This window comes from Cenococcum geophilum (genome assembly GCF_001692895.1).
Source record: "Cenococcum geophilum 1.58 unplaced genomic scaffold K441scaffold_12, whole genome shotgun sequence".
NCBI classification, from domain to species: Eukaryota; Fungi; Ascomycota; class Dothideomycetes; order Gloniales; family Gloniaceae; genus Cenococcum; species Cenococcum geophilum.
In genome coordinates this window covers 2,533,618-2,605,706 of record NW_027137570.1, presented here as the reverse complement: position 1 = coordinate 2,605,706, position 72,089 = coordinate 2,533,618, and the positions used below count along the sequence as shown (strand labels likewise).

Genomic DNA, 72,089 nt, shown 5'->3' with positions numbered 1-72,089 from the left:
CTAATATTTTGTAACTAATCTTACCTATTCTTACTATTAATAATTAACTAACTAAAAGCCTTAAAAATGGATGTTAATAGTCTACTTTCTCTAAATCTAATAATACTATTGCCGGCGCCTAAGAAATTTACTTTACTAGATCTAACGTTTCTAATGCCTAATAGATTTACTCTACTAGATCCATTAATACTAGCGCCTAAGAGATTTACTTTACTAGATTTAATATTTCTAGTACTTAAGAGATTTACTCTACCAGATCTAACAGTTCCAGCACCTAAGAGATTTATTTTACTAGAAATTTTAACGTTTATTTTTCTAGTCTTAACACTACCGACTAGCTGCGTAATACTAGATATTTAGAAGAAATACGCGTTAAAAGTTTATACCTCTAGTGCTTCTTTCTAGTTACTTTGCTAATACTTAACATAGTATAACCTAGCTAGCTCCAATCCTAATAGCTATAATCCTTTTATAAATATACCGCCTTTAAGACTAGACCCTTTACTCCTATTAAACTTAATTAGTTTAGCCTAGCCCGTACTAATATACCTTTAAAATATATACGCGTTAGTAGTTTATACCACTAGTACCCCTTTACTAATTACTCTATTAACGCTTAATATAGTATAACGCAACTAGATCTTCTAATAGTAGCACGCCTCCCACTAGTGGGTATATATCGCTTAGCTCGCCTCTTACTAACAGTAGTCCTTCTATAGATACCCTATTATATAGTTAACTGCACGGAAAGCAGCGTTGTAATAATGCTTAGGATATACGACGTAATAAATAAAGAAAAGGAAATATGTAGGAAAAAAAATGCAAAGTTGCTTCTAGGCACAGTAGTAATAAAATATTAGAATTGTTGTCTAAGGGAGTACAGTCCTTTACTATCGCCAGTATTTAGCAATTCTGGCGTTATAACTAGCTGTAAATAAATTATCGCCAGTAATAGTTAATCTAGCGTTATAAGTAATAGTTAATTTAGCATTACTAGTAACAGTCCCCTGCTATTACCAATATTTAGTAATCGCAGCGTTATAACTAGCAGCAAATCTAGCATTAATAGTGTTAGCTAATGTATTATTAGCACCTCTGCTAGCCAGTTAAGCGCTATAGTTAGTAATTATTATAGTAATATTAGTGGCAACAGATCTAGTAGTCTAATGCCCTAGCATTTCTTACGTTTATATTATCCGCCCTTTTTAATATCTATTATACTAAGACTTCTAAGGATGCTTTCGTAAGCTACTATAAGGGGGTATTAAAACCCAGTTAGTAAAAGTAATGGTTAATTACAGGTATAAATAGGATTAAATTTTGGAACCGTTTAAGATTAATAAGCGTGCTTATAAATATTAGTATTATAATATAACGCAAGGGCCTTATTATCGGCAAAGTTTGCTATAGTAAGAAGCTAAAGACAAATTCCTAGATAACCAAAGAGCAGAAGGCGTTGTATTTAACATAATTGCCGTAAAAATGGGATAGTATACACCTTTATAATATATATCTAGATACTAGAGGTATAGGTTATGTCTTAGTAACCCTAAAGTATCTTACTTACTACCGTTATAGTAGACACAAACTTAAAAGACCTAACCTCTCCCTTTTCCCCGCTTAATGCTCTATATACTAGGTTAAGAGGAAAGGTAAAATATAGGAGAGTTAGGAGGACAACGTTCTTATTTCCTTATATACTAGTAAAAATTAAAAAAGTTTTTAAACTATTTTAGCTTTACTTCTAGGTAGAATAGGTTATATATATTCTAATTAATATAATGTCCTTAGCAAGGGTAAAAAGGTAGAGTTATGTTTAGGCGGAAAGCGGAAATACTAACATTAGAGTAATTTAGACTTGCAAAGAGCTTAAGATTTAAAGGGAAAAGGATTAATATAGAAATAGGTAGGAGAAACAATAGGGAGATTAGGAAAACTATATAGAAAAAAGATAAAGCGTAATATAACGAATAAATAGTCATTAGAATAGTTACTCTTTAAAATTATATATATATTATTTAGATATAGCTAGGGCTGTAGAATCCCTATAAATCCTAATTAGTATAACTTAGCCTTCTTATACTATAAGGCAGGTGGTGGCTTCCGTTATACATGCATATAAGCCCTAAATCCTAGGTACTGCATTAATGTCGTTATAAATATAGAATAAGTGGCGTCGGCTAGTTATATACTATATTTAGTAGCCTATGCCTTATATACTACTTTGCCTAGCTATTAGGCTAGCCTTCCGCTGTGTATAAATAGCCGTCTTCCTACCTCTTAGCCGTTAAACACTTTTTATTTAGCCTTTTACCCGGCTTAATAAATACTAACCCCTAACGCTTAGAGTAGAAAACTCTTTAATAACTATAATGCCTATATAATAGCAAGTCACTAGCGAATTAAATTTAGAATAACTAAAGATGGTATATACTCCTAATTTAGGCCCTAGTTTAATTAATTATATACTAGCCTCTAATATACCTATAGAGGGAGGCCAATCTTCCCTAGATATACCACTTAAGATATAGTAAGAGAAGGAATTAAATACGGAGAAAGGATACTAAAAGGTAAGAAAGTAAGCATAACTTCTATAACGTATATTCTAATCTATAAAGGCCAATAGAAGTATCCGGGATATTATTTCTATAAAAGAGCCTAATAAGAATAATATATGTATTAAAGACCACCTAAGACGCTAAAAACTTTACTAACTACCTAGAACTAGGGAGAAAAGCGTAAAAAAAGCCGCTAAACTAACCTTACCGTACCTCTACCTCCGCCTTCCCCACTTTTAAGTTATATAAGGATTGTGGTAAAATAAATAGTTAATCTGGTTTAAATTTCGTTAGAGGAATAGGTGGCCGAAATTAAAAATGGGATGGTAAAGTAGATAGCTATACTAAAGGATACTACGCAGAATTAGTGTAACGAACTTAGAAAGGGGACGGAAAAGCAGATTGCTATACTAAAGGACGCCATAGGGAGACAATGTGAGGAGGTTAAGAAGGGAATAGTAAAGAAGCTTAAAATACTAATAAATACCTAAGGCGTTTAGCTTAAAGCTTAGGAGGATATAATAAGACAAGTTAAGAACCTACTAAGGCGGACTAGTAATTGTTTTTAAGGGATATAACTAGACTTACTTTTTAGTAAATATGCTCTCCTAAAAATTGGATATTTATTAAATGTTAAGCGTTATAACTTTATACTAGTAATCTCTATCTTCCCTAATAACGCTTACAATATATTACTCTCTTTAATAGATTAGATATCGGCATTTCAAGCAGTCTTTATTTATATCTCTTTGCTATTAGGCCCTTTGCAGCTTAAGCGTAGTATTAACGTAATCGGTAAGCAAGCTGGCCACGCAAGCATCCTGGCCACCTGCCCCGCTATCGAGGGCAAATAATGCGAATTGCTCAACCACAAATAGTTATATTTGGTGTAGCTATCTACTAGCTAGTTGCCTGCCGTCTAGGGCACGTACGTGCTGTGTGTTCGGTTGAATAACACATGCTACACTTACGTGGTGCTCGTTGCGGTGGCTCGGCCGCTGGCTCTGCCACCCCCTCTGCTGCCCTATTCTGGGCAGTTTGTACTCGAGAGGCCCCTTCTGCTCCTGATAGAACACCCCCTCTAGCTATATACGTGCGCTTCTTTGCCTTCTTCCTTTTTTGGCGCTAATTTTCCATGCATAGCTTCTCATTTTCGCTTGCAAGCAGCACAGCGCTTAACATTGCCATTTCACACCCCTTAACAAGCTGGCTAAGGGCTTGTTCTGTTAGACTTGGTAGGCTATGCGTACGCTACTTAAGATAGCGCTTTAGCAAAACTGTCTGCTTCTATAACTCAGCAATATTATAAGGCGTTTCGGCTACCTAAGACGCATTTGATGGTAAACGGCGTTAGGGTAATAGTGTCTAATATTCGGCATGCAGCTACGACAGTACGCGATCGGGGCTATATGGAACAAGGCCAGTGGCTGCAAATCCTGCCTATATATTGTTTTAATGCAGCGCTGTTTGTCTAGCTTGCCTATACAGCGGCAGGAATTTGTATTTATTAATATAATTAACATCGCGGCCTATAAGCTGTTCAACAAGGCATCCGTACGATTACTTGAGCGCTGAGAAACAGCCTATATTAAGTGGCTGTAATAGATGCGATAAATGTGCCGGCATGTAGATAATAATAATCTTGTGATCTAGGTAGAACTGATTGAATTTGGGGTTAATATAGCTGTTGTGGCCATCTAGTACAAGCAGCCGATGCGTGCCAACGGTGCGATCCTTTGTATACTTATAGAATAGATTTAGCCAGGTAAGGCCAATCTCATTTGTTATCCAGCCATTCTTACTAACACTAATAGACCAGTCGTGTGAAATAATGCCGTCCTTATACTATGCAGCTTAGTATATTACTGCTTCAAAGATAACCAGTGGTGGAATTATACCCCCCATCGCATTAATGCATTCAATAATTGTAACCTATTCTCAATTGCCTGGCTATACTGTTCTAGGCTAGCCAGCCCTATTAGTTCCAGTAACAACTCATGCAGTTGCAATAACGCCCATCTGGAAGCCAGTCTCATTAAAATTCTAGGTATCTTCATTAAGAATCCTATATTGTATCTTTATGTCCTAAACACGTTTAAACCAGCCCCGAATAAGCACAGGATCCTTATATTTAGCATACTAATAGTTATACTTGCGATTAAATTTAGATTGTAGGTTGTTATGGCGCTTAATAGAGTTATATACCCATTTCTCGCCAATAGGTTGTATAGTGGCAGATCCGGCGCGCTGCACAGCTAAAATACCAGCCATCTGCCGCACGATCGCGATTCTTAGTGGCATGCCGCGTTAATCCATCAATAAAATCCACTGCTTGAGGCTCTCTTCTTGTGCTAGTATAAGACGGCGATTTGGCGCAATAGAATTGTGTTTTGGTTTAATGCCTTTAACGCGTAGCTGGGCTGTGCTCCAGGGCACGTCGTATGTGCTAGTAGCAGCTCGGAAACTTGTAATTTGGCCTTTCTTATGCGCTTAGATAGCTAGATCAATTCTGCCCTCTTTAAAAAAGGCTTCTTATTGTTGTGGTGGAGCCATTAAGGTAGTAGTTAAGTAACGCGTCGCGTCATTAATGGGGTGGCCAGGATGCTTGCGTGGCCAGCTTGCTTACCGATTACGTTATATATATATAATGTTACGTAAACTTGTTAGATAGGCCCTCCTACTAAAGAAATCCTTTTTATTTTCCCGTTTCTCGGTTTCTAATTCTAGATTTCTATTTTTAGTTTCCTAAATCCCAAATCCTAACTTTAAAACAACTTTTTATATTTAACGTTTAGTAAAAATAAGTAATAATGATCCAACAGAATAAATACCTCTTATGCTACCTCTTCTTCTATAGATAAATTTTAAATCCTTTTATGGTAAAGGGTAATCTACCTTATATTCGCTAGGTTGAGTTACTGGCCTTATATCCTTAAAATATACTTTAATACTACTATATAGCCGGCTACTTAGATAATAAGCCTTCTACTACCGGATTTTTATTACTTATTTAGATCCTACTAGTATAAAGCTAATATATACGTCTCTCTTCGTCTAAAAATACTACTACTTTTATTAATAACTAAATTACTATAGTGCTCTAAAAGTTTAGTATTATTACGGGCTACGGAATATAGATAAGAAGCGGAGTTTTATATTATATTAGAAGCAGGAGCTAATATTTAAGTAACAGACAATTTTAGTTAGACGCCGCTATTACTAGCTATAAGTAACGGTTATAAGGCGTTAGTAAAGCTACTTTTTGTATAAAATGACATTGATCTAAACTCTAAGGATAAATTTGGGGCTATATTACTGTTATTAGCCGCAGAATATAGAAGTAAGGTAGTAGTAGAGCTACTGCTTATATAGGATGACGTTAATCTAGATTCTAAGAGCGCTCTTAAAAATATACCGCTATTATAGGCCGCGATAAACGGGCATAAGGGGGTAGTAAAGCTACTGCTAGCGTAGGATAGTGTTAGCCTAAACCCCAAGGGCTTCTATAATTAAACACCGCTATTAGTAGCTGTAGAGTGTAGGTATAAGGTAATAGTAAAGCTACTGCTAATAAAGGACGGCATTAGCCTAAACTCTACTAATATTAAAGATCGGACTCCGCTCTTATAGGCTGCAGAGAGTAGATAAGAGGGAATAGTAAAGCTACTACTTACGTAAAAAGGCGTCGACTCTAACTCTAAGGATAGTAATAGTCGGACACCGCTCTTATGGGCTGCTTAATAGGCACGTAAGACTGTAGTAGAGCTATTACTTAAGGATGGCGTTAACGCGAAATCTAAAGATAAATATAGTAAAACGCCGTTGTGGTGGGCAGTGGAGGGCTAGTATAAGATAAGAGAAATATATTTATTAAACACGTGGCTAGTAAGGTTTATAAACGAAATATATAAGCTAGTAGTTTAGCTGCTGCTTAGAAAAGATAATAATAAAGGCTTTAATACTATATATACTTAACTTTCCTATAAATTAGAAGACTAGTTACTAAGAAAGATTAAAGGCTGCGGTTAACTTCCTTATACTAAGTAAACTATTGCCGCGGACTCTAATATTATTCTCTCCCTATCTATCTTCGTGCTAGCTACCTTTTAATTTCGCATTACTATTAAGTTATAGGGGCGTAGCCTTATCCAAAAGATATCTGGCAATCTCTTAGCAGTCCCCATAGATCGCGTAGTTAATTAGGCCGTGAAATTTTGGCCTTAATCTATGTAATGGGGGTTCCTTATTTATCCATATAATGGGATTACGTTTATTTCTGGTTTTCGCCGCCTTATAAAGGCGCGTGGCTAGTTAAAATGCACCTAGTTTTTTTTAGCTAAGTGCCTATAATTAGAATAAGATCTGGAATTTAATGTTTAGTATCCTAAGATATAGCTATAATCGCGTCCTTGTCTTAATTGTTAATTTCTCCGTTAAGAAGTATATTAGGCTAAAGTACGTTAATATCTCTAGACCGTTTCCCTTTGCCTTATTAGTCTATATCTCTTCTAATATACTTAGGATAAGCTAATAGTTCCAATTCCTAAAAGTACTTTAGGTTAAAGGCTAAGCGCTATTTATACTTATAGTAGATTATCCTATCTAGTTAACCGTAGAGTTCTATTATCTTTATCTATAGGCCCTTCTTGGTTAAAGGGGAGTCTAGAGATAATAACTAGAATTTATTATAAAGTCCGTTAATATTCTACGTAAAGTGTTAAAGGATACGCTTGTTATTTTTATTCGCAAGTTAGTAGAAGTTAGTAGGCATAGTATAAAAAGCTAGCTTATTTATAATGCAAAAGCCCCTGTATATATTTTAAGTTAAATAATTATTATTGTAATTATTAATGTTAAATAGGCTACGTCTAGACTAGCGCCTAGAAAATATAAGGTTTTAAAGGGTATAAACGGTATTCTTATACTTAAGTTAATAGGAGTTAGTAGAAACGGCATAAGAAGCTTTCTTATTTATAATATAAACATCACCGTATATATTTTTAGTAGAATTACCATTATTACAATTACTAATCTCAAATGAGCTATATCTAGATTAGTGCCTATAAAGCGTATAAAAGTTGGGAACTATAAGTATTAAAAGTTAGAAAAGTAGCTCTCTACGGTTTCTAATATACAAGACTTACTTTTCGCAGCTACTAAAATGCTAGCACCGCTTAGAATAATAATCTTCTTCCTTACTATAAATACCTTTTTAAAATCCTTAAGTAAGATCTCTTTAAGGGATTTCGGTTTAGAATAAGGCTTACTATCTTTAGTGAAATGCGGTTGCCTTTTAGGGTAAATTTATTTAAGCATTTTAGTTTAATAAATTAACTATATAAAGAAAGAAGTAAGGACAAAAGATATATAGAGTAGGTAGTGGGGGTGCTAGTAGTTATACTTTGTTTTGCACTAATAGAGATACTAAAGAGGGGTAAGTTGGTGTAAGGTAGATATAAAGTGCATTCTAGAAACAGAGCTTCGCCATACTCCTATTATATACCCTATAGTTTAATTAATACTATTATAATATATAACGGGCTATCTAAGTAAAACCATTTAGGGGTTTTATATAAACCGGCGAGGTAAAGCATAAATAGCCTTACTATAATCGCCTTAGTTGCCTAAATAGCTATAAGTAATAAGCGCTAATTAAGGGTCACCTACTAAGCAAAGCCTTAGGTGGGCGCAGAGGTTTTGTTTAAGTAAGTAGGTTAGTATTTTATGCTAGGGCCTTAGGCATACAAATAATTTTAATAGTAGAAATTAAGAATATTAAAAGTAAGAAGGCTAAATAGGCTTACGGCGGCTTAAGCTGTCTGCTGCGGTATAGTATCCCCTTACCTATTTTAGTTATTTTACTTTATTTTAAAATTAAGGGCCTATTAACTATAAATCTAGCATATAAGCTAAATATTTAAGACTTGGCGTTACCAAGGGTCCTTAAACTAAGGTAGTGTAGTACTTTAGTAACCTATTAGCTCTATAGGAGTATCTACCTTTCTAAGATTAGAATTTATGCAGTTATAGTAAATAAAGATAAGGCAGAGCCACGGCACTGCCTTTTAGGGTATTATCTTAGGGCTTTCGTAAAGGTTAGCTTTCTAAATATAAATAGGCATCCCCTAGGCCCTTTAGTTAAAGAAACTATCCTACACTAAGATGTTAAAAAAACAGCATATCTATTCTTAATGGCTCTTATTTACGGCTTTGTTAACGTTACTCTCTTAGGAGATCCTGTTTTTAGCTTAACCCCAGCAGAAATCTTTAACAATTCTATAGTTAATAGCTAGGTAAGAAGTACGGTATTTTTAAATAACCTGGAAGGACTAGTCCTAAGCTAAATAATAATAGTATTAGAGTAAAGCATGATTATAGGCACCTAGTTTACGGCGGTTAATAGTATAACTAGAATCGAAGGGGACTTAGTTAATAAATCTGGCTAGGTGCTTAACTTTAAAGGATAATATAGTAGAATTAATAAGAACGCGCCTTTAATTAATAATAAAGCTATAGATAACGCCGAATTTCTTATTAAAGTTAAGGGTGCATTTCTAGATAAAGGTATATTCTAGCATCTCCTTTATAAAAAATCGGAATCTTAACTTACTAACTACTCTTTTTTTTTAGAGAGAAGTAGTATTTAAGAAGAATCCGAACTTTTAGGAGTAAGGTATAAAGATATATCGTCTATTATAGTATTAGATTAACCTACGGACAATAACTATAAAATTACTACTTATAAACGCAAATTTGCTTCCCCTTATAAGCATAAACCTGCTTTACCTTATAAGTAGAGGTTAGCAATATAGCGTAAGTAAAAAGCAGTCCTACCTCGTAAGAATACTCCTATTGCGCCTTAAAGATTTACTAGAAAAAGTAAGCGCATAGTAATAAACCTCTTTAGGCGAATGCAGTACGGATATAAGCCTAATTTAGGTACCTTAACGGATAAAATAGACTTAAAATAGATTAAAATATAGATAGAGTGGCTAGTATTAATAAAGGTAGTAAAAGGTAAAGAGAATTATACTTTATAAATAAAGATATAAAAGTTTAAAGAGATTTTAGAATTAAAGTTAAAGTAAGCGCGTTTAGCTAAGATAGAACCTCTAGAGGTATAGGAATATATATATTAAATCTAATAGGTATAGAGGTATATGCTCTTAGGTTATAAGGGAAGGGATAGGATTAAGAGTTATAGGGATATCCTTAATAATTTATATAGCTATTTAGATATATTCTACTTCTAGAGCCTATAACAACAATAATAAGTAAGGTTATTTTGTATAAAGAACTAAAATAGACTTATTATACTTTTAAGGCTATTAGAGTTAGGTTAAATAACGTTTATTTATAATTAATATAGTATTATATATAAGTAAACCTATATTAATTAATGTTGGCCTAAGTGCGTTGCGATTAATTTAATAGATGTATTTACTAAAACTAATTATATAGATTCGCCCTTTAATTGCAACTTATCCTAATAAGATATTATTTATATTGCGAGACTAAACGCGCTAGGAGCACTTTATGGAAATAGATAAAGGAAGCTAGTGCTATTCTAATAAGTAATACTTACTATAACACTTACCTAATCTACCTAAAACGTATTATAATCGCCGCTGCTACCTATAATATTTATAAGAGAACACGATATAGCGCGTTAACTAATATACTGCCTTGGCTAGATAAGCATGGCCTTTATAAAAGGGATAAGGGGTAATACTATTAAAGAGCAACCGTGCTATTCGGCGCGCTTTGGGGAATCTTAAAGCTAGCGGTTTAGTCCCTAGGACAGTTATAAGGTCTTATAATTATAAAGAGAGGGAGAAAAGTAGGATTTATAAAGTTTAAGGTTGCCTTATATAATGCATTTTGTGAATTAAATAATCTATATAGCCCTATTAGCATAGCTCTAGGAGTTTTTAGTATTAAAACGTACTAGAAATCTAGTTTATCTCCCGTATTTACCTATATAATAGGATTTATTAGGCATAAGAGAGAATTTTTAAAGGGAAGGAGAATGCCTAAAGATAGGGTAGGAAGGAGAAGGAGTGTAATTCCGATTATATTTATACTATACTATGCTCTTAGTTTAGGGGGATTCTCTAGCTTAAATATATAGGTATATTCCTTATGTTTCTAAATTAGGATTTAGTTTTATAGATCCTAGAATATAAAACTTATATATATATAATAGTTTAGTTTCTAAAACCGTGAAACCGGAACTGGATTTTTAAATCCCAGTTTTAAATTACTATTTAGGCTTTAATAAAATAACCCTTTTGGCGATATAGCGTAGTGTATATATAGTTAACTGAGCGCATATAATACTATTAGCCTTAAAGTTATTACTATTATATCTTATCCTTAACCACTTTATTAAAATTACTTAGAGAAAGATTATATTACGTTTATAGTGCCAAATAAACGCATTATTAGGAAGATTATAAACTCTACCACTTAAGACGAAAATCTTTAAGTTATGGCCGCCGGGAAAGCACTATAGAAAAAAGCAAAAAAAACTGGTTTCTCTTTTCTCTTAGTATAAGGTGGACTCCTTATTAGTAAAGGGAAGAAATAAGATCTAAGTAAGCCTCTTATTAACCGCTAAATAGTACTAAAAGAACCGGTCCTTTTAGTAGCGCTAATTAGGACAATATATAGCCCTAAATCCCGGTTAACACCCCTACCTACCTCCCCTACTACCGCATCCTCCGCTGCCTTTAATAACCGTTATATAAGAACTAAAACCTTTACTAGTTTCTTTAAGCCTACTATATAGGCTATAAAAACTAATAAATCCGCCCTAATCTACTAAGGATAATTATAGGAGGTAGGTGCTATCCCTATACAATAAAGTATGGCCTCTTAACTCTCCTTTGCTAAAACCATAACTAAGGCAAATCTTGTTTAAATCCGATAATGGAAATATTTCTAAGGAAGGAGAATCTTAGTCTATCTCTGGTTTAATGTTTCTATTAAACTAAACTTAAAACTTTATAAGGAGAGCTTAGGGGAAATGGGCGGAATGGGTGGAATGGGTATAATGGAATAATTATATAAAATTTAAGCCTTTAACTAGATTTTAATATCTAAATGCAAGGTATACTAACTGTTCGTATAATACTTAAAAGCGGTTCTTTTAAAATATCTCTATAAGGCTCTTAAAGTAATATAGTACTGGGCTCCCCATTTATACGAAAGATAGGAAATAGCTAGGTGCTATTTAATAAGCGGACTTAAAGGAATAGGGTCGTAATGGGCCTAAAAGGTATTATAAGACATCTCCTAGTTTCTATTATAGTAAGGTCTTTTAACTTTAGGCGTATAGGCGTAATTAAAAAGGGGTATATCTAAAGGTTAAGATCTTGGAAATAAGAACTGGGATGCGAACTAGGATATAAACTAGGATTTAGGAAATAAGAAAAAGGAACCGGGATTCTAGAAACGGAAAAGTGGTTTTCTATAAGCGAGCGTATTAATCTTTCTAAATCTTATAGTATTTACTTTTAAGACTTTAAAAAATAGATAGTTTATTTAGTACTCTGTATATCTGGATTATCCATAAACTATCTCTATATTTATTATTCTCTACCTAAAGTCACTAAATAACTATAAAAGTCTATAAATTATAAGACTAACGCCATAAGAATACCTCCTATATAGTAACTTAATCTAAGTAACAGATCTCTAGCGCTATTAGAAATTTTAGGCGAGATTAAGGATAAGCTTTAAGAACTACTAGTTAATATAACCTTACCTACACTTAAGAGAACCGCGGGGTTGGTAACTATAAGAGATAATAGAACCTTAGAGCTCTTAGAAGGGAAAGAATAGGTATTAGTAGTAGGGAGTATAACTAGGGCTGCTTTAATGGTAGAGTTTTAAGCATTTTTTATAAACTAGTCTACCTTGTCTCTAGGGTTTACGCTAAAAACTATACTAGTATGGTAATGAGACTTGCGGAACGTTTATGCGTAGTAGAACTATTAAGGGTTCTTAGTATCTACCTTAAAATCTATAATAAACTTGCCGCTCACGTTTATAGGATTAAATTAATTAAATCCTATATTGAAGGAGCCGTTCTTCTAGTAAGGGTTTTTGAGTTAACTTTATATTAACGTGTAATTGAGACTAAGGAAATTAAATCGAAGTACTGTTATGGTGGTGAACGCGGTCCCTCTTAGATAGGAAGTCACAATGCTGTCTGTCTGTCGGTCGGTCGGTTGGTCAGTCAGTTGGTCGGTCGGTCGTCAGTCGTAATTAATCAATAGGAAAGCAGTCAGTAAGAAGAAAGGAAAGAATGTATTCTGGTAGGTCGTAATAGGGAGAAGGAGAGAAGCTGAAGGCTCGATATATACAGGAAAATGCCAAGGCACTAAGCAGTGGCCCATTTTACCCCACTACACTGTTCCGACTAATATACTAATAGAGTTAGGATTAAAGGTAAGCTGTTTAGTAGCTCTAACCAAAATCTATACTACTTAATATAGTGTGGTTAGTATATAGGTTAAGAACAGGCTATCTAACTGGTAAGTATATTAGAGTAATATCGAATTATTCTATACCGTAGTGTAATGGAAGTAAATAGTGCTTGCGGAAGCAGTAGCGACTAGAGAGGATATAATAGTCTAAAAAAAGAATATGGTTTTAGATAGGGACATAAGACAATGGAAGGTGTGACTATTTAAGCCTATATAAAAGGTGAGAAGGGTAGCGGAAAAAGGCATTCTAGATTTAGATTTCGTGATAAATTCAATAAATATAAAAACGGATTTTATAGGCGAGAAAACGATTTTATAAATAGGAAAACGGATTTTATAAATAAGAAATCGAAAACTAGAATTTATACCTATGTGCCCCTCGGGGGGGCAAATATTTATTAGCTTAAGAGTAAAGGTATTTATTTTCTAAAGTACGTTATTCCGTAAGAATTATTTAAGGACCTTTACCCGGTAACTTAGCTTATAATTTATTCTTTAAGCAACTATTAAGCAGGCACTTAACTTACTAAGTTAACTTTTATTTCCTTAATTAAACTTTAAAGTCTATTTTAATTTCTATCTCCTTAGTTCTACTTTAAATTTTACTCTAACCTCTATTTTTAGTTCCGCATTTTGCCTGCAAGAACGGCACTTCTTATATCACCCTACGATAGTATCTTATAATTTGTTAAGATGGCTACTCTTATTAATAAATTGGTGGCTAAGTATAAGGAATATCTAAAATCTATTAATAACCTAAGTCTCCTTAATCTAGAAGACGAGGTAGATAAAATAGGATAGTAAGTAGTGCAGATTAAGAAGGCCAAGCTATAGGGTGCTAAGCTAGAGAATTTCCCTAATAAAGCTTGGTTTTATTAATATCGCGCTATAGCTAAAGATTAGTTAGATAAATAGGTGGAATTAAAGGAGGCTAGATGGAATTCAGCTAAAAAGGAGTCTAAGGGGGAATTTAAGGGAGAAGAATAGGGCTAGGCTAAGGGGAAAGAATAGGGCTAGGCTAAGGGGAAAGAACAGGCTAAGCCTAAGGGGAAAGAACAGGCTAAGCCTAAGGGGAAAGAATAGACTAAGCCTAAGGGGAAAGAATAGGGTTAAGCTAAAAGAAAAGAAGAGGGTAAAACTAAGGTTAAAGAGGAGCCTAGCGAGGGTGCTAAAGGGATAAATAGCATTCCTTATAAAAGTATAGAGAATGGTAGGAAAAACGAGCCTATCGACCTTACGGGTAAAGATGACTTAAAGAAGGACCCTAAGTATAGTTAATTATTATATTATAGGCCTAGTCCGAAGAAGGTAAAGGGTATGCCTATAATAACTATTAGGTAAATCGGCGGAAGGGGTATTAAGTACATTAATAAATACGGATTAAAAAGTCATCTAAAGTATTAAATTAAGTTATCTACAGTAGATCCTTAGTATAAAGAGAATCTGCTAGAGAACTAAAAAGTTAGTAACCCTTTTAATTAATATAGAGACTAATAACTAAATAATAGCAAATATAAATATACGAGGCGTTATATTAACGATATTTTTAGAGTTACTTAGTTTGTAGAGAATGCAGTTAATATAGATACTAAATTAAATCTGCTTAATCTAGATATAAAAGGAGATAAAAGGTACGGTCCTTACTACGTCTTAATTAATTAAGATATTTGTTGGTTACATAAGGGGGATATTACGTAGCTACGGTTCGTAGATAGTATAATAATTGTTATTCTTCTTTTCTTCTTAAAGAAAGGGGTAAGGAACTTAAGGTTCCTCATCACGCTAGTGCCGCGGCGGCACGTAATAGCAACTTGCCATACGTGACGGCAATATGCCTTATATAGTAACCATTTACCTTTATTCCTAACACTAGCAACTCTTCTTTTATGGTTGCCATCTATATATATATACCGCTTAACTAGCAAAATAAAAAATTAATCCTCCTTACTTACTATTGCCATTATAACATAAGTCTTACTATCCTAAAATTTGCCCCTTTACACGTAGTGCTTTCTTGCTTATAAGTTATAGGTAAGTATCTTATTAGTAGGGCCGCTAAGGCACTAGCGGTAAGCGAGCCAATAGCGATTTTCTATCCTAGGAATGGAAAATCCTAATTAGCTAGTTTAAGTTAGGGTCTGCAGAATCTAACTAATTAGACAACTTTAACCGCCGGTTAAAGTTCCTAGACATCTTAAGACCTTACGTAACTAAGAAATTTCTAGGGATTCCCTTTTAACCTAACCTTTAACTTATATATATAGAGTATTTATATTAACAAACGTCTCTAGTACCTTATTTAGGTTCGCCTTTATTATCACATCTGCCGGGTTATTTTAGCTATTAATCTATTAAATCTTAAAGAGTTTTTAACACTCGTAGAATTACTAAAGTGCTATAATATTAATTATAAGGCGCTTCTTCTTTATGGTACTAAGCTTAATTAAATACTTATAAAGGGAATATAAGTCGGTATACATAATTATAGGGATAATAAGAAGTTCAAGTTAATCTATAATCGTCTTTAGGGTAGTTCCAATTGCAATTACCATATTAACTCCGCCAACTATTTTATATATCTCTAACACCAAAACACTTTAAGTAACGCGCTTGCTCTTAGTTAAACTCTAATAAATAAGATTACTATAGATTATAAAGTCATTCTCTCTAGTAAATTCGTTTATAATAATAATCTTATATTCTAACTAAGAGCTAAAATCTTTATTATTTATAAACGATCTATTAATAAATATAAAGAGCTTAGCGGTAAAAAGATTAATAGATACGTAAAGTAGTCCCCAATCAAAATAGTTTATTTACTAGAAAAAACGCTTATTTAGGGTAAGGATATCATCCTTAGTTAGTTTCTAGTATTAAGCCATAACAAAGAGATTAAATAAAGCCTTAGGTTAATAGATAGAAGCAACATAAGCTCCGCGAGCACGTTACTCCACATATCCTTACTTTAGAGAATTAATATTAATAACATTAATCTTCTTACCTTAACCCTTTTGGCGCAAAGCAATAGAATCCTTATTTAGAGAGAGGATACATTTATTAAAGAGTAATAGTGTTATTAAGTTAAGCTTTTCCTTTAGCTTTACTATAAGATTTACCTTTACTAGCTTATCCTCTTTAAGAGCTAAGAATTGGTCATCTCCTAAGATAATTATATTATTAGTTTATATACTAATAATTCTAAATAGGGTTCCCGTAGTTGTAATAAGGAAGCAGGGATTAAATATAGAAGTAGTTATTAAAAGCTTCTCTTTATAGTGCTTACTATAGGTAGTATCACAGCACTAACCTAACGCATACTATTTCATACTATCTCGTACTATTCCCTACTATTAGCTAGTCCACCACTAGCGACTTAGCGGCTAGCCCTACTATTTATATACAATACCCCCTTTCCACCTTCTTCCCCTCTTTATACTACAACGTAGTTATTCAGTCTACTTTATTGCAGCACTGTAACAGTTTATAGTATCTTCAATTTACGCCCCGTCGCAATTACTAATTCTCTATACCCTAGCCAATTAACCTCTACCCTAGAGCAATCGCGACCTATACGCGCCTCTGCTAAAACTAATACGTCCCCAGTATAGTCCTAGAATAATCCTTAGTTTTTACCTAGCGCCTAGATGGGCGACACTAACGACGCCAAAATGGCCGAAACCTAGAACCCCCGCGACGTTTTTATAGACCTATTTACAGAGACATACCCTAATATCGCGTAGACAATCCGCCGCTCCCTACTATACCCTAAGACCTTTAAGCCTAGCAAAGCTTACCTTACCCTTATTAACTATACTAATAAGTTCCTTAATAACATTAAAGTAGGACTATAGTGTATATATAATATAAACACCACCAATAAGAAAGCCAATAAAAACCTTAGTGCCCTTATTACTTTTTAAACAGGAACTATTAACTCCTAGGCAGAGACTATTACCGTTCTAAAATAATTAACCCCTATAATAATAGTAGTAACCTAGCAGAAAAAACGGAGATCTAAAAACCCGCCAATATTTAGCGGAAAAGGCACCTTACTAGAATAATAAGCTAATTTCAAGACCTAGCATATTAAGATTAAGGGAGTCTTCAACCAGGACTGGGATTACTTTAATATAGTTTAGTCCCAGATCCTTTATATCTCAGACATACTAAAAAATAAGGCCTATAAGTTTATTAAGCAGGGCCTAAAGCTTATATACAAGAACCCAAACAATATATCTGCGTAAAAATAGCCTACCAAGGAAGATATGCTTAAAGACCTTACTGCCTACTATAAGGTCCTTAATATAACCTAGGTCGCAAAGAATAAGCTTAACTATTTCCCCTAAGGCGAGCGTAATTACTAGTCCTAAAAGGGAGAGCTTAATAAGCTAATAGTCCGCGCTAAGAAGACAGACAAACAGAAGGTAAACCTACTTTAAAAGTTTATCTCTCCAAAGATAGAAGAGCTGGTACTTAAACTGGCCTATAAAATTAATAACAGTGACTATACAGGTTAGAGCAAGTAGATAGATGTGTTCGCTAAGAACCTCGCAAACTATACATACTAAGCTAACCTTAAGAAGAACGCTAACTACCGCTTACCTACCTAAGCCCCTGCCCCTATGTTAACCCCAACCTTAGCAGTAACTAAAGAACCTATAAACCTTAATAGAATCTTAAATACGGAGCGCAAGCGCCGTATTAATAATAAACTATACCTTACCTATAGCCTGCCCGGCCACTAAAAGGATGCCTATAACCCTACTAAAATAGCAAACCTAGTCCTAATACCACCCCATTAAACAATATAAATAAATAACCGCGGACGCGGCAACTATAAAGTCTATTATAGACGCGGTAACTACGGAGCCTATTATGGCCGCGGCAGACGACCCCCCCCTTTAACCCTACGGCTCAGTTACTCTAAACTATACCCTATATAGGAGCCCAACCCATTAATAACGCCTAGTATTAGCGACTTTACGCTAGCAAATACGAACACGGCCACGTCGTTAGTAAGGTATTATTTTTCTATACTCTAACCAAAACAAAAACAGACACCGCCAACTAGACGGACACTAGACCGCCCCGCTAAGATAGCCCCATACCCTAGTTATTAAAAGGCAAACCCTTAAACTAAGTTGCGCCTAAGGGTCTAAACCATATAAGGAGGAAGACGAGAAGATTAGGTCCCTGTTATTAGATTAATTAGTCCTTTCTATTAGTAAACTGCCACTTAATCTTAGATTAGCAAACAATAATAAGAAATTAATCCTTATTTAAACCCAACTCTCCTTATTATATAACCTATACCCCCAAGTTTATATTAATACAGTAAGCCTAGTAAACTCCAGTAGTACTATAATAGCATTTACCAACGTAGAGTCTATTATAAAAAAGTATAACATTATAACTAAGAAGCTGCTGGCACCTAGGCCACTACGCCTCGCAAACAGCATCCTAACTTCACTTATTACGGACTACTTTACCGCCTAAATATTAATCGGCCTCTATACTAAAGCCATACTCTTTTTTATTACCAAACTCTCGCCCACTACCCCAATTATCCTAAATATACCCTAGCTTTAGAAGCATAAGCCCCGTCCCAGCTTCAGAAAACTCAAAATCCACTTTAACTCAGACTACTACTCTAGGCACTACCTCCCGTAGGGGATAGCCGACGTTAGCAGGGACGCCCTATATAGACACTTAGCACTACTAAGCCTAGTGCCTAGAACTATATACAAAGCCCTAATAGTAGAAGACGTTCCTAATAAAGGGGAGCCTATACAGCTGTAAAGAAATAAGACAGTAGAAGACTAGACTAACCCAGTACTTAAAACTAAAACGACGGGCCAGCCAGCCCTACCAAGACCAAGGAAGAAGGTCTACTTTACGCCACCACCACTAAGAAACCAACCCCAACCTAGGCACCATTTAAACCCTAGCCGCCTAGCCCAACACCTAAAACTAAGCCATATACCATATACGCACACTACAGCTCGCGTTATAGCAAGAACTGGCTATAAAACTACCAAAACCCAGATAATAGAAACCGCGCCACCGCAACGCCCAACCTTATACCTATCTCCCGCGCGTACCGTATAGGGCCACCGCCTTATTTCCGCCCCCCTGGGCCGACCAAGCTATACTAGCCCAGCCATAGCACCGGAGAGCCAGACACGCCCCAACCTAAATGATATTAAATACACCCGTGCTATTAATTTTACCTAGTTCTATAAGTAAAAAGACATAAAAGTAATAAGAATTTATATAGCGGAGCTAGTAGAACTAGTTAAATAAGATAAGTACCGATAGCTGCTTAAAGAGCTACCTATAGGCCTAATAGAAGTACCGAACCTATTAAAAAGATCTTTCCGCCGGCTAGTAAAAGGCGACTATATAATAAAGGAAGCCCGTAAAGTGCTCCCCCCCTATTTCTACAACTTCCTTAAGACAAATCTAAAAACCAAACCCAAGCTTTTACGTTAGAAGATAGTTAACACCAATATTAAAAAATTCCTAAAAGGCAAACCAGGATTAACCCGCGAAGACATTCTATAACGTCTACTAAAGGAGTTTAGTAAACATATTAAGCACTTCCTCCCTAAAAACATAGATAAGCTACCCCCTTACCAACCATAGGACCATAAAATTAAGATCACCCCTAGAAACTAGGCCCCGTACTATAAAAATAGACCACTCTCACCTGCTAAACTTAGGTATATAAAAAAGTGGATTAATAAGATACTAGATAAGGGTTTTATCCGCAAATTAACCTTACCAGCTACCGCACCACTCCTCCTCACTACTAAGCCCGGCGGCGGTATACAAATCTACTATAACTACTAAGGCCTAAACACAGTCACTATTAAAAATTAATACCCACTACCACTAATCCACAAGACACTTGACGCACTTTATAGCGCCAAGTACTTTACTAAACTTAATATAATTGCTACGTTTAACTAGATCTAGATTACGGAGGGCTATAAGTAGCTTACAGCATTTATTACCCGGTTCGGACTCTATAAGATACTAGTTATACTATTCAGCCTCTATAACGCACCCACTACGTTCTAAAACTATATTAACTATATTCTACACAACGCCCTTAACAACTACTACACTACCTACCTTAATAACGTCCTTGTCTTTTCTAAAACACGCGCTAAGTATACTAAGTATATAAATAAAGTCATCCAAAGACTTAGCAATGCTGGACTTTAGATTAATATTAATAAGTCTAAGTTCTACTCTACTAAAACAAAATACCTTAGCTTAATTATCTTAACTAATAGTATAACTATAAACCCTAAGAAGATACAGGCCTTATAGGAATAAAAGGACCCAACATTAATTAAAGAACTATAATAATTTCTCAGCTTTGCGAACTTCTACTAACAATTTATCTAAAGCTACTCTACTATCGCTATACCTATAACAAAACTTCTAAAGAAGAATATTAGATAGCTATAGGGACTAAAATAAGCCAAATTATTTAAGGCCCTTAAGGAAGCCTTTACTTCAGCACTAGTACTAGCATACTATAACTACATAAAGAAAACAGTGGTAGAGACAGACGTATTAAATTAGGCTTTCGGCGGAGTCCTTTCCCAGTATAATAATAACGGAAAATTAAGACCAATTGCATTCTTCTCTATAAAGCACTCCGTACCGGAATATAACTATAAGATCTATAATAAAGAACTCCTAGCTATTATTAAGGCTTTAAAGAAATGGCGTCCTAAGCTATAAGGGACTAAGGAGCCGTTTAAAATTATTACCAACCATAAGAACCTACAGACGTTTATAACTACTAAGCAGCTAAACTAGTGCTAAGTCCAGTAGGCAGAGTTCCTTTTATAGTTTAACTTTATAATTATATACAAACCTAGCAGCAAAGCTACGCTCCCTAACGCCCTAAGCCGGCTACTAGAAATAAGGCCTAAGGACGCTAATAACAAACGCCTCCACTACCGAGCCCAAGTCGTTATACTACCCTAAAAAGTTAACCCTATAATCTTAGAAGAATTATTATACAAGTCCTATAACTCTAACGACGCAGAGTTTATAGCCGCTCTAGACCCTAAAATAGCTAAAAAGTTACTAAATAAGTTAATCTAGCTAAAATACTAGGAGAACAAACTCGCAAGAGATATAGTAGCAGCCCTACATAATCAGAAAGCTCGCCATTAGCTAAAGAAAATTAGGAAATTACTCTATTATAATAAGTTAGAATACAGTATCGTTAACGGACAGATCTACTTCCACTAACGTCTCTTTATCCCTAACGCCCTAGACCTCCACCTAGAAGTTACCCATCGCTCTTATAGCAGCGGCCCCACTAGTTACCCTAGTTAGGTTAAGACTCTTAACCTCTTAAACCAAACATACTGGTAGCCAGGAATCTCCCAGTTTACGGCTACCTTTATTAAAGACTATGCCCTATACTTTCGCACTAAGACCCCCCATTCTACCCCACCCGGTTTCCTAAAGCCACTAAAATTACCCGCCCACCCGTAAACCAATATCTCAATTAACTATATCACAACGCTGCTAGTATGCCAACACCACGGTAAGGCATACAAATATATCCTTATTATTATGGACCGCCTAACTAAAATATAACACCTTATTCTAGTAACAGGACTCTTAACAAAGAAGTTAGTTAATAGCTTTATTAACAACGTATATAAGCTCCACGGTATACCAAGCACGATTATCTCCAATCGCAGCATATAATTTATTAGCGACTTCTAGTAACGACTAAGTAAACACCTTAAGACAACCTTGCAACTAAGCTTAGCTTAGCACCTAGAAATAGACGGCCAAACTAAAATTATTAACGCCGCCGTAAATAAATACCTTTATACTTTTATTAGCTTTACATAGGACAACTAGGTTAACTACCTACCACTTACCAAGTTTACTATAAATAACTAAGTTAATAAAAGCACAGGCATCTCCCTATTTTTTATAAACTATAGCTTTAACCCTTGCCTCAGAATTAAGCCTACTAGCCCCCACCTATTAACACTATCAGCACAAATAAAGAAGGAGTTCTTCCGCGCAGACTCTATGGCCAACCGCTTTAAGCGGATATTAACATAGCTTAAGGCCCTAGCCCGGATTTTATAGCAACGCTATAAAGATAATGCTAATACCTATAGGGACAAGAGCGCGTTATTCTACGAAGGTAATATAGTTATAGTTAGCTTAGAAAATATAAAGACAAATAGACCTAAGAAGAAATAGGACAACAAATAGGACGGCCTATACCCCGTACTCGCAGTATACTAAGGGGCAGTTATAGTAGACCTTTTAGACCACATCTAAGTAAATAAATCCTTTTATATATCTAAGGTCCGCCTCTAGGCTACTAAAGAGATCCCTAGCCAAGCAAATATTAATACTATAGAGCGCCATAATATATAAGGACGAGTAGCAGAGAGAGATAATAACGGCAATATAAAAGACAAATAGGAGTTTAAAAAAATCCTTAATATATACAACAAAGACCCCCAGGGCCTAACTTATAAGATTAAATAAAAATATTATAAGGATATAACCTAGCAGCTAGAGGAAGACCTAAAGGGTTACAAATAAGCTATACAGCGCTTCCATAAGCAACACCCTAAAAAGCCAAGACCCCCAAACTAGGCACAAGATAAGGAAAAGTCACGCTAAGGTCGCGGCCGACCACCACATTAAAATTTATAGTGGTTAAAATGTTATAGAACTTCAACTAGCAGTTAAAGTTATCTAATTAGCCAAATTCTCGCCAAGAAACGCCATACGGACCGATTTAGGTAGCAGTATAGAGTTCTGCCAACCTTACTCACTAAACTAACCAATTAGAATTTTCTATGCCCGGCATAAAAAATCACTATTAGCTCGGTTAAGGGCGGTAAGCGGAACTAATATCTTTATGGTAGAAAATAGGCAACCCCATACACTGCCTATTTTTAAGTTATCTATTTAGTTTAGGGACCAAACCGTCTAGGGGAGAGGAGTACTATCACGGCACTAACCTAACGCATACTGTTTCATACTATCTCGTACTATTCCCTACTATTAGCTAGCCCACTACTAGCGACTTAGCGGCCGGCCCTACTATTTATATACAATACCCCCTTTCCACCTTCTTCCCCTCTTCATACCACAACGTAGTTATTCAGTCTACTTTATTGCAGCACTATGACAGGTAGCCTACTAGTAAGTTCCTACCTCTACAATTCCATACAATGGCTTAAGCACAACTATAATCATATCTTTAGAATACTGGTAGCAAATTTACTCCAGAAGGTATACTAGTATTAAGCGCTAAAGGGGCGTCTCTAATTAAGTATAGGCTTAAGTAATATCTCGCAAATAAACCGCCATTCCGTTCTTTATTAAGGAGGGAGCTAGCGTAACAATAACTTACTAACTAGCTCGTTAAATTATAGGAGATTACGTAAGAATTACCTCCTTACCATTATCGTTATAACCTTAGATAATAAGCCTTAATTTCTTAAATAGGGCGTTAGTAGCTTTACCCTTAATCTTATTAACAAACTCTATTAAACTTAATAGGGTCATACTTCTTAAATTTAAAGACTCCTTTTATAATAAGACTATTGATCTCCTACTTATTAGATGCTTAGAAAGGAGCTCCTAAGTTTATAATACAACCTTTTTTTAGAGCTGTTTTGCAAGTTCAAAGTTAGCCTTCTCCTTAGCTATTAAAAAGGCCATTAATAACTCAACTCCATTCTTAATAGCGGCAATAAATTGTTTTTAAAATCAATAAGATATTAGTAATTTTGTAATCCCTTTACATCAGGAAAATTTTTTTTGGGCACGTTGTCGCAAGCGAAAATCGGGGTCTGCAAAACCTGCGTAAGTCGCGATTTTAGCGATTTGCGGCAACTTGCGGCGATTTGCTATAAATACATAGGCTACCCATATAAATCGCCGCAAATTGCGACTTAAGTAGACCCTAATTTTCGGCTGCAACAAAAACGCAACAAAAATACTAAAGCTCTACACGAAGCTCTACACAAAGCTCTGCACGAAGCTCTGCACGAGGCTCTGCACAAAGCTCTACACGAAGCTCTGCACGAAGCTCTGCACGAAGCTCTGCACGAGGCTCTGCACAAAGCTCTACACGAAGCTCTGCACGAAGCTCTGCACGAAGCTCTATACGAAGCTCTGCGTATAGAGGCTCTGTACGAGGCTCTGCACGAAGCTCTACACGAGGCTCTGCACGAAGCTCTACACGAAGCTTTGCACGAAGCTCTACACGAGGCTCTGCACGAAGCTCTACACAGAAGCTTTGCACGAAGCTCTACACGAAGCTTTGCACGAAGCTCTACACGAGGCTCTACACGAAGCTCTACACGAAGCTCTACACGAAGCTCTGCACGAAGCTCTACACGAAGCTCTGCACAAAGCTTTGCACGAGGCTCTACACGAGGCTCTATACGAAGCTCTGCGTACAGAGGCTCTGTACGAGGCTCTGCACGAAGCTCTACACGAGCTCTGCACGAAGCTCTACACGAGCTCTGCACGAAGCTCTACACGAAGCCTCTGCACGAAGCTCTACACGCGAAGCCTCTACACAAAGCTCTGCACGAAGCTTTGCGCGAGGCTCTACACGAAGCTCTACACGAAGCTTTGCACAAGCTCTGCATAAGGCTCTACACGAAGCTCTGCACGAAGCTCTACACAAGGCTCTACACGAAGCTCTACGTACAGAGGCTCTGCACGAGGCTTTGCGCGAAGCTCTACATACGGAGGCTCTACACGAAGCTCTGCACGAAGCTCTACACGAACTCTACGTACAGAGGCTCTGCACGAGGCTTTGCGCGACATACGGAGGCTCTACACGAAGCTCTGCATCGGGTCCCCGCTATATTCCCGATAGCCTCTACACGTGCCTCTGCCAAGTGTACCCCTTATCTATATACCTAGGTAGCCACCTTATTTTTTACCCTTCCTTCCTTACATCCTCCCTACCTAAGGGAGGCACCAGAACGGCAGCCAGCTGAGGACCGTCGCCAGAACCAGACGACCGTCGACCGTCGCCAGAACCAGACGACCGTCGACCGTCGCCAGAACCAGACGACCGTCGACCGTCGCCAGAGCCAGACGACCACCGTTCGAATATACAGCCAGCGAACGGCGTAGAGAACGATTCGAATTAATACGATTAATCGATCAATCAAATTAGGCGGAGCCTTCGATCGGCCCGACCTTTCCCCCAAATTACAGACAGGTAGGCATAGACAGTAGCACAGATAGGAGGCACAGACGGTAGGCACAGACGGTAGGTATAGACAGGTAGCACAGATAGGTAGGTACAGACAGGTAGGCACAGACAGTAGGCACAGACAGGTAGGCACAGATAGTAGGCATAGACAGTAGGCATAGGCAGGTAGGCATAGGCAGGTACAGACAGACAGACAGACAGACAGGTAGGCAGGCAGGCAGGCAGGCAGGCACTAGGCCTAGTTAGGAAATCGGTATACAGCCAGCAGATCGTTAGGAATACCGCCAATTAATGATTTGGAGCCTTTGTAAAGGGTATCCCCCTTATCTTAATTGCTTAATAAATAGCTCTACATTTTATATAGTTATATAGGAATATAAAATATGTAAAATATAAAATGTATAAAATGTGTAAAATGTGCAAAATATATAAAATATACAAAACGTGTAAAATATACAGGCTCTGCGCGTTTGCTGCAAGTTGCTGTAAAATGCGCAGGCTCTATATAGTTTGCTGCAAGTTACTGCAAAATACGCAGGCTCTGTACAGTTTGCCGCAAAATACGCAAACCGCATAAGACCATATACGACTGCCGCGACCGTACAGTTTGCCGCAAATTGCCGCAAACTGCAACAACGAGCCCGAAAAAAAATTTCCTGATGTAGGCGACCTCTACCGCGTTATAGTTATGGCGTATCTACTACAATTATATTAGAATTATAGTCGCCTTCTAGAGCATATTAATTATAGTTCTCTTCTAGAGTATCTTTTAGGGCATCCTATAAAGGCTCGGAATTATTATCTTTATAGTAAGGCTTAATAACAATTAAATGGAATTAAGTAGGTCTATAAGGCATCTAAATAGTATAAGTTTAACTATTAATTACAATAAGTTGGTATGGGCCTAACTATCCTCCCTTTTTACGCCATACGCGTACCTTAGACTAAAGTAGCAGGTCAAGCGTAGTTAAGGTATTTAGGCCATTTCTTATTCCTAGTGCGTTATTAACCTAGCATATAGCGTAGAGATATTATACCTCCTTTATTGCCTTATAAATAGCCTCAGCTTATTATATAATGGAGGGAGATAGTAGAGAATTATTAGTTATTTAAGGGTAGGCGCTAAAGACTAGCAATATAGGTATAAGTCTATCTAGGCTAGCGGAATTATTAATAGCTTTAACAGCTATTTGCAAGGTAAGTTCTTTACTAACGTCCTTTAGTTCTAAAGAGATAATCTTATATACACGGCGTAATGGCGTATAATATTATTCCACTTTTTTAATACTATTATATGCCTTAATAGGGACTTCCTTAACCTTAATTGCTATTACCTTTATTTATTATTAAAACTCTATAGATAAGAAGTTCTTTCCTATATTATAGACAATTTAATTAGGGGGTCCTAAATAGACATTAATCTAGTATAACTAAAGGGTCTCCTATACGTTTCTAGCTAATATATCTTTTAAGAAACGCGCGGCTTAGAAGGAGGTTAAAAAGTTAATAACTTAGAGCACTAGCTTGCCGCTAAGATATATAACGTTAATAATAATACAGAAGTTAAAGTTATAGTTATCCTTAAGGGTAAACTTAAATCGGCTAGGGGACTTCTAGTTTATTTAGCAGTAATAGCAATACTTTATAAGATGCTTAATTACCTTAACCTTAACTTTATAGCCTACTCGCTAAAGAACCCTAAGTAATTAATAAACGGATAGGTGGCCAAAACAACGGTATAGTTAGCGTAACTCTAACTTAGTTAAGTAGCTCTAAGTAACACTCTTTTCTAGTTAATAAAAGAGCAACTAGGGGTAACCCTACTTGCGCACAACAAGCACCCAATTATCTCCTTAGATAAGTACATTCTTAAGGTTATTAAGCTTAACGCCTAATTTATTTATATCTTTAATATAAAATAGAAACGGGGTATTTATAGAAACAACGTAAAAACTAATATACCCTAAAGGGGTTTAAACCCTAATTATGCTAAAAGAGATTATAGTACCTTTACCAAAACAAATCGTATACTAGCCTACCGTTAAATAGTTAATCTAAACAGAGCTATTAAGCTGCTAAAGGGCTCAAACTTAAGGTTCTTCTATTATAGATACTCCTGCGGCTCCAGTATCCGGCATAATACTATAAAAGACGTTCACTAAGTATCTATCGTTAAAGGAAAACGCGGAGCTCTTCTTTAGCTTATTAAAGATATTTAACTTCGTAATAGAATAGAGCGTAGATTAGTTATTAAGGACAGCAACGGTTTATATACTATTTACCTTACTATACTTAGTAAAGTATTGGTTAGGTAAGTAGTCCTCAATTTCTATATCTATAAGAAGCTATTCGGTCTTATTAACCTTACCCTTAAGATCTTCTACGCCTTTATATTAAACCAAAAAGCTTTAAAAGTAGGCTATAGTAACCTTACAATTTCTAACATTTCTTATACTCTAACGGAACTTATTATATACCTCTTTTCGCTTATTAAGGAAGTGTCTAGTTAACTAGTAATTTGGCTTTTTATAAACGTAGCACTTCTTCTAGTAATTACTTTAAAATAAACCTCTACGAGAACCTTTATAATTACCTTATAGTTAACGTTAATTATACCCTCTTCTATATTCCCTACCGCGGCCACTATATATTTAATTAGTCTAGTTATAATTATATTAGTTAGGAATACTTAGTTAGGTAGGGTTTTTGGTATAGAACTATTAAGATTCTTATATTCGCATTACAGTACCTACAGCAGAGTATAGCTTAGTATATACTCCTTTAAACGTATCTATAGGTTTATATAGCGCTAAGTTGCACTTAAAAATATTATAGCATGCTAAGATAACCTAGTCCCTTAGGCTATTCTTATTTTAGTAAGTTTTAATAAGGCCATATTAAATTTTCTAGAGTTTATTAAAGAGTAGTTAAAGGCACTCTAAATAAGTCTTTATTAGGTTAGAAGTAATAACTCTTTAGAATATAGTCTCCCGCTATTTAGATATATAAAGTTAATAATTCTTATTAGTCTTAAAGTGGGCTCTAGTAAGCTAAAGCATTATATTAAAGTTATAGTTTTTACCCACAATATAGTTGTAATAAAATATTGCCGCCTATCCCTTTAATATAATAGAGAAAGCGTAATAGTACTAGTGGCGTTAAATTTCAACCTTATTACAATAGTTATAAAAGACCTATAATTTTGCTCCAAGTATATTGTATAATTCTCCTCTAAACTTCTTCTCTTCGTCTAAATATACCTTTATTAGATTCGTAACTTCTTATAGTAAAGGCTTACCAGTTAGCTAGAGTAGAGGAGGTAAAGGCGAAGCAACTCTAAGTAGGAGAGTACCTCTAGGTAGGAGAGCAGCTTTAGGTAGGGGGTCAGCGTTCTAGGGGTTTTAATATAAATTAAAGTTGCCTTCCGAAGAATATAGGTTGTTTTTAGGTTTCCGTAGTTAATATATAATCTTAACTTCCGTCCATATTAGTTCTTCTACACTAGTAATAACGGCCTAAATATTACTAGTAATTAGGTTACCGTTCTTAGCAATATATACCCTATTCCTATAGAGGAAGTCTTAAAAGTCCTAAACAATATTAACGTTGCTAAGTGCCTAGGTATCAGCAGTCCATCCTATAAAATCCTCCCTAAAATACTCCCATAGTTATAAGTTAGCATAATATCTATTTTGGTAGAATATAATATAGTATAGAAGAAAGCTATTAACTTATTTTGCGGTACAAGTTATTATATTAAAGGCGAATTCGTCTTAATCTTTATTAATAAGTTTCGCGTGCTTAGCTACCCCTAGTGGTAAGAAGTCTTTCCAGTTATTTAAGGTAGGCGTAGCCATGTTTTCGGAGGGAGGGAAGTATTATTAGTATAGGGATTATTGTTTAGTACGCGTTCGTAATATATATTTGTCATTTAGTACGCGTTTATCGTTTAGTACGCGTTTATTGTTTAGTACGCGTTCGTAACATATATTTACGGTTATAGGGCTCAGGACCAGTTCTAGCCTTAAATCGCAAAGACTTATAAAGCGTATTATTCTGCGTAATAAACGCAAGAATCCGTAATCTTAGAAAGGCTTAGGACCAGTTCTAGCCTTTAAATCCTTAGATTCGTGGAAGAGTTCTATTTAAGGTTTAGGACCAGTTCTAACCTTAAAAAACAGCTTCCTCTAGCACGAGTAGCACTAGTATAGTGGCTTATCTCTTCTTAGTGGAATACCTAGCTGTTCTGTAGTATAATAGTAAAGTTAACCACTAATCAGTGTTAGTTATATAAGGGGGATATTACGTAGCTACGGTTCGTAGATAGTATAATAATTATTATTCTTCTTTTCTTCTTAAAGAAAGGGGTGAGGAACTTAAGGTTCCTTACCACGCTAGTGCCGCGGCGGCACGTGATGGCAACTTGCCACACGTGACGGCAATATACCTCATATGGTGACCATTTGCCTTTATTCCCAACAATATTAATAGTAAGTTAGAGAAAAAGTAGAAGACTAAAGTAACTTTGCGGTTAAAATAGGGAGCGTATATTACTAACTAGGCGCTTTATAATTCTGCTACTATTACAGAAGCTAGATTCTCTAAGTTTGTGCTAGGTAAAGAGCTAGAAAGAAGCAGATCTCCTTTTATTAGGCTTACTGCGGGAACAGCCTATATATTCTGTAATTAGCTACTTAGGGAATTACCTACTCTAATAGCCCGTTTATTACCTACTCGCGTAGGCTAGTTATTATCTACTTATATAGGCCGGCAATTACCCGCTATAGACTAGGCTATTAATAAAGATTCTACATTTAAGAAATTTAAAGAAGATTACTTTATAATAATAGGAGTTAGTAATTTCTGTAAACTTAGTCCTTAGGAAAGAGGGAAATGCCTAGTAGTATAGAACATAAATAAGATAAGCTTAGGTTTTTAGGGTTTAGGCTAAGTAACCGAGTTAATTACGCTGCGCAGTTATCTATACTTTATTATTACTTTCGTTTAGTTATTACTAATTCTTATTTTCGCGTTAAGTTTGTTAATTTTTGTGTAACCTATATATTGTATTAGTTAAGTAATTAACAATCCTTATTTTATAGCTTTTATATAATCTAAGGTTATATTTATACCTTTATTAAAAACCTTCTTAGTATCCCAAAAATGAGAAATTAAAGAGGTCTAAATACCTTCCTTTAGTTATCTTTATATAAGTCTGTCTCTTAATAACCTAAAAGCCTATTATAATACCTACCTAGGACTCTTATAGCCAAATTGCTTACGGCTTTAGAATAAATAGGTAGTATAATAAGTATTTACCGATAAGCGCACCTTAAAATGCGGCTATGCCCATTTTATACCTTAAGGAGTAATTTTATAATGTAGATAGTGTCTATATAAAGCTAATAGCTTAGAGGTACGCTACTTAATCCTCTACGTCTCTTTTTAATTCAGCGCTTTAAAGGCAAATTATACTTAGAAAATAAGAATGCTTAAGAAATGAGAATGCTTAGAAATAAGAACGCTTAAAAAATAAAAATGCTTAGAAATTAAGAATGCTAGACTATAAGTAAGGTATTTTACATTTTATAGTATAAGTAAAATTTTCTAAACTTTGGGGGAATATAAAGAAGACGCATAATTTAACGCTTCTGTTTCCCTCTAAACCCCAGAATTTTCCGTTACTAATGCTATATCTCCACTATAATATTCACGGTTTGCCTTATTAGATTATTAAGATAACCTCTTTTAAAGGACGCGAATTTGTTTATCCTTTAGGGCTAATACGTTAAGAATAAAAGTTAATAAGCGGTTAGACTGGCTATTATTAGTTTATAAAGGTGGAAAGTATAAAGACGTAAAGTACTTAAACTATAAGCCGCTAAATCTTAGCCCTTAAGTAATTATTGTCTGTAAGTATATAAGCGTAATCTTAAGTATACTGCTAGAGCGTAGCAGTAACATTGTTATCCGCAGTATACTATATAGCGTTATCTATAGATAGTTAAGTTAACTACTATATAAAGTTTACGCGTAGCTAAACCTTAGTATAAAGCGCGTTCCGTATTTGGTTATACAACTAGATTTTAGCTTAAAGGTTATGCTACTTAAAAGGAGGAAATATTTAGATAGTTGCTAGATTTAATAAGTTATACTTTAACTAGGATAGCTATACCCATTAGCTTTTATAGTTATCTAGTATTAGGGGTTTAGAGGATTCTTTTAGAGTTAAAATATTTAAAGGTACTTTATCTATAATTTTAATTAGGGTAGCCTTTAGACTTAACTCTTAACGCTAATAGGGAGGCTTAGAAACGTGCTTATTAGATAACCGGCTTAGGCGAAGTAGTTAAAAATAGGGGTGCTTGGGTATACTTTTAGTGGGTATTAAAGGTACAGAGTTAAAATTTTATTAAAAGGCTAATAATAGTAGGGAAGCTTGCTATAAATTAAGGACTCTATCTTAAAGGCGCTTCTTTATGCCTATTTAAAAGATATTAAGCTTAGCCTTAAGCGTAAATATTAAAAGTTAAAGTTTAGAAGATAAAACCATATTTTAATTTTAATAATTAAGCTCTAATTCGCGAAAACTAAATTTACTTTCCTAATAACGGTTTCCCAGATTTTAGATTTGCACTAGCCGATTCCTATCTTATAAGGATATTTAAAATACGCTTACCTCTTACTATAGTAGATACTTCCCCCTATAAGCAATTATGCCACTATATATAGATTTTAGCGGATATGCGATTAAGAATGCGTTTATTAGGCATCCTTAACTATAGAGAATGCTGGACCTTAAGGAAAGTGCTTTAATAGCTTTAATAAAACCCGCCCTTATATAGAGAGCTAAAAGTTATACTAATATAATCTACTAATTTATTATATCTCTTAGCGTACCAATTTTAAAAGCTTTTTTAAATTAAATAAACACTGCCGCTTCCCTAGAAGTCTTAGTCGCAATATTAAATAATACTTTTAGTGTCGAATAGCTGTAAGAGCTTATTACCCTAGGCACGCTTATATAGGGTAAAACTAAATAGGTAATATATTAGCGTAAGTATATCCCTAGCATAATTATGTCTAGAAAGCTTAAAAAAGAGCATAGGCTAGTAAAGAAGGATATTCTTAGATAAGTAGCGTATAATAACATTATTAAGATTAAGCAAGCATTCTTAGAAGGCGAATTTTTAAGAATTAGTGTTAAATACTATCAATTTATACTTAAAGAAATAATCCACGTTTGTGTTAAACTGGAAAAAGCGCAGTTATAGTTTATTGCGCGTTTAGTATGTTTTTTAAGCTCTTTAACTTATAGTTAAGTACTAAGAGTTAGGTTTTTAACGCACTTAACTACCTTAGGAAGCTGGGGATTTTATATTACTAAGTCAGCCTTATATTAATTCGTGTATCTAGCCGAGACGTGCAAGTACTACTCTATAAGTTTTCTATAAAGAGCTCTATTTATTATACTAACTTTAACGTAGCGAAATTTAAAGAGGCTGTTAAATATGCTCCTAATATTATCTTAAACACTAACTTAGAAGATTTGGGGTTTATATTACTAGCTTATATAAAGAGGCGCCCCTAACTATAGCTTAGAGATATAAACTATATTTAAAAGCAAAGGGCTATTAATAAGGTATTTGGCTTCATTAGCATTTTATTGGGGTGCCAAGATCCTAGAGGCCTCCTGACAGGATTTTGACTTTCCTAGAGGTCCTGATCGTCCTAGTAGGCTCCTAGTAGGCTCCTGGCAGGATTTTGATTTTCCTAATTATCCTAGTCGTCCTAATAGGCTCCTAGCAGGATCTTTGATTTCCTAATCATCCTCTTACGGTCCTATTAGGGTCTTAATAGGAAACTAGTATTTCCTGATCGTTCCTAACAGGCTTCTAGCAGGATCTTAATTTTCCTAATCGTCCTGTTAGGTTCCTAACAGGATACCCCTAAGCGACACCCCTCCTAACCCCCCCCCCCAAAGCGACACCTCCTATGCACACCCCTTAAGACACCCCCCCAATGCAACACCCTCCCTACTGTGATACCCCCCCCAATAGGATACCTCCCCCCTAATGCGACACAACCCTATATACGCATACGCGCGATACACAGTGCTATTGGGTCCCCGCTATATTCCTAATAGCCTATACATGCCTCTGCCAAGTTACCCCCTTTACAGTTACCTATTCTTTACCTTTCTTACATCCTCCCTTAGGAGGCACTAGAACGGCAGCTAGTAGAGGACCGTCGCCAAAACTAGACGACCGTCGCCAAAACCAGACGACCGTCGCCAGAACTAGACAACCGTCGCTAGAACTAGACGACCGTCGCCAGAACCAGACAACCGTTGCCAGAACTAGACGACCGTTGCTAGAACCAGACGACCATTATAAGAACTAGACAACAACCTTTCGAACAACTAGCTAGCGAAGACCACAAACAATTCAATTGATCGATTAATCGAATTTAATATTGGCCCATTACCGAATCGTATTAAGGCCTCCTAGGGAGGCACCCTAGACGACTACCGTTTAAATATACAGCTAGCGAACGGCCATAGAGAACAATTAGAGCCTTCGATCGGGCCAACCTCTCCCCCGAATTAATCAGATACTGACATAGGCAGGCAGGTAGGTAGGTAGGTAAGTAGGTAGGTAGGTAGGCAAGTAGGAGAGGACCGTCATTAGAACCAGACGATAATCGTTTAAACGACCAGCCAGCGAACACCACAATCGATTCAATCGATCGATCGAATCGAACCAAAGCCTCGATATCAGCCTATTACCGAATCAAATCGAATTAAGGCCTTCTAGAGAGGCACCCCAGACGACCACCATTCAAATGTACAGCCAACAAACGCCTACAGAGAACGATTCGAATCAAGCAGAGCCTTCGATCGGGCCGACCTCTCCCCCAAATTACAGATACAGACAGGTAGGTATAGACAGGTAGGCACGACAGGTATAGGCAGGCACAGACAGGTAGGACAGACAGGCAGGCAGGCACTAGGCCTAGTTAGGAAATCAGCACACGGCCGGCAGATCATCGGGAACACCGCCGATCGACAATTTGGAGCCTCCGCGAGAGGCTCCTTAGTTAATCGCCCGACGCCCGAGCGATCGTAGAGCTCTATAATAGACACAGGCGGTAAACAGGAGAGATTAATTTGGATTATTTAGATTATATATAATTAAATTAATTTTATATTTTTTAACTAGCTGCAAATACTGGAGTTTTAATATACCTTATTTTTAAATCTAGAATTTTTATTGTTGTCCTGATGGTCCTAATAGTCCTAATGGTCCTAATGGTCCTAGAGGTCCTAGAGGTCCTAGAGGTCCTAGTGGTCCTGGTGGTCCGGGCGACCTCCTGACAGGTTCCTAACAGGATGCCGAGTGTGAGTGTCTCCTAGAGCTCCTGACAGCCCTAATAGGAGCTGTTAGGAGCTGTTAGTACTGTTAGGAGGCATAAACATTTTGCTGATACTTATATAATTCTAAACATTAGAGTGGCTGCAACTAATTAATAGATTTTTTAGATAATCTGTTTAATTTAAAGAAGATAGCGTTTGCGAAATTCTCTAAGCTAATAAGGATATTTTATTATTTTCTTACCTTAATTACTGTAACCGACTACCGAGGCTCGCATTACCTTATGACTCACCACCCTTGTTTTCAGCTGCAATGGTACATCGTCGTCGGCTTCGCCGACGGCAACGCCGACACCCTTTGCCACCTATTTCTTGTATATAGTCTACTCGATTTCCATAAATTTATAATTAAGTCGCTCGTTCAATTCCCATACACTGCAAAGCTTACAATTACTAATCCTTATAGTATTATTTTATTACATTTACTAAGGGAGATAGGCGGTGTTTAGAGCATTATCTCAAGCTAGTGTTATTTAAGTTGTTTATGTTATAGAACGAAGGTAGCGATAGAATAGGGGGCTAAGTGTAATTTTAGGAATAGTCTTTGCCTTTTTAAGTATTTATTTAAAAAATCTATTATCCGTTTTCTAATTCTAATATCGTTTAATAAGCTATATAAGATTGGAAAAGTAATAAATTAGTCCTTTTAGCCTAAAAAGTAAATTGTCTTAGCTTAAAATAGAGCGTTTATTTATTTTAAGTAAAAATAGAGGTCCTTTAGTGGATTGCTCTTGGTAGATATATTATAAACTACCCTTACCCACTACTTTAATATGTAGTATATTATATATACCAATAGACCTTAATATCTTCTATTAATTTGTCGATTTAAGCCTTTAATTATCTTAAGAAATATGTTATCTAATACCCTAAACCTACGCTATTATAACCCCAGTAAAACTCTAGACATTAATTATATATTAAACGACCCTATTCTTTGGTCTCCTTCCTTAATAGAGCTAGTAAATTTCTATATATCGATTCCACTATTCTAAAACCACTTTAATTGGCTAAGCAGTAATTAAGTTAAGGCTTTAGAAGCTACAGTATTGCAGCTAAAAGGGTAATGCATTTCCTTAATTATTTAATAGTATTAAGGCTAAAAAAAATTAGGCAATTAAAGTAAGTTTAAGGTGAGGTGGAAATACTCCGTAGGGATATAGAAAATCTAGCAAAGTGGGTTAATAGGGTCTTATAATAGGGAAAGTCAATAACTAAAGTACTTAAACCTTTTATTAAGCAGAAGCCTACTATATAGAGGGGAAAGCTAGAAAGCGGTAGCTTTATAAAGGCTTAGATCTAAAAGACTAAGTTTAATAAGATAGAAATATAAACCTAGTAGTATTTGGTATAATTTACTATTACTAGTATCTACTCTCTACTTATTACCCTATATCTTGCTGCGGTTATAACTAAGTAACTATATAGTTTTTAGCAATCTTATAAGTAAAAAAGATTACTATTTAACTAGGTTGTAAAAATAACAAGGTATAAATTAGATAACTAGAAATTATTACTAAATATAACAAAACACGAATTAAGGTTATAGTTATTAAATATACTAAGCTGTGCTGCTAACTATATAATTACTATAGCTAAATATAAAGCTGGGCTAAGTATGCAGTAAGAACTGGTATAGAAGGGAAGTAGATCTCTAAGAGGTTAAGGTATATAGGAAATAATTACATTAATTAGCAGAAAGAAGAGTTAGCTAATCTATAGAATTTTATATCTGCTATATTATTAAGAACTATTAACCTACTAATTAATCTATATACTAGAGTTGGACTACCTCTAGGTTAATCTTTACCCATCCTTTAACGTTAAATTAAAGGAATGCTTATACTACTACACTAGTCTATAGATTTTAAACTATTACTTTTACACTCTAGAAGCAGTTAGACTATCATAGCGTCCCTATATACTTTAGCTATAGATAATAGCGTTCTGCCTAAGAAGTCCTTTAAGTTAATATTAACACCCCTATACTTAACTAGAAGTTATACTACTATATTATACTTATAATCGACAGCCTATAATAGTAGTATCTAACTAAAGCGGTCTCTTATATTAATATAAATATTTTTACATTCTAGAAGCAGTTAAACTATATTTTATACCCCTTTTCTACGGCTAGTAATAGCGGTGTCCGGCCGTTTTTCTATTTATAGTTTATATTAACGCTTTCTAAGAGTAGCTATACTACTACCGTTTACCTAAACCTTACGGCACATAACAGCTTATGTAAAAAGTCCTCTAGGTTAAAACTACTAAGTCCACTTCTAATTAACAGCCGTATTATTAATTTGTGTCCGTTCCTTACTACCTATAATAAATCCGCACGCTTATAGTATTGATATTAAGTTACCACTCCAATTTTGGCGGCTTTAAGAGATTTTTAAGTAGTTATATCTTGTCCTCGTTTTATAGCCTATGTTACTGCCGTGCTATCCTTCTATTTAACATTATAGCAATAAAGGTAGGGATTTAGAATACTATAGAGGCGGTTATTTATCTAGGCGAAAGCGTTAATATATCCCTCTACTTATAGGTTCTCGGCTATTAATAATAATATTTTATTTAGTAGATTAAGCAGTAATATTCTTTATAACTGTTTATTAGGACAGCAAATAGTTATACTTAAGCGGCGAGAATACTTACTGCTAAAGTGGAAATCTATATAGGAGCTTTAAAGTAGTAGTAATTATTAATGGGTAAAGAGCTCTAGAGATATAAAGCGCGAAGTAGGAATCCTATAAGCTCGTATAAATAATATAAGAATAGCGCGTATAAATCCCTTCCTTGTGCCTACTCCTTATATAGGGTATTAAAACGCTATATTCTTGCTTAGAAAGAGAATACCCACAGCTACCACTTTTTAGGAAAATTAAACTCTAAAGTTACGATTTAGTTTCCTAAGCACGGTTGAAATATTAAACCGCGTATTTTATTTTTCTAATCCGGCCTACGCTAAGCTAGATTCTAGATTCCAAAATCTAGATTTTAGATTTTGTAATTAGGATATTTGGATCTAGCGTTTATATATAATTCGCAACTAAACGCCAAAATCATAATATAATAGGCCTACTTTAGAAATATAAACAGCCGTTAATCCGTACTAAATAGTAGAACTTAAGCTAGTGCTAATTATATTTCTTTCTACCTAAGTATAAACGACCTACCCTAGATAAGGATTACCTATATAAGAAGTAAGAGCGTGCTAAGAGTTTATCATTATACTTTTAGGTCTCTTTTATTAAAGCCTAATATAACTCCTTCCTTTATTACGCTAATTAGTAGATAAACTAAATCTAAGCTTTTTAGGCAAATCCTTAGTAAAAAGAACGATCTATCTTTAATAAACTCCTACTATTAGGTCTACCTTTAAAGTGACTTAAAGATATAAAGAGATAACAGCCCATTAATATACATTAACTCTAAGATCTATAATTATAGTTTATTAGATTCTATACCTAGCCTATAAAATAGGTACAAAATAGTAAAATAGATTAAATGGTTAAAATTAGGCCATCACTTAGCGAAAGAAATCGCAAATTCTCTTTCTACTTACGTCCTTACTCCTCTTTTAAACGTTATATATTACTTTACTTTGGACCTAGGCGGGCTTTATAGTATATTAAAGCATTTAGTATACTAAGCTACTAAGCCTCTACCGCATGGCCTCCCTTAATCTACTCTTCCTTGTATACTTATAGTACTTAACACTTTATTTACTATATTTAACCCATCTATTACGGAAGCTAAGCTTTAGACTAATATAAGAATAATTATAAAAAGTATTAAGGAATATAAATAAGAAGACAATATTAAAAAAGACTTAGGTGCCTATTTCTATAGCATTTAAGTCCTTAGATTAAATTAGAAATGGAATTACAGCATTTATTTCTCCGTATTACGCAAACGCCTTCTTTTAGCCTCTATAGAGGCTATATAAGCCTACTAATATAACAGATTTCTCTTTAACATACGCTATATTAAAGCGCTTTCTATAATTATAATGGACAAATTTTGCTTAGATAAGTTATCTTTCTATTTTATTTAGTTATCTTATCCTTAAGGATTTATTGTGCAAGAATTCTAAAAGTATCTATAAAAATTAATCCGTGAAATGCCAAGCTAGGTATAGCTATAGCATTTTATAGTACCTTTAACTACTTTCGCTTTACTGCTAGTAAGTTATATACTAGGATCTTATTATAAGAGTCATATAATATACTAATTAACTATTTAGCTAATTGGCGTAGATTTCCTCCTATTACTTATTTTTAATGCGCTTTTTATAGACGCTTGCAGAAACGCGATTTATAATTACACTATCTATAAAGATGTATAACAAAAATTTATTTTGGCTATTTAAGAGGAAATAGAAGCCTTATTTATAAAAGTAGTATTATAGCCCGCTATAAAGAGTACCTTACTTATATATTATTAACGACTTAAGTCCTTTTAGCTATAATTCGCACTATTTAAGAGCTATAAATCTTATTTTTACTGTCTAATAAGGATGCCTAAGAAGGTCTTTAACTGCGGCCATGCGGTCTATAATGTGTGCATTAAGACCTTTAGTTAAAAACCGAAGTCGGAGAAGCATATATTTATTATTTCTTCTTACTTACTTTATAGGGTACCCTAGAAAACATCTAGCTTCTAATTTATTCTACCTACGGCTAGCACTTATATTCTTTATATAAATAGAGGCGGTGTTTATAGCGTTATACCTCTTACTTTCCTCAATTACATTAAGTAACAAGTTTAGCATTTTGGTTGCCCGCTCTGTAATTATTTTAACTATATCTATAGGACCTTAGTTAGTACGTATTAGTTACTAGTTAGATAATTCGTCTCCTAATATACTTTTAAGGCGGCCTAATTGGCATTAATATATACTTTATGCTATACGATCTCTAAAAGTCTCTCCGTTAATTTAAGGAGCTTACTAAAAAGACTTTTCTATAAGATTAAAAAGGACGCCTTTCCTTAATAAGAAGATTTGAAGACTTATTAGCGCTCTTATTAGAGACTATTAGTATAATTTATCTGCTATTAAAAGCGCGTTTTAATAGAGTCTAGGTATTTCTCCTAAAATGTTTAATCTACTAAAGAACGACACAAAGGTTGCGGTGATAATGACGACTGCGTAACTAACTATACCTTATTTAATATTAAACTATAATAGAGGATAAAGACCTCGGGAGTGCGGTATATAGGTTAAAGATATTTATTTATCTAATTTTACTAATATTAACTTAAGGGTACTAACTTATTTGGGCTTAGCAACTAGAGTATAACGTATTAATTAATAAAGTATAAGTCTCTAGAGCCTACCTTCCTAACTTAAGTTTCCTACTAACTGCGCCGGGAAAGTGCTTTCTATACATTTGCGGCTCTATAGTATTTTAAGCCTAAAGTACTTAATAACCTAAGTACTTACTAAGATAGTGGCCTTAGGTGCAATAATCCTTATTTATTACTTTTTAGAAATGCTAATTTCTCTAGCTAGATAAGGGCTAACTGGATTTTATGCTCTTTCTAGGGACTAGCACTTCTTCTACTTATAAATATAAGGTAGGAGTATAATCCCCAGTTATAAATTAATATATTTCGCGCCTAGTCTAGGCATTTATAGCCAATTTAGATAGAGAAAGAAAATAAAAAAAGTTCTATAATAGCGTGCCAATAGAAGCGCGTAGCCAATACTATTGTCTTAATGCATTTTTTAATAGTGTAGAGCCAAATATTAATAATTTATCTTTACTTAAGGATCTTAAATAATTGGTATATAATTCTATTACGTTTAGTATATAAGTAACCCTAGTAAAGGATTTAATCTATACTTCTATTTTCTACCTTAAGCTTAATAACGTACCTTATTTCGTTAATAGTAACTTTTAATATTAAGGGACTATATTTTGCCGTTTAACTCTTAATTATTAAGGTAGAGAGAACCTTTATTATACCCTTATTAGGACCTCTTCCTTCTTCCTTATCTTTAGGCGGCTAGTGGCTTATATAGAGTCTATACTAAAGGGCGTCCCATTATTTAGACGGCGTATATACTTTACTATAAAAAGTATAGACAAGGAGGTATATATATTAATTAGAGGGATTATAAGCAAGCTAAGGGTAATTAGTAGGCTTCTAAAAACACTTTAGTAGTTAGTAATAATTTAAGGTCTAAATGCCCTATTTAGTTGTATTAATTATTAAGCACTAGAGAGGCCTCTTCCGAGCATTCTATTAAAACGTAAATAGTAGAAATAGCTAGAATAGTTTTAAATGGACTAATACTTACGATAACCAGATTTGCATTTACGGAAGTAATTTAACCGTAAAGTAAAAAATATATATATTGTTATATTGCTTAATATAGAATTCCGTTTAAACTTTTTATAACCCTAACTATTCCTACCTCTTATTCCTTTAATAAATTTGCCCAAATACTTAAGTTTTAGGTTCCTAAAAATAAGTTTGCAGAAAATATAGCTAGGGTAATTATTATAGTTTAATTAAAGGATCTATTATGTCCCTTAAAACTAAAGGTTAATTTTTCTAAAGAATAAATTTATGTTAGCGTAAATCGAAATCTAGATTCTAAAGTCGTTTTTCTAGAAAATGAATTTGGAATACTAAATTAGAAAAATTAAAATCTAAACTCTATAGAACTACACCTCGAATATAGGAGAATTAATACACTATTAGAGGTAGTGCTTAGGATTCCGTATAAATACTCTAGCGTTAACCTTCTTATATAACTATAGCCCTTTTAAACTTTCTTTATTTTCTACCTCTAAGATTTTTTGCTATATCTACCTCTGCTTATACCCCTCCTTATAGGGTTAATTAAGTTAAGTTAACTCTCTTACTAGGTTAATAGCCCGGTAATAATCGCTTCTATAGCTATAGTAGCCCTTTATCTAGTTAACCTTCCTTTAGAACTCCTCTTTATGGTTATAAATTATCTTAATCTAGCGAGTCTAAGCTTACTTAATTAGTTGGCGAATTATTTATATATAGCTCTAATAAGTAAGCTTTATTTTATCGCTCTTATATATACCTATAAGCTCTCCGGCTATCTAATAACTAAACTTAGTAATATTATACTCTACTATAGAGAAAAAAAAGGGGGTTAGTTTTGGAATAGGCCGCTATTTATAACCGTATATTTACTTTTAAATCCTTACTATAAAAAAAAGGTTAATATCTACGTAAGAGATCCTTACGGAAATATATTATTATACCTCCTAGCGGGGTAAGGAAAAACCGTTTTAATAAAGCTACTACTTAAGGTGGGAGTAGATATCTTAAAGCGTAATATTTCCGGCTTTATACTATTATATTTTGCTACCAGACAGGGATTTACGGATGCTATTTAACTTCTTATTAACAAGGGCGCGGATATCTCTACTAATTAGATTAGGGATCTTGGGAGGGACTTTTAGGATATAAGCCTGTTTAATTAAGGCGCTAATACACTACTGTACTATGCGGCTAATAATAGATATATAGATGTGCTTCGGCTGCTTATTAAGGTAGGTGCTAATATTAATGCACTAAGCCAGTATAGGCGCACAGCGGCGAGTAGCGTAAGCGTTGTCTTAGGTATAGCTAATATTCTTAAATTCCTTATAGAGCTTGGGGCTTATACTCCTCTTATAGTAAGGATTTTAGCTTTTATACGCCGTTTAAGGAAAAATTAAATTAATTAAGTAGTGTTACCGTAACTTAAAATAAATCTTTAGTCCGTAATATTTAAAGGCTATTTTTATACGTGGCGTAAATATATATTAGGCGGAGCTTAAAAGGCTATCTAGAATAGTTTCGCTAATATATAGTTTTTATATAAGTAATTAACTAAAAGGCAGCATTAGCTAATAGTTAGGATGTAGAAGAATATCTTAGTATAGTCCTTAGCGTAGTAGCCGTTTTACCAAAATAGGAGGGCGAATTCGTTAGTTAGGCAATATAAAGTCGCATTTATTTTAGTTTTTTTAAGAATAAGGTATATCTAATAAGAGTTACCCTGCGCTTTTTCTATGGAATTTACTATTAGTAGGAACCCTAACTATTTATTAGTGGAATATACTTAAAGAGATACGTGGGCAAGTCTATAAAGGCATCTCTTAATAGTTCTATTAAAGTATCCTATATAGATATAAAAACATCTAATAGTGCGATCCCGTAACTAAAAATACTTTAACTAAAGTATAAGAGTAATAAAATGCTTATAGATTATTACTAATATTACTTAAAGCTAACTGTTATTATATTAGTAAAGTATAAAAGGTTTACGCGTATTACCTACTTACTATTAACGTCCCTAAAAGACTTAACCTTAACCCTTATACTTAGGAAGATAGGAGCGCTTATATTTATCCTTAAATATAAGGTCTAGGTAGTCCTCCTTATTTAGGGGCATTAAAGGACTATCTTCTAGATTATTGTCGTAAGTAGGCGGGTGTCTCCCATTTAACGGCCGATAGTTATAAGTGTTGTAGCCCCTATAAAGTTAGTAACGGAAGTTATAGGCTAGCTCTTACGCTTAACTAAAAAGGTTGCGTCTTAGACGGTCCTATAAAAGATGGGTTATCTCTAAAGAAGTACTTTATCCTATATAATAGAAAGGTCTTAGAGAATATCTGCGGATATAGACGATAATATATATATTCTCTTAGTCTTTTAAGCTATAAAATAATATATATATAAATGAGAAGAGTAATAGTAATAGCTTTAATAAGGAGTTTGAAGAGCATAGCAAATTGTTTAGTAAAAGAAATTACTTAGATATTGTCCTATCCTATTTTATATATTATTGCAGGTATCTGGCTTAATGGGGGCCTTTCTTTTACTTACTCCCCTGGCTAGCGCTATTAAAGTTAATATTATATCTCCAAAATTAGTTTTCTATTTCCTAATTTATAATTCTGCAATTTGTAAATCTAGATCCTATTTCTTAAATTACGGTTTTAGGATTCGCGAAACTAGAAGAGTAATTAGGAAAACAGTTTTTTTATCCTACTCGCTCTCTCTAAGAGCGCTAAAAGGCCACCTAACTTTTAAATTAACACGAGAGCTCTTTATAGGGTAGACTAGCTAGTGCGGAGATACTAATATATAATAACGTCTCTATATAGGAGGGGATGTTATTCGCACCTTATAAAGGCTAATTATAATTATAACTATACTATAGTTAAAAAGACATGTTATAGGGCGGTTAGGTTATCTAGCCTAGGTAACTTACCTTACTCTATTTTATATACATTTCACTTACCGCTAGCTATAAGCCCCTATTAGAATCTTAGCAAAACTTTACTTATATATAGTGGAAGAGTATAAGAGAGTAAAATATTATTCTATCTAACTGGCCGATACCTTTAGATCCTTCTATACTTGCTAGAGAATCTCTTTTATCTAGAAATAAAGCCCCCTATCTTCCTTCTCCTACCTCCCATCTATTAGGAAAATAACCTTTTGTAGCTTATTAACCTATAGGACTAGCGGTTTATAGTAAGGCGTAAATATCTTAGTATAGTTAAGAAAATGCCTTTCCCTGCTTACTAGCCTAGACTTTAACTTAGCTAGCTTTATAGTATTCTTATAGTTCTAGCACTTAAACTTAGTTATACCAATATCTTTACCCGGCCTGTTATAGTATATATATATCTAAAAAAGCACCTAGAAGAACGACTTTAAATTATGCCTAAAGGAGTATTTCTCGCCAAGAAGTACTCTAATTGCTATAAACGCTCTTATGCTAGTCTTACCCCGCGCTCCTAAAGGCCCTTCCCGCCGCTCTTTAATTGCAAAATTAAGGTTAATTAAGAATAATCGCTAAGAAGGATTATCATCTTCCTTATTTATTAAGAGGTTGCCTATTAAAATGTTATATTAGAGGATACTGGCCTGCGTATATAAAGACTTATATTCTTTAATGCCACCCTTTAGCGCAGTAAGTATTGCAGCCTAAGAGCTTGCCTTATAAAGAGCCTTTCTATAGTTATAAGTAACAACGTATTAATGCACTTAATTCTGCATAATAGGGTACTTAATTAAAGAGGTCGAATACGTGCGCTTACTAGGCGGTAATAGGGCGTTAGTATAGCTAGAAGATCTCTTTTTACTAGTACTTTAGCTTGTCCTTATACTGCCTTATACTCTAGTTGGTTTTAGAGGCATTATTAAGCCTTTTGGCCTATAGTTTGTTACTTTAATAATATTTAGCCCCTTGCGGATATTAAAGATATTATCGTCTTATCCACCTATATAAATAGTCTTATAGTAATAGTACCTGGCTACGTTAACTACTCCTTTCTCCGTTGCCTTATATAGTAGGTTACCTTCTTCCTTGCGCTCTAGGTACTGCTATAAGTCTTTAATAATAAGGGGTGCCTTAGAGATGTTACCCTTATAGTATACTTTTTAGCAAGTTGTTGCCTAACTAGCAATATAGCGTGCCTGCTTTATAACTTTGTTAAGGATAAGACGCTTAGTCTAACCGTTATGTATAATTTCGATATATCGGTTGCCGTTTAATATTAGAATAGTAGGGTTAAATCCGAGCTATTCTTTATTTATTTAGAGGAATCCTAATATCGCTAAGGTAAATTATAGTCTATCTTTATTAATATTAAATAGTAAAGATGCAATACCTCCTACCTAGTTATACTCCTATAACCGTATAATAGATCTATAAAGGGTAAAGCCTAAGATAAAGCGACGAGTATCCTAAGCAGCAAAGACTTCTTTTATGTATTTTCCTAAATTAAACCATGCCTTTAAGGCTATATTATTATTTAGATTACTCTTTAGCTCTCCTAGCACGAGTATATACGACTAATAGTGTTGGGAGCTTTTACTAGCTATTAGATTATCTATAAAACTAATATCTAGTTTTTACTTCGCTGCGGACCCTTCTAAGGGCTGCTTAGTATATATAACGAGCTTTCGTCGTGTCTTTAGGGCGGATCTATACTCCTCTATAAAGCCCAAAAATAATCTAATTAGATTATTAAACCACTTTAGGATATTATCTTGCTCTACGCTTTTAGGCCAGTTACGCTAGCCGCCCTTAGCGTATAGTGGATTATCCCCTTCCTTACATTTCTTAAAAATGGCAGCGCTTACCGCCCTAAGGCCTTCTACTCCCCTAAAGAATACTTTATATAAGTTAGGAATCCCAATATAAAGAGGGCCTAGCTCCTCCTTTAGAACATTATCTATATATTTCCTATATTTAGACAAGTTGGCGAAGCTACTTATATTGCGTTAATATAGGGTTTAAACGTAAAGTGGCAGCAGTTAGGGGGGAGGTGTAGACTCTGTTACAGTGGCGATAGTATTACTCTATACGTCCTTATCTAATTCGCGATTAAGAACTAATTTTAGAAGAGGAGTAAACCGTTTAATATTAAAGTTATTAGAATTAACTAAGGAGCTAAGTTAAAGAAGGTTACTATAAAGAGTGCTATAGCTAGCGCTAGATAGCAGTAATTAAGCAGTAGAAAGGTTTTGTAATGCTAGGATAAGGTTAACTATAAGATTTTTAAGCCCTATATGTATTAGAGGGGACTTATTAAATAAATTAATAAATACCTTTATTGCCTATCTAATGTAACAAGTTTAGAGAGCTAGGGATGCCTAGATCCTAATAAGTTAAGTTAAATAAATTATAAAAGTTATTTAGTTCTTCCCTAATAGGCTTTGTTTTAATTATCTCTAATTTAAAGAGATTTACTATTGTGAGTAAACGCGCTAAGAGCTATATTAGGAGGGCCGCATAGCAGGTAGGTAGGTAGGTAAAAAGGGGAGATTAAAGGGGCTAGCATATAAGGATAGTATAGTAGTAGGTAAGTGCAGAGAGGCCAGGAATATATTAAGCGCGTCTTATAATAAGGGAATAACTAGGGGGAAAAGTATAAGGAAGGGAGTAAGGTAGGAGCGAATATAGAAGATTAAAGGTTGGGCGTAAAAAAGTTAAGCTAACCTAATATGGCTTAGACTAAGGCTTTGCAGAGCTTAGTTAAATACTAAGCTATAATAACCGGTTTTAGTTTATTCTATAACGCGTGAGGCTCTAATATAGTAAGGCTTCCGAGAGCGGGTTAACTGGGGTTAGTTATATAAGCGCCTATATATAATTACGTGGCTGGTCCTAAAATAAGCTAAACCTAATATACTAAATAGTTAACCTCTTTTTACAGCGGTTAATTGACCTATTTCCTGAAATTAGGATCTAGTTTCTTAAAACCGGATCCAGTTTTTAGGATCGCGCCCTTTTTATAATAGTTAATTAGCTGTTTCCTAGGGCTAGGGTTAGGGCCTTAGCTTTAGGGTAGGGTTACGATTTAAGCTAAGGTAAAAATAGCCCTATGCTTATCCCTCCTAAGACTATTAAGCCGCTTAGCTTAACACTATCCCTTATACTGTCGTTAGCCGTGCAGATATGGCCTGTGCGCGATTATAAGAACATTAAACAGTCTTGCGGTCGATACCCGATACCCCCGATACGTATCGCCGATACCCCCGTATCCCGATACGGCCTAGTATCCGATACGTATCGCCGATACTCATACGAAGGCTTGGCATTTACACAAACATCTAAAATTTCACCCGTACGAAGCTATAATGGCTAATCAGGATTCTATTCTTTTATCTAACGACTTTGAAACTCTTAATTCTCTTAATAGAAATACCGATACTGTTCTCTTTACTGGCGATACTGATACTGTATTAACCTTAGTATCTCATACAACACCTAAACTTACTTCCTTAATCCATAAACATGCTCGTCTTGCAGATGACGATGAACGTCGTATAAAGAAGGGTTACTATTTCTGTAAATACTGCGAGCCTTTAGATCCTAAAGGGTATTATCCTTTAACGCGTAGCCTTAAACTACACCTTAAAAGGGAGCACGATATTAACTGGATAATAGCTAAGAATAAGTCTCGTATGACATTACGAGATCATGCAAAGGATTTAGTTTAACAATTATACGAAAGCCTTCTAGAAAAGGGGGGAATTAAGGGGCTTAAGGGTAAAGTTCTTTGTTGTATGGTGGAGAAAGACTTAATTAAACAAACGCTAGTTGATCTAATTATTGTACAATGGCTCCCTTTTTTATGCGTCGAATGGCCAGAATTTTATGCTTTTGTTAAAGCACTTAATCGAGAGGCTAATTAACCTACTATTATCCCAATATATTACTTAATAATTACAGAATGGATTCAACGTTATTATATTAATAATTAGGATATTATACAACGAGTACTTTAATCTGTAAAGACACCTATTTATCTTGCAGTTGATATCTAGACGTGTCCATCAGGAAATTTTTTTTCGGGCTCGTTGTTGCAGTTTGCGGCAATTTGCGGCAAACTGTACGGTCGCGGCAGTCGTATATNGTCTTGTGCNGTTTNCGCATTTTNCGGCAAACTGCACAGAGCCTGCNTATTTTGCAGNAACTTGCAGNAAACTGCACAGAGCCTGCGCATTTTACAGCAACTCGCAGCAAACGCGCAGAGCCTGTGTATTTTACACGTTTTATATATTTTATATATTTTGCACATTTTGCACATTTTATATTTTGCATATTTTATATTCCTATATAACTATATAAAATGTAGAGCTATTTATTAAGCAATTAAGATAAGGGGGATACCCTTTGCAAAGGCTCCAAATCATTAATTGGCGGTATTCCTGACGATCTGCTGGCTGTGTACCGATTTCCTAACTAGGCCTAGTGCCTGCCTGCCTACCTNTCTGTCTNTCTGTCTGTCTATCTNTCTGTCTNTCTNTCTGTCTGTCTNTCTGTACCTGCCTATGCCTACCTGCCTATGCCTACTGTCTATGCCTACTGTCTGTGCCTACCTGTCTGTACCTACCTGTCTGTGCTACCTGTCTGTGCTACCTGTCTATGCCTACCTGTCTATACCTACCGTCTGTGCCTACCGTCTGTGCCTCCTGTCTGTGCTACTGTCTATGCCTACCTGTCTGTAATTTAGGGGAAAGGTCGGCCCGATCGAAGGCTCCGCCTGATTCGATTGATCGATTGATCGTATTAATTCGAATCGTTCTCTACGGCCGTTCGCTGGCTATATATTCGAACGGTGGTCGTCTGGGGTGCCTACCTAGGAGGCCTTGATTCGATTCGGCGACGGGTCGATATTGAAGCTCTGGTTCAATTCGATCGATCGGTTGATTNAATCGTTNGTGGCGTTCGCTGGATGGTCGTTCGAACGGTGGTCGTCTGGTTCTGGCGACGGTCGTCTGCTAGCTGTCGTTCTGGTGTCTCCCTAGGTAGGGAGGATATAAGGAAGGGTANAAAATAAGGTGGCTACCTAGGTGTATATAAGGGGTATCTTGGCAGAGGCACGTGTAGAGGCTATCGGGAATATAGCGGGGACCCGATGCAGAGCTTCGTGTAGAGCCTCCGTACGCAGAGCTTCGCGCAAAGCCTCGTGCAGAGCCTCTGTACGTAGAGCTTCGTGTAGAGCCCTATGCAGAGCTTCGTGTAGAGCCTTGTGTAGAGCCTCGTGCAAAGCTTCGTGTAGAGCTTCGTGCAGGAGCTTCGTACAGAGCCTCGCATAGAGCCTCTGTACGCAGAGCTTTATGTAGAGCCTTGTGTAAAGCCTCGCGCAAAGCTTGGTGTAGACTTCGTGCAGGGCTTTGTGTAGAGCTTCGTGCAGAGCTTCGTGCAGAGCTTCGTACAGCTTCTCGTGTAGAGCCTCCGTGCAAGAGCCCTGTACGCAGACCTTCGTGTAGAGCCTCGTGTAGAGCCTCGTGCAAAGCTTCGTGTAGAGCTTTGTGTAAGCTTCGTGTAGAGCTTCGTGTAGAGCTTCGTGTAAGAGCTTCGTGTAGAGCTTTGTGTAGAGCTTCGTGTAGAGCTTTGTGTAGAGCTTCGTGTAGAGCTTCGTGTAGAGCTTCGTGTAGAGCTTCGTGTAGAGCTTCGTGTAGAGCTCGTGTAGAGCTTGTAGAGCTCGTGTAGAGCCTTTGTAGAGCTTCGTGTAGAGCTTTGTGTAGAGAGTTGCGTGTAGAGCTTCGTGTAGAGCTTCGTGTAGAGCTTCGTGTAGAGGCTTCGTGTAGAGTTGTGTAGAGCTTGTGTGTAGAGCTTCGTGTAGAGCTTCGTGTAGAGCTTCGTGTAGAGCTTCGTGTAGAGCTTTGTGTAGAGCTTTGTGTAGAGCTTCGTGCAGAGCTTCGTGCAGAGCCTTAGTAGAGCTTTGTGCGGAGCTTTGTGGTATTTTTATTGCAGCTAAAAATTAGGGTCTGCTTAAGTCGCGATTTTAGCAATTTTAGCAATTTGCAGCAACTTGCACAGGCTACTTGCGTATTTGCAGCAATTTGCACAGGCTACTTGCGTATTTGCAGCAATTTGCACAGGCTACTTGCGTATTTATAGTAAATTGCTGCAAATTGCCGCAAATTGCCAAAATCGCGACTTACGCAGGTTTTGCAGACCCCGATTTTCGCTTGCGACAACGTGCCCAAAAAAAAATTTCCTGATGCAGTCCTAATTATACTCTTCTTCTTGGCATCTGTGCTAGCTTTCTTGATATTAATAATCACTATCGTAATATCTTAATTGGCCTTCGTATGGTACAGAGCTAAAGTAGCAAGGATTAATAGGAAGCACTTTAACCTGTTATTAAGTTGTACGGTATTTAAATAAAGATTAAAGCACTTATTGGCGACAATACAGGATTAAATAATGTTCTATGTCGTACGATATCCAAATAGCTTATCCTTATATATAAGATTTCCTGAAATGTGTTATACTAAAGGATTTGTTACTAGGGACACGTTATTAATCTAATTATTTAAGCTTTCCTCTTTCCCTTAAAGAAGGATTAGAAGCTTATGGAGTTATATAACTAAGAAGATAAAGCAGAGCAGGAAGGAGACGAAGAAGAAGACGAAGAAGAAGATGATGACGATGAGGAAGAGAGTAAAGAAGATAAAGATGTTGTACGACAGCTAGCTCCTATAAAGATACCACGAGGAAGAGGAAAGGGGAAAAGGAAGATGTAAGAAGTTGAGCCAGAAAGTATCGTATAATAAGCAAATCAATCAACAAAGGCAGCTTGATTAGCTGAACGAGGTCGAAATATACGAGCGATTTTAGGCCTATTAGGAAAGCTTCATAACCTTATTATTTATATTCGTTCCTCTACAAATTATATAACATGGTTTGTGAGTAAAGCTAGACGTATAATTCCTCTTAATAATTATATGAGATGGAATAGCTGGTGGAAGATGATATTAGTGGCTCTTAATCCTAAAATTAGGACTGGATTGAGCCTCTATATTAAGGAATATTAAAAAAATATTCCTAAAGAAGATCTCTTATTAATAGAGGATTGGATACAGCTTTGTACAATATACAACTTCCTTAAAGCCTTCTATAATGCAACCCTTTTTATTAAAGGGAGTTGTCTGACACTTGAAAGAGTTCTAGAATTAATTGCTATTCTTAAACGTACTATTTAGAAATTATAGGTATATTATACGATACCCTATTCTTCTCTTTTACTAATAATCTTAGAATGAATCTAAGGATGAGTTTATCCTTTTAGGGGTCGTACGAGCCTTAGCAAAGCTTAAGAAGTATTAAAAGGAGCTTACTAAGTCTCCATACTATCTAGCTGCACGAGTTCTAAACCCTAAGGCTCGTACAACATTTATAAGGAATTAATAGGGTAATCTTACTCTTAAAGGAAAGCAGTAACTCTATATCGTACAAAAGCTTTAGGAGAGATTTCTTTGTAAGGCACCACTACTAGATCCTAAGCCATCGTACGACGCCCAAAGAGGAAGAGAAGATATTCTTAAAGAAGAGCTCTCTAAGTTTAAAAAGGCTTATCGTGATATGCTTCGAGAGGCTACAGAAGCAGATAAAGTTAATAAGTTTAAGGCATATATCCGTAAGAAAGCAATATTACTTCCAAAGAGTCGTACGAAGGCTATTGACTAGTGGTGTCTTCCAGCTTAGCGTATCCGCTTTCCACGGCTCTCACGACTAGCAATTGAGGTTCTCTTAATACCTGGAATAAGTGATAAGCCAGAAAGGGTATTTTCAGGTACTCGACGTCGAGTTTCATGGGATCGTACGAAGACTAGTGTAAAAATACTTGAAGCAGTAGAATGCTTAAAGGATTGGGTAGCTGAGGAGATTCTAAGTATTCCGCTTTAGATTCTATATCGTACAAAGTAGAAATATACTTTTCTACCTCCTTAGCTTGCTAGGGAATCTTAAAGAGCCTAAAATTAGCTCCTATAGTAGCTATTACAGAGCGAGCATAAGCGACGACAATATATAACGAAGTAGATATTATTAAGCTACGTATATAAACTGCGTAGTAAAGTTAAGACGGGGTAGAGGTCGCGGATATTTCGGATATTGCGGATATTGCAGATATCTCGGATATTACGGATATTGCGAGCGGATATCGTGAATATTGCGAATATTATGGATATTGCAGTATCGTAATCGGTCTTTAATTGCTAAGTTAGTGGAAATAGGTATACGTGTGTAAGGTGTTACGGGGGTATCCCGTAATAGTGGCGCAAAATACTACAGTATTGGATACGTATTGGGGTATCGGCGATAGTATCGGCCGATACTCGGGTATCCTGATACCGGGTATCGGAGGTATCGACCGCAAGACTGACATTAAAACCTTAACTACTAAAGTATTGCGGTAGAATTACTAACCGCCTGTAAACAAGTAGGTTTACCTTTTTAGCCGTGTTTAGTATATTTAGCTTAATAGGCGTTCCTAATAGTTAATAGGCCCGTTTCCCAAAAACAGAATCGGGATACGGTCTTTAGAATTAGAATATAGTCTTTAGAATTAGACCTAGTTCTTAGAATAAGATTTAGTTTTTAGAGTTATAACCTAGGCTAATATTAAGGGATATATCCTATATTTATTCTTAACATTCCTACCTTATTAATATAAAATTTAGAGTTAACCTACACCCTAGTTATCCTATAAAAACACTAAAGAGCTGCTAAGCTATTAATTATTTATTATAGTTATGTGTCTAAAGTAAAGATTACTATTGAGGTTAAAGCGAGCTATAAATAAGAACTTTTAAAAGCAAAAGGGGACCTTCTTAGAAAAGGCTAATAGATTAAAGCGACACTTTAACGTAGATTGCTATATCCTTATATAGTATAATAGTCGATTTTATATTTATACGTCTATAGATTAACCTTTATAGCCTCTAAACCCACAAGACCTAGTAGGCCCTCTTCTTTCTATTACTATACGGAATATACTAACTGTTTTAAAGGAAAGGTTCTATTCTATTCTAGTTAAGAAGACTCTAGCATATTTTAACTAGGGTAAAGAAGATAGGTTAACGAAGGTTAATTCTAAGATATCCGTAAAGTAACGACCTTAAGAACTAAGCAAGTTATAGGGTAGCTAACTTATTACTACTAAGCATATAAAGGTGGAGGACTTACTAAGCTTACTTGCTATAACGTAACTAGGGGGCATCTTACTCTAGGGGGCATCTCGTTTATATACCTAATTTACGACGCGCTAATTCTATAATTACGATAATAGCTACGCCACAACTATAAGAAGCCATATATTAAGAAGGCAGAATTATACTTACTATTTAAGCCTATAAGCTAGGCTAATTTTAAACTCCTACTGCCGCTGCAAAGTCTTACGCAATGAGATGCCCCCTAGAGTAAGATGCCCCCTAGTTATATTAAGCGAGTCTCTAACTTTAATCTAATATATAAGAACTTATTTATTTACATATAGATAATAATAAGAGATTCTTAATATAGAAGCAACTATATAGAAAAAAAATACTAAGCTAAGGAAATCCTAATTAACGCCTTAATCCTTAATAAATGCTAAAAGAGATAAACGTAATTGCGAAAATCTTTATAAGAAATTTCTTATTTCTTAAAGCAGAAAGTATAGTTAAGGTTAAAGTAAGCCACAAATAAGAATTTTTAAAAGTAAATGGTAACCTTAAATAAAGCCAATAGATTATAGCGGTATTACTAGCAGATATGTATATTATAGTACGGCGTAATAGTTGATGTTATCTAGTTATCTACATATCTACAGATTAGCCTTTATGGCCTCTAGATCCAGAAACCCTTATTTTCTTCTATTATTTTATAAATTAACTTCTATTTTAAGGATAAATTCTATCCTCTATTAGTAAAGAAGACGCTAGTAAAGAGTAACTAGACTTAAACACGTAATAAGGGAACGTGGTTCTGCTCGCTTTAAATACCAAGCTTAGTTAGATTTACTAACTTATTAAGTATATAAATGCGGTAAACACTTACCATAAAGGGTAGGGCTAGTAGCTTAAATCTAATATATAAATTTCCTTTAATAAGCAAACGATATAATAACTAAAGAGCGTACTATTTAAGCTAATAAATTTCCTCCTTAATTCTATAGACTTCTCTATCCTTAGACTAAGCGTGCCCTTTTCCTCTTAAATGCCGTAATCTTGTTTCCAGCCTTTATAACCCGTTTACCTCTATAATCTAAAGTTTTATTACTACCTCTCTTAAGAGTGTGGATTTCGTTTTAAAACCGCCTAATAGTATTTTCTATTTCTTCTTAGTCACTTCTTAGGCTGTTAATCCAATTGTTAACCTTCCCTAAATAACCTATAATATAGCGGTCGCTTTTTTTAAGGCTGCTAACTTTTCCTTTAAGTTGGCTAAGCCTATAGCTAAGTTAATTAACTAGGCTACCTAGTCTCTTTATTACCCCTAATTGTCACGGGACACCCCCATAACACCTTATACACGTCCACCTGTTTCCACCGACTTAGCAACTAAAGACTGACCACGAGACGGCAATTTGCGGCAATTTAATAGCAATCTGCCATATTCTGCCATATTCCGCCAAGTTCTACTAAATCCTGCCAAGTTCTGCCAGGACTACCACCTAAATCCTATTCTGCTCCGTGTATATATTAACTAAGCAACTAAGCTAACAATATATACCCTTTCTTCCCGTTTCCCTACCTTCTCTCCTTACGCAACGTCTTAACCTTATTATACAGTTTATATATATAGCTTAATAGTATCTACATTACTATATATTATTACCGCTTATACTTACTCTGTAACACTACGTTACGTTAACTACCTACACTATTATTAAAATGCAGACTAAACCCGAAGCCCCTATAATAACCGCTGGTATTATATCCGCACTCTAAAAACAATTAGCAAAAATATAGAAGTCTTTTATAGACGCCCTTGTATAGAACTAAGCTACTTTAAATTAATAATAAGCTGAATAAGAAGCATAACACCAATAATTAATTAAGGACCTCTAAGAAGAAGTCCGCACTCTTAAAATGCCTACGCTAGAACCTTAAAACTAAACGCCGTCTCCGGAAATAAATACGCGGAACGCGAGCCCTAAACTTATAGTAGTCACTCACCCCAAACCAACTACTGCACCGTAATAATCTAAATGACTACTAAATCCTCTAATATTTACTAGTAAACGATAAGAACTCTAATTATTTCTAAGGTAGCTTAAAAATAAGCTAACTAGTAATGCTAACCGCTACCTAACTAAAGCTAACCGACTCTGCTACGCCCTAAGTTAACTAGGAGGAGACGTAGCTGACCTTATTAAACCCCTTCAACCGAACTTAGTACTAAGTTTAGTTGTACTTCTTAAAGCTATATACGGTAACCTAAACCGCTAAGCTACTACTTAAAGAAAGATAAACTATATAACTTAAGGAACAAAAAGCTTTCTAGTATACTTCTCCAAATTTAACTATTACGCAAAGGAAACAGGCTGAAACGACTCCGCACTAATTAACAGCCTTATTAAATTCTTAAGCTCTAAACTAAAAACCTCCCTAATAGGCGTAGACCTACTAGGAGCCCTTAATGCCTACGCAAACGTTATTAATAAATAGTACAACGATATACTACGCCTAACACCAAAGCCTACCCCCTAATACAATACGACAACCCTATAAACGTCCACTAAGTTATTATCTCAGCCTAAGCACCCTAACGCCATAGATATTAACACTAGAATCTTAAATTACGCCCTACTAGGGTCCTCTAAACGAGAATAATGCCTTAAGCTAGGCCTCTGCTTTAAATGCGGAAGGAAGAATTATATCTTAAAATACTGCCTTGTCCCCCTACCTACGCACCAAAACAATCTATAAACGGCTAACACTAATAGCCGTTCACCGCATCGATCTTCCGGTTACCGTCCCCGATCTTTATTTAGTTCCAGCCCTACGTCTAGTAAGTACTATTTATAAGGACGAAGCTCTAACTGACGCTCTATAAGAACCCCGCCCTAATTGCCTCTAAAAGGAAGATCCTAGAGCTAAGTCGCTCTCTAGGATAGCTCTGCCTTAGGATCTTATTAAACGTATTTAACGTTATAAACTCTAACTCTTAGGACCGTAGCATAACCATTAACTGCTATTTTTAGCAGAATAGTTAATAGGTTAACGCTTAAATCCTAATTAATACAGGAGCTAGCGGCATAGGATTTATTAATAAGATCTTTACGTAAGATAATAGTTTTACCTTAACCCCCCTTAACCGGCATATTAATATATTTAGATTTAACAGCAAACGCACCATCTTAGGCCGTATTACCTATATAGCAGCCCTAAAACTCTAATACCTAAACCATAAAGAACTAATTAAGCTTTTTGTTACCACCTTAGGTTACCTAGTAATCCTTAGACAACCTTAAATAAAGCTATATAAGGTAACTATTAACTAGAATAACCTTAAGCTTCTATTTACCGCCTCCTGTTATAAGCAGAAGTGCCTTACAACTTACTGCCCTAACCCTAAACTAAAACCTAGGAGATCCACTAAGATCCACTAGCCTAAGATTTCCACTAATGTCCACCCCGCGCCTAAGGAATCTACCAGATTCCACTAACCTAAGAATTCCACCGAATTTTACCAATATAAGATTTCCACCAATATCCACTAAAGATCTAGAAATCCCGCCGAACCCCATAAACCAACCCCAACTACTATACCACCCCAAATTAAGTAGAAGCTTAAGCTTAGTATATGGGAGTACTAAAAGAACTGGTACCCTATAATGAAAAGAATACTTAAAGAACCTAAACCTAAATTTAACACTAACTCTATACCTAATACTAAACCTAAATCTAAATAAGAAACTATATAAGAGACTATAGACAATCTAAGAGAGCTTAATACCCTAGATATCCGCATAATTAGAGCTACTCCGCTAGCTTAGCTTGCTAAAAAGCCTAAATATACAATTTTCGCTATTACGATGGCTAATATTAAGAAAGCCTTAGCACTAAAGAAGCACACCGACCCTATTACAAAGGTACCAGCAGAGTACCATTACCGCTTAGACGCATTCTTACGAAAGGAAGCCGATAAGCTACTAGAACACTAACTATACAACTATAAGATTATACTTAAAAAAGGAAAGCAGCCTAGATTTAGACCCCTATACGGAATGTCCTAAAACAAACTCTAAGTGCTATAAAAGTATCTAGACGAGAACCTAAGTAAAGGATTTATTAGAGCAAGCTCTTTACCTATAGCTATACTAGTAATCTTTGTTAAGAAACCTAGCGGCGGTTTACGCTTCTACGTAGATTACTAAGCCCTTAACGCCGTTACTATTAAGAACTGATATCTAATCCCGTTAATATAAGAGACGCTAAACTAACTAAGTAAGGCTCGCTACTATACGAAGCTTAATATCATCTCTGCATTTAACCGCCTCCGTATAGTAAAGGGAGATAAATAGCTTACCGCATTTTGTACTTGGTATGGATTATTTAAATACTTAGTAACGCTATTTAGCCTCGCAAATGCTCTAAGCTCGTTTCAACATTATATAAATAATACCCTACGCCCCTACCTAGACATCTTCTATACTGCTTATATTAACGACATCTTAATATATAGTAATAACCTAACCGAATATCGGAAACACGTTAACCTTGTCCTATAAGCCCTACACGGAGCTAGTCTATAATTAGATATAGATAAATGCGAGTTTTATAAAACGGAAGTCCTATACTTTAGGCTTCTTATTTTTATAGACGGCATATAAATAAACCTAAAGAAAATTAAAGTAATTATAAACTAGCAAGAACCTAAGAACGTTAAGGACGTAAGAGCCTTTATAGGATTTGCTAATTTCTACTAACGGTTTATTAACAACTTCTCCGCCCTAGTTTTACCCCTTATAGCTCTAACCTAAAAGGATAAAGCCTTTATCTTTAATAAGGAATATAAGAAGGCCTTTACTTATCTAAAGGTTATATTTACTACCGCGCCTATACTCTAATACTTTAACCTAAACTAAATAAGTGTTATAAAAGCTAACTTATCTAACTACGTCACTAGAGGCATCCTGTCTTAATATAACAAAGAGGGAGTATTACACCCTATAGCATACTACTTAAAACGACTAAGCCCAGCTAAATATAACTACGAGATCTACGATAAGGAACTGCTAGCTATTATTAAATGCTTTAAGCAATAGCAACCTAAACTAGAAGGCGCTGGATTCCTAATTAAGGTCCTTAGTAATTATAAGAACCTATAGTACTTTACAACCACGAAATAGCTAAGCCACCGTTAGGCCCGCTAGTTAGAATACCTGTCTCGTTTCTAATTCTTAATTATATATCACCTAGGCGTTTAAGGCTAGAAGCCTAATGCCCTAACCCGACGCTTGCAAGACGCGCCAGTACTAAAAGAGGTACGTTCTTACTAAAATTAAACCCTGCTTCGCCCTAAACTATTTAACCCTCCTACTAAAGATCTCATAATATAAGTCCTTAAAATAACTAATTAATTAATTAAACAGATTATAACCAATAAATACCTAAATAACGAGTTTATCCAAGAGACGCTTAAGCTAATTTAAGATAGCGTTAGACGCTCTAAGAAGATCTCTCTAAGTAAATATAAAGCTTGCGGAAACCGCTTATATTACCAAAACTATCTAGTTATCCCTAATTACGATAAACTTAAGCTTAAGCTCCTTAAACACGTATACAACCTACTAGTAGCCGGCCACCCAGGCTAAGGAAAAACCCTAGAGCTACTCTAATGGGAGTACTACTAGCCGAATATATATAACATAACACAAAGGTACGTCTTTAGCTATTACGTCTGCTAACGAGCTAAAGCTTTATATAAGACATATAACGGCTTTCTAAAGCCACTGCCTGTTCTAGACCAAAGATAGAAGAACGTCTTAATTAACTTTATTATTAACCTCCCTATAAGTAAGGGCTATATAAATATTATAGTAGTTATAGACCAACTATCTAAGATAAGATACTTAATCGCCTACCCTAACATATTAATACCTGCCATCGCCCGACTGTTCCTAGACTATATATAAAAACTCCACGGACTCCCCAAAACAATTATCTCCAATAAAGGCAGCCAGTTTATCTCTATATTTTAGAAAGAACTAACTACCCAACTCCGCATTAAAGCACTATTATCTATAGCATACTACCCGGAAATAGACGGTTAAACGGAACGTATAAACGCTATAATAGAACAGTACATTTAGATATACACGTCGTACTTATAAGATAACTAGATTAACTGGCTTATATTTACCAAGTTTACTATAAATAATTCCGTTTCGGAAACTATAAAAGTCTCCCTATTCCTAGCTAACTACGGCTAGTATCTATAAATAGGTTTTAAACCCTTTAGTAATGTTCCTTACCCTACTTATTACGCCTTATAAGTTGGGGAAGCAAATAAATTCATAGAGAAGATAAAGGAACTATAACAGTTCCTTACTAACGAAATAATATGGGCTTAATCTATCTATAAAGCCGTAGCGAATAAGAAACAAACCCTAGCACCGGCCTACTAAATTAGTAACTTTGTCTAGCTAAATATAAGAAATCTAAACACAAAATAACCTGCTAAGAAGCTTAATTAAAAGAACGCTGGCCCTTATAAGGTTAAGAAGGTTATCTCCTCCCACGCCTACCAACTAAAGCTCCCTAATACGGTTAAAATCCACCCCGTATTCTACACGTCAGTCCTCTTACCCACTACTCCCGCATTAGACGCCCTGCCTAGATAGATATAAGACCCTCCCCCACCAGTTAAAGTAGATAGTAAGAACGAGTACTTTATTAAAAGAATTAATAATATTAAGTATAACAAACGGAAATATTAATATATATATCTCACAAAATAGAGAGGCTTTACTAAGCCCTTATAGGAACCTATTAACTCTATAGGACTTATATAAGCCGCAGAAGACTTTTATAAACTCCATCTAAAACTACCACAGCCCCATCTCACAGAAGCTCAAGTTTAAAGGGGGGGTACTATTACGGGACACCCCCGTAATACCTTATACACGTCTACCTGTTTCCACCAACTTAGCAACTAGAGACTAACCACGAGATGGCAATTTGCGGCAATCTAACGGCAATCTGCTATATTCTGCCATATTCCGCTAAGTTCCACTAAATCCTACTAAGTTCTGCTAGGACCACTACCTAAATCCTATTCTGCTCTATGCACATATTGACTAAGCAACTAAGCTAACGATATATACCCTTTCTTCCCGTTTCCCTGCCTTCTCTTCTTACGCAACGTCTTGACCTTATTACACAGTTTATGTATATAGCTTAATAGTATCTACTTTGCTATATATTATTACCGCTTATACTTACTCCATAACACTAATAGAGTAAGCTAGGGGTTAATAAGCTTTATTAGAAGGAGTTACTAAGCGGACTATATTAAGACAACTTCTTTATCTTATTAGTGCGGGGTGAATATTTCCTTATAGTTCCTTCTATATCGGCCTTATTATTTTTTAAATCACTCTTACGTTCTGGCGCTAACTAGATAACGTGTTTTACTAGTCAGTGGGACACCCCAGTCAGTGGGACACCTCAAAAACCACCAAAAATTAGAAAATCTATACCTTAATATCTCAACAATAGCTTAATAATAAATTCTAAAATTTTATAATTGGCCTTTTATACCTACTTTAAGACTCTTATTAAAGTTTTAGGGTAATAAACCTAGCCGTTAATAGCCGTTATTAAGATATCGAGTTTTAGCCCCCAATTTTAAGCTGAATTCCTATATCTCTAAAAGTACTTAATAAATTACCTTTAAAGTTAAATAAGAGTCTTAAAGTAGGTATAAAAAGCCAACTATAAAATTTTATAATTTATTATTAAGCTATTGTTAAGAGATTAAGGCACTAATTTTTAGATTTTTGGTGGTTTTTGGGGTGTCCCACTGACTGGTGAAACACGTTATCCTGCTTATATTAGTAAGCTAGCGAATAGATAAAACTATAGGGAAGTAACTATTGTATACCTACCCTACTGTATTAACGGCCTTATTAGAGCCCTTAGGATTAGAAGTAAGCGGTATATCCTAGCTCTATTAGTGGTATCCCGTAAAGGATTAATATTTAGAGCGTACCTTAATCTAATATAATATGGTATCCTTTATTATAGCTTCTAAGTTACTTATTATTAAAGAGATAAGGCAGCTAATAGTTTAAGTGTCTTTACAAGAAAGTAAGGAGGGATTTCCTTAAAGGATACTGTGCTTAATATAGGTCTAGTTAAAGGATATAGAGGCCTTTTATATCCTGCTCCTCTTTGCCGCTTAGCTAATAGGAGAGCTGACGGTAGGCTCCGCTTTAACTATATTTTAAAAGTCGAGCCAATTTACTAACTTAGGGATACTAGTATAGTATTATAAATGCACTATAATACAGCTACGATAGGAGCATAATCCTTCCCTGTCTATACCCCACTTTACTATACCTTTATAGGAGGGTTCTATTAAATAATAAGGGCTAGCATTAACCCCTTTCTTCTAATTATTCTAAGACGGCGATATAAAGGTAGCTGGTTAAGCGTTGCTTTATATAGTAATGCCCATCTAGTTACATGGCTTTACTTAAGCCCTATTATATACCTTAACGTAACTCCCTATTGCCTTAATAGCTAATAAGCCTAGCCTAGGGTTAAGATAAGGTAAATAGGCAACTTAGCTTTTAGACAGCCCTAATAGTATAGTGTTTAGAGGCGTTTATATAAAGTTGTAAACTAGAACTAGAAGCCAATAATAACCTCCTAATAACGCCTTACCTAGTAGGAATAGCATTATATAATTTACTCTTAACGCCTACCCTTTACGGAGTAGGACACTGCTTAAGCAGTAAACTTATCTTAGCTAGTTAATCTTATATATTCACTCCCTATCTATAGTAAAGGAGCTATTAGTGCATTATAGGGTGGTTTAATTAGCATTTTAGCTAAGCCCTTTATAAGCGCTCTACCTTATATAGGCGGTATAATAACTCCTATTAATCTGCCTTACGTTAAGGGAGGACTTATATTTAAGATGCTAAGCAGCTAGTACTTAGAGGTATATAGATTTATACCTTTATTTATACGTTCTACTGCGTCCTTATTTCTATAAGTAGTCGGTTTACTTTTTACTTATTGTTTATCTATTAGAATACTCTATTTTCTCCTTTTTTTACTAGTTATTCTATCTAGTTATTAACGCTAATCCTCCTCTTCTCCATAATAACTATTCTAGAATTTGCTTTAGATCCTCGCTCGTAAAATTAATTTTAAAAAAAAGCTAAACGCACTATTGTGGATTTAAGGCGTTGGTGTTAGCCTAAGTACTATCGGACTTCTTAATCTTTATTATACGTAGGTACCCTCTAGACTATAAAATTGTCCTTTTCCATCGTGCTCTTTCTAGGAATAATTAAAAACCGTGCTTATAATAGCATATTTAAATCTAGCAACACTCTTAAAAGCCTATTAAGTAGCCTAGATAAGGTTTAATAATAAATAACTTAATAAAGAGGCTAGTATAGGCCTGCGAAGATCCTTATATCTTAGGCCAATAACTAAGAAGGAAAGGCTAAAAGTAGCTTTAAAGCGTAAAATACCCACTAGGGATTAGGTTCGTGCTGTCTTATTTAGCTTATAAATAAATATACTTCTTCTTACCGTTCCTATTGGCTTTGTGGTTAATTATCTTTACATTAATAGTATTACCATATTTATTGTTAACTTTATTGCCATTATTCCGCTTACTATAATGCTTAGTTACACTACTAAAGAGATTACGCTCCGCGCCGGTAATATATTAGGTGGTCTTTTAAACGCAACTTTTAGGTATATTTCTCCGCTTCTTATTTATCCTAATATTATCTAATATTTAGCGCAGAAATACTATTAAATTAATTATCTCTATCTTAGCCCTAACTAAGGGCTAAATTACTATTGTTAAAACTTCCTTAATCGGTAGTATGCTTTTAAACTTACTCCTTATCCTTAGTATATGCTTCTTCTTTGGAGGTATTAACCGGATAGAACAATATTTTAATATAATAGTAGTAGATACTACGGCCGGTCTTCTAGCTCTATATATTAGCGGTTTAATTATTCTAACCACCTTCCACTCTACGCTATTAATTAAGTTTAATAATAGCTTTAAACCTATAATAGATACTAACCTACGTAGCCACAAGCCCTAATAGCTCTATACTTAATAGGGAGCTTTCCCGCGGAATAGCTGTCATCCTCCTAATTATATATGTTTACTACCTTATATTTTAATTAAAGTCATATGCTAAAATGTATAATACTTTAAGCTAAAGGGCTTCTAAGTGTAAATCCTCCCAAGTTAAGCAGGGTATATCTCTCTATGGTATTGTATAGATTAGCGCTGGAGCGGCGGCTATATCTAGAGGTAGAGTAAACTAAGAATAGCTTGTGTAGGATTTAAACGTAAAAGAGGAAGATAATAAGATTAAGGAGCCTAAATTAACGATCTAGGGCAGGGTGGTTTTAGATAATGCGAATAAGCGAGTATAAAATATCCTTTATCTAATAGAATATGCATAAATATCGCAATTGATAAGGATAAAAGTGCCCTATGCGGAGCTTTTCTACCCCAACCAGGCAGAATTTGGTAGATATTGCGGATATTATAGATATTATGGATATTGCAGATATTGCGGATATTGCGGATATTGCAGATATTNNNGATATTGNAGATATTGTAGATATTATAGATATTGCGGATATTACGAATATTATGGATATCGCGGATATTATAGACCTTTTCCCCCCTAACTATATAATAGCTAAATACTTAAAGAAAAATTACTTATTTCTCTTATAGTTCTTCTCTAATGCCAATTCTTTAAACACTCTGTTTTCTTAAGAGTTTTAGAATCTATCTGCATTCTCTCCTATAATACTGTATAACGTCCTCCTAAAAAGACTCTTTCTGGCTTATCACTTATTACTAGAATTAAGAGAATTTTGATTACTATAAGCGAGAGCCGTAGCTAGCGCTTTTGTTGCTATTCTTAAGACCACTACTAAAGTATAGTTATTAAGATTGTTGGTTACACAAGGGGGATATTACATAGCTACGGTTCGTAGATAGTATGATGATTGTTCTATATATATTTTGATGTTGTAGGAATAAGGAAAGGGGTGAGGAACTAAAGGTTCCTTACCGCGCTAGGGCCACGTTAACACGTAACAACCGCTTGCCTTATTCCCAACACTAGTAACTCTTCTTTTGTAGTTGCCATCTATATATACTTATAGATTGCCACTATATAAAGATACAAAGCTAAAGAAAAGAAGAAGATAAAGAAGGATGTTAGGTTTAATGAGAATACAAAGGGAGTTGCTAAGGCGCTAGTAGTAAGCAAGCCAATAGCGATTTTTTATACCGGGCATGGAAAATCCTAATTGGCTAGCAGAAGTTAGGGTCGGCAGAGTATAGTAGGAATTTGGCAGGTAGTACGCCCTAGGAAACTATATTATTAAAATAGGGTTACGGAGCTAGCGGAGCGTAACTAAATACGGCTAGCTTAAGTAAATGGGAACGATAGTTAACTAATAGGAATGCTCTTAAATTGCCTTTGTTATTATATCTGCCGGGTTATTTTAGCTACTAATCTATCAAATCCTAAAGAGTTTTTAATGCTCTATAAGGACCTCTATAAGAACCTCTGCGAGGACCTCTATAAGGACCTCTATAAGGACCTCTATAAGGACCTCCACAAGGACCTCCATAAGGACCTCCACAAGGACCTCTATAAGAACCTCTATAAGGACCTCTACAAGGACCTCTATAAGAACCTCTATAAGGACCTCTACGAGGACCTCCATAAGGACCTCTACGAGAATCTCCACGAGGATCTCCACTAGGACCTCCACGAGGACCTCTACAAGGACCTCCACAATTGCTTTATGGTTGACATTAATCATACCCTTTACCGTATTCTAATTCCCCGCTAAACTTCTTCTCCTAATCTTACTATGGTAGGGTTTGGAGGTTATTAGATCTTAAAGCAAGGGGATCTTACGCTTGCTTATGTTGCGGGGGTTATTGTAGAGGTTGCTGCGGATATTACTGCGGCTGCTGTGGTTGCTGCGAAGGTTCTTACAGAGATTGCTGTAGAGGTTGCTTTAGAGCTTATTGCGGAGCTTAATGCGGAGCTTGTTGCGGAGCTTAAGGCATAGGTTAAGATACGGCAGCCTAAGGAACTTAAGGTGTTTAATAGCCTAAGGTTGTCTATAGTGTTGCTTATAACTATCTGTTATTAGGATTCCCTTAAGAGTTAAACTTTTTTTAGTGCTTAATCTCTTGTGGAGTCTATTCGTGTTCTTCTTCTGCGTTAAGGACTTGCTAAATATTATCTTTAATAGTGCCCCCATTTATAGGTATAAACACTCCATTCTCCCGTAGGAAGTCTTAAAAATCCTAAATAATATAAATATTGCCAAGTGCCTAGGTATCGGCAGTCTATCCTATAAAATCCTCCCTAAAATATTCCTATAGCTATAAATTGGCGTAGTATCTACTTTAGTAAAATAGAATATGGTGTAGGAGAAAGCTATTAACTTATTTTGCGGTACAAGTTGCTATATTAATGGTAAATTTATCCTAATTTTTATCAATAAGTTTCGCGTACGTAGCTACCCCTAGTAGTAGGGAGTCTCTCCAGTTATTTGAAATAGCCATGTTTTCGAAGAAAGGGAAGTGTTATTAGTATAGGGATTGTCATTTGGTATAGGGGTTGTCGTTTAGTATAGGGATTATTATTTGGTATAGGGGTTATTATTTAGTACGCGTTCGTAATATATATTTGTCGTTTAGTACACATTCGTTATTTAGTACGCGTTTAAATGTATATTTATAATTATAGGGCTTAGGACTAGTTCTGGCCTTAAATCGCAAAGACTTATAAAGCGTGTTATTTTGCGTAATAGACGCAAGAATTTATAATCTAGGAAAGGCTTAGGACCAGTTCTGGCCTTTAGATCCTTAGATTTATGGAAGAGTTCTATTTAAGGTTTAGGACTAGTTCTAACCTTAAAAGATAGCTTCCCTTAGTATAAGTAGTACTAGTATAGTGGCTCGTCTCTTCTTAGTAAATACCTAGCTATTCTATAGCATAACTATAAAGTTAACCACTAATCAGTATTAGTTATATAAGGGGGATATTATATAGCTACGGTTTGTAGATAGTATGATGATTATTTTGTATATATTTTGATATTGTAGGAATAAGGAAAGGGGTAAGGAACTAAAGGTTCCTTACCGTGCTAGGGCCACGTTAATACGTAATAACCGCTTGCCTTATTCCTAACACTAGCAACTCTTTTTTTGTAGTTGCCATCTATATATACTTATAGATTGCCACTATATAAAGATATAAAGCTAAGGAAAAGAAGAAGATAAAGAAGGATATTAGGTTTAACGAGAATATAAAGGGAGTTGCTAAGGCGCTAGTAGTAAGCGAGCTAATAGCGATTTTCTATGCCGGGTATAGAAAATCCTAATTGGCTAGTAGAAGTTAGGGTCGGTAGAGTATAGTAGGAATTTGGCAGGTAGTACGCCCTAGGAAACTATGTTATTAAAATAGGGTTATAGAGCTAGCGGAGCGTAACTAAATACGGCTAGCTTAAGTAAATGGGAATAACAGTTAACTAATAGGAATGCTCTTGAATTGCCTTTGTTATCGCATCTACTAAGTTATCTTGGCTACTAATTCATTAAATCCCAAAGAGTTCTTAATGCTCTATAAGGACCTCTATAAGAACCTCTACGAGGACCTCCATAAGGACCTCTACGAGGACCTCTATAAGGACCTCCACGAGGACCTCCACGAGGACCTCTATAAGGACCTCTATAAGGACCTCTATAAGGACCTCCATGAGAACCTCTATAAGGACCTCTATAAGAATCTCCACGAGGATCTCTACGAGGACCTCTACGAGAATCTCCACGAGGATCTCTACCAGGACCTCCATGAGGACCTCTACGAGAATTTCCATGAGGATCTCTACTAGGACCTCCACGAGGACCTCTATAAGGACCTCCACGATTACTTTATAGTTGACATTAATTGTACCCTCTGCCGTATTCTAATTCCCCGCTGAACTTCTTCTCCTGATCTTACTGTGGTAGGGTTTAGAGGTTATTAGATCTTAAAGTAAGGGGATCTTGCGCTTACTTATATTGTGGGGGTTGTTACGGAGGTTACTGCGGATATTGCTACGGCTGCTGTAGTTACTACGGAGGTTCTTGCGGAGATTACTGCGGAGGTTGTAGTTGCTATAGAGGTTACTTTAGAGCTTGTTGTGGAGCTTAATGCGGAACTTGTTGCGGAGCTTAAGGCATAGGTTAAGATACGGCAGCCTAAGGAACTTGAGGTGTTTAATAGCCTAAGGTTGTCTGTAGTGTTGCTTATAGCTATCCGTTATTAGGATTCCCTTAAGAGTTAAACTTCTTTTAGTGCTTAATCTCTTGTAGAGTCCATTTATGCTCTTCTTCTATGTTAAGGACTTGCTAAATATTGTCTCTAATAGTGCCCCCGTTTATAGGTATAAATACTCTATTCTTCTATAGGAAGTCTTAAAAATCCTAAATAATATAAATATTGCTAAGTGCCCAGGTGTCGGCAGTCCATCCTATAAAATTCTCCCTAAAATATTCCTATAGCTATAAATCGGCGTAGTATCTACTTTAGTAAAATAGAATATAGTATAGAAGAAAGCCGTTAACTTATTTTACGGTATAAGTTGCTGTATTAATAGTAAATTTATCCTAATTTTTATTGATGAGTTTCGCGTACGCAGCTACCCCTAGTAGTAGGGAGTCTCTTTAGTTGTTTGGAATAGCCATATTTTCGGAGGAAGGGAAGTGTTGTTGGTATAGGGATTGTCGTTTAGTATAGGGGTTGTTGTTTAGTATAGGGATTGTCGTTTAGTGTAGGGGTTGTCATTTAGTACGCGTTTATGATGTGTATTTGTCGTTTAGTATATATTTGTTATTTAGTACGCGTTTAGATGTATATTTATAATTATAGGGCTTAGGACCAGTTCTGGCCTTAAATCGCGAAGACTTATAAAGTATATTATTCTGTGTAATGGACGTAAGAATTTATAATCTAGGAAAGGCTTAGGACCAGTTCTGGCCTTTAAATCCTTAGATTTGTGGAAGAGTTCTATTTAAGGTTTAGGACTAGTTCTAACCTTAAAAGACAGCTTCCCTTAGCACAAGTAGTACTAGTATAGTGGCTTGTTTCTTCTTGGTGAATACCTAGCTGTTCTATAGCATAACTGTAAAGTTAACCACTAATTAGTGTTGGTTATATAAGGGGGATATCACGTAGCTACGGTTTGTAGATAGTATGATAATTGTTCTGTATATATTTTGATGTTATAGGAATAAGGAAAGGGGTGAGGAACTAAAGGTTCCTTACCGCGCTAGGGCCACGTTAACACGTGATGACCGCTTGCCTTATTCCTGACAAAGATCTTATACAGCGTCTTAGAGATAAAGTCCTTATACTTATTCTAACTTTCTAGTCGAAATATTATGCTATTAAGATCCTTGGCAATTTTATTAAACTTATTAAGGTCTTAAGCTAAAGCTAGCTTTTTATATAATGATATACTTCTAAGCGTAAAACTTCTATTCCGATATCTTTCCCAAAGCTCTTTAACGCTATTAAGTGCAGGCTTATGCCACCCCTTCTTCTAAACCTGCTTAATATATCTTATATAACGGGCTGGATAAAGAATAAGTGCAGCGGCGTAAAGGGGCGAGTTATCTATTTTATGGTAATACCTATTAAAGGTATTTTAAGCATTTCTAATGCGTTTAGAGAACTCCTTATTAAATATATACTTCTTCTATTATATAATATTAGCTAAATTAGGAAATAGGGAGGGGAGATAAACTAACTTAGGATTTATTAAGGTGCTTAATTATAATATCTATTATAAAGAGTATATTCTTAAGCGTTGCTTTTGTTAGATAGTTTATATAGAGCTATTCATTAATGAAATGAGTTAATTGATTGATCGTGTCCCTGTCGTTAATTGACCTCAGGCCCCTAGGCTTAGACGAAGATATTTATAATGCACGTGACCCGTGCACGTAACTCGTGCACGTCCTACGCCTCCGAGAATACAGATTATCTGACAGCTTTATGTCCCTAATATTTTAGGGTTGCCTAGTAGAATATTTAAAGAAAACTTTTTATTATACAAAGCGCCTCCTAGTCCTTTAGACTAAGATAGTCCTTTTTAAGCGTATTAAGGTTACGCTTAGTATACGTATTAAGGGCAAACTCTTTCTAAATTGCTATACTAAGCATAAAATACCAGCTATTCTATCTCATACAATTATTAAGCGGAATTCTTCTCTCTATAAGACCTTTAAACTCCTTTATATAACTAGCTAAGCTATAAGTGTATATAGTAATGTTATAAAGCTTTCTAAGTGCGCCAAGTTTCCAAAATATATTACTCTTCTCTTTCTCCTCTTTTAGATCTAACTCTTTTTCTTCTTTATACGACTTAATATTATTAAGGCTAATTAAGTTTTTAAAAAGGAAAGCCTATACGGTAAGGTTGAGAATATAGCCCTAATAGCGGATCCGTTAGTAGATGGGATTCTATTTAATTTCTTCTTCTTAGAGAAGCTAGTTGCTTATTATACAACAAAGCTTATTATTTGCAGTATGGTTATTAGATATAACGGCGCCTAGCTTTTACGTAATCCTGTAGTCCTTAAGCACTAAAAGGAGAGTATTCCATTGCTCGTTCCCGTTATAAGAGGCTACTATATAAAGGCTAAGAAGAGCGTTTATAAGCTTTTCCTAGCTATTAATAAAATGGCTGCAAATCGCAAGGAGAAGGTAATTATTTAGAGAGGTCTAGATATTAACGGAGAGATAAATACTTATTAGTGCAGACTGCAGCCTCTTTCGTATAATATCCTTTTGCGATAGCTATAAGTTATAGATCTTTTTACTAACTTCTAAATGGGCTATAGTTATATAGCCGTTTACTTTAGGATTAATTAACTGTAGAAGAACATAGAACTCTAGCTACTTAATTATCTAAAATAGTAAGTTTTATACGATAATTAATGTAATAAGGGCCTTATTGATAACTTCCTTATTTAGGACCGCTTGGAGTACTTCTAAATCTAGCTCTTCTATCTTATTTTAAGACAACGCTTTAAGGTAAAGGTCTTTTAATTAATCCCGTATTGCTTCTTTTATATAACTAGTTTTAGGCTTAACTATAATACCATGCTTTAACGCTAAGTGGTTTTAGAAGTTAGAAGTTAACTATATAGCGTATAACTCCGTGCAGTGTTTACAATAGAATAAAAGACAGGCTTTTTTATTTTGTATAGGCTTATTACTGCCTAGTAGACAGGTATACTCCTATGTTAAAAGAGCTGAGCAACCTCTTGTATTTTTTAATTTAGAGGTATTAATAGAGTTAAGAGCTTCTGATTCCACTTCTAAAGCCATATTTATACAATAATAAAGAAGAAGAAGGCGACTAAAAATTTATTTAGGGTATGCCAAGACTTATCACGATAAGATTTATCCAAAACCACCCTGATCTGGGGTGCAATTATAACCCTTAGATTCTCTACCGCGTTGGTCGCCTTCTGTTCTAAGTTTATAGTTAATAGCATTAGTAATGTTACGGCAAGCGGCACTATCTCTACTACTTTTATCGGTCTTATTCTACTCCTAATTATTAGGAACGCTGCCAAGTATATAATAGCGGTTATAGTAGCTTATAAGGATGAAATAAGTCTAGTAATTAATGTTGCTATTAAATCTAGTATATAAATCGCTCTTCTAGTTCTCCCCTTTATTGTTATACTTAGTTAGATTATCGGCTAGGATTATATAACGCTTTATTTTGATACCTTTCTAATCGCTATTTTGTTTATTGCCGTACTCTTAGTAAACTATCTTATCTAGGATAGTAAATCTAGTAAGTTTTCCTTTCTATATAGGTAATCTACTCTAACTAATACTAAAATAGACTGGCTTAAAGGCGTTCTTATTATAGCAATCTATATTATTATTGCAGTTGCTAGCTGGTTTTATCCAAAACAAGTTTTAGATCCTCTCTATCCTACTTAGTTTAAGCCTTTAATTACTATCTTACTCCTCTATTAGTGTTAACTAGTTTTCATTACCTAGAGCTAAATAAGATTTTTATAAACTATATATATAGCTTTCTAGCAAACCCTAGGCTAATCTTCTTATATTTATTAAGCCGTCTAAATTACCTAGAATATTACCTTCTTTTATTTTCTCTTAAAAAAAAAACCTTTTATATTTATGTCACTTTGCTTTTATATATATATATAGATTATATCTTATTATACTGTTCTCTACTACTTAAATCCTCTTATATACTTATTATACCTATAATAGTGCGAGAATAATTGCTACTATTAATGAATTAATACGTCTAATATGTCTTTAGCATAATAGATATGCAGGACAGGTAACTATATATAGTTATAATAGCGCTAATACTAGCGAACTAAATATATCTTAGCATATAGATATTTGCTATATAAGCGCACGGTGTTTAAGCTATAATGCGATATTATTATCTCTTTAGCTACTTCCGTTAAAGTCTTGCATAATAGCTCTTTTGCTACTATAGTGCCTATTACTTTACTTAGAGACAGCACCTAAAAATTTCCTAAATGCCCTTATTCCGTATACTGCTTAGCTCACTTCTTAGCCTAATAAGCCTTTTACCTTAACTTCTTCCATTTTTACCTCTAATTATATATTTACTAGGAGCACCTAGCCTACGTATAAGCACTCTATAGCTTAGGCTATATTAGGTTTTAGCTCTATATTTACAGCGGTGTAGTTACTTTCTTCTTAGTTGGAATTAGAAACACTATCTATTATATTTAA

At 35.2% G+C, this 72,089-nt stretch overlaps 1 protein-coding gene across 1 annotated transcript; it reads left to right on the top strand.

The window, feature by feature from the left end:
- Positions 1-40,695: 40,695 nt before the first annotated feature.
- On the top strand, positions 40,696-40,914 carry K441DRAFT_550751 (uncharacterized protein; the record flags this gene model as incomplete). Its single annotated transcript, XM_067643061.1, has 1 exon — positions 40,696-40,914. A coding segment is annotated over one exon (219 nt), but the record flags the coding sequence as incomplete, so codon positions are not given.
- Between the last annotated feature and the right edge of the window lie 31,175 nt (positions 40,915-72,089).